Source organism: Aquarana catesbeiana, linkage group LG02, assembly GCF_042186555.1.
Source record: "Aquarana catesbeiana isolate 2022-GZ linkage group LG02, ASM4218655v1, whole genome shotgun sequence".
In the NCBI taxonomy this organism is placed as follows: domain Eukaryota; kingdom Metazoa; phylum Chordata; class Amphibia; order Anura; family Ranidae; genus Aquarana; species Aquarana catesbeiana.
This window is the reverse complement of record NC_133325.1, coordinates 457,381,356-457,453,444: the sequence shown is the minus strand read 5'-3', so window position 1 is coordinate 457,453,444 and position 72,089 is coordinate 457,381,356.

The following is a 72,089-nucleotide window of genomic DNA, read 5'->3' as shown; positions in this document are numbered from 1 at the left end:
GGCAAGGAAGAAAGACGAAAAAATCTATCCATTTCCACCAAAGAAGGGCCAATCAGCGGGTGAGTGGTTATGTGGGGGTCAAGATGTTTACCCGCCCAAGGTAGACCAGCCAACGGGGCCCGGGCCATCTCCTGTTCTAACGTTACCCAGAGTTTCCCTTCCCCATGATGGCACCAGTCAATTACTCGGGTCATGTGTATTGCAGTATAATAGAGAGCAGGGTCTGGGAATCCTATGCCTCCCTTCAGCTTCGGCCTAAGCAGCAACGCCCTGCCCATTCGTGGGTGTCTGCCCCACCACAGGAACTTAATAAACCTTGAGCGAACTTCATGAAAGAAAGTTTGCGGTAATTTGACAGGTAAGGCTTGTAGCAAATATAGAAGCCGAGGCATTGCGTTCATCTTCAGTACATTACACCGGCCAAACCAAGATAAAGCAAGGGGATCCCATTTCGTAAGGTCTGTACTAAGCGTCGCTAGGAAGGGACGAAAATTCAGGGCAAAGATGTCTTTTGGATTTGCAGGGATTCTGGTACCCAAGTATTGTATAGAACGGGTGGCCCACTTAAACGGGAAAAAGGGTCGCAAACCCGACAATGTGTTGTCTGGTATGGAAATATTCAGGGCTTCTGACTTTTGGAGGTTAACTTTGAAGTTAGAAAGATTACCATATCGTTTCAACTCTTGTAGCAACGAAGGCAGGGACGTTATGGGTTTGGTGATATAAAATAAAAGATCGTCAGCGTAAGCTGCTACTTTGTGTTGGTAGTGGTCAGAATGGACCCCGCTGATATTAGGATTATCTTTCACATGGCGAAGAAATGGTTCTAGGGAAAGGACAAATAGTAAAGGGGAAAGTGGGCATCCCTGCCTAGTCCCGTTGGAGATCGCAAAGATGTCAGATTCTAACCCATTCACTAGTACCGTGGCTGTGGGATTAGAATAGAGGGCAGAGATCCAGTCCAGGATGGGCTTCGGCATCCCAAAAGAACAGAGTGCTTCCCAAAGAAACCTCCAGTCCACCCTATCAAAAGCCTTCTCGGCATCAGTGGATAGGAGTAAAAGAGGTGTGTTTGATCTTTTCGCCTTCTCTATAACGTTTATTGTCCGGATAGTGTTATCTCTTGCTTCACGAGTCTGTATGAAACCCACCTGATCAGGTGCTACCAAGCGTTGCATTAGGCTATTGAATCTGGAGGCTATGATTTTTGTGAGGAGCTTGATGTCACAATTTAGAAGAGAAATGGGCCTGTAGCTGGAGCAAAGCAATGGGTCCTTTCCGGGCTTAGGGAGTACAGAGATAGAGGCTTGTAGCATGTCAGGGGGGACGTTATGTCCTTCTAGTATGGCATTGAAGGCTGTGATGAATTGGGGTGCTAGCTGTGTCTGAAATGTCTTGTAATATAGTAGGGTAAAGCCATCAGGCCCAGGGGCCTTCCCCGGCTGTGTGTCTGCTATGGCGTCTGCGAGCTCCTCTACGTTAAGTGGTTGGGAGAGTAATTCCCGTTCGGCTTCCGTGAGAGAGGGAAGTTTGGCCTCTTGGAGGTACTCTCGTATATTTGATAGGGAAGGGGCCGAAGATCCAGTGGCCTGCGCCACCTCCAAATTATAAAGCTTTGAATAAAATTCTCGGAAGGCCGCTGCTAGGTCTGGTGAAGTGTGAATCTTAGACCCTGATGGTGTCAGGAGGGCTGGTATGTATGATTGCATGCGTTTTGCCCTCAGTGCATTTGCCAATAAACGCCCGCATTTATCTCCATACTCATAAAAGGAGCGGCGCGCCTTAAGCAGGACGTGTTTGGCCTTATACAGCGAGTGCTCTCTCATAGCCTCTCTAGTCTGAAGCAGTTCTGCTTCCAGTGTGCGATCAGTTCGAACCTTGTGTTGCCTCTCCAAAATGTGAAGTTTCGTCAAAAGGTCCGTCAGAGTTTTGGCGCGGCGTTGCTTGGCCGCATGACCAAGTTTTATGAAGATCCCTCTAATGTAACATTTGTGTGCTGACCACACTGAGAGAGGGTTAGACACGGAGCCAGTATTGTTTTTAAAATAGGAGCAAAGTTCTTTGTTGATCTCTGCAGCTGTTTCGGGGTCCTTGAGAAGTGTTTCATTTAAACGCCAAGATATTGTTTTAGGGCGTGCGTGTGGGAGAGTTAGCTCTAGGAGGACTGGTGCATGATCGGATAGTGTTATCTGACCTATCTCTGCTTTGGAGGCTAAGGAAATCGCAGAATGTTGTATTAGAAAAAAATCGATCCTAGAGTAGGATCTGTGAGTCGAAGAATAGAAGGAGAAATCTCGTTCCGGGGATGGAAAATTCTCCATATGTCTACCAACTGATGTTCATGCAACAGGTCCTTTAGTGCCCGTCTTGCACCCTGAGGTAGGGAGGACGATTGGACAGATGAATCCTTAGAGGGATCTAAGGTGAGGTTAAAGTCTCCCCCCAGTACGAGCGTACCCTCGCGGAAAGGCTCCAACGCTGCTAGGAAAGCCCCCAGAACTTAAGCTTGGTTCGTGTTAGGTAAGTAGTAGTTCGCAAGGGTAAATGTGTGAGAATCAATTTTGCCCTTCAGGAGAAGGAACCTGCCCTCCCCATCCCGGACTTCATCCAGGAACTGCCAGTGTAAAGATTTAGATAGCAGAATACTTGTCCCTCTGGATTTAGAGGAGGTAGATGGACTATGATAGGCCACCGGAAAGTGCTTGTTAGAGAGCCTCGGGACCTTATCTGACCGGAAATGAGTCTCTTGAAGGAAGATTATGTGTGCTCTAAGTCTCCAGAGCTCGGCCAGACAGCTGGTTCGCTTCTCAGGGGCGTTCAAACTTTTGATGTTCCAAGAAAGGAACTTAAGAGCCATATTGGCAGAGTGCCCGCTCTCTAGGTGGCGAGAGGCTCTAAAAAAAAAAAAAAAAAAAGAAGAAAAAAAAAAAAGGGGGGGGGGAGAAATTGAGGGGGGGGGAAGAGTTTGGGGACTAACACAAGATGTTTCTCCTTAAAGGAGGGCTACTGCCACCAGGGCAGAGTATTCCTACTGTGGGGGGAGGTAGGGCACAGTCAAGCGCAGAGCCCCAACCTTTGGGTCCCCTGCAGCAACATTTGTATATCAATGATACATCAGCACCATCATGAGAGGTAAAAAAACAAAAAACAAAAAGAAATTAACATCCTAAGATTGATATTAGAGAACCAAACATACATGTGACAACCGTTAAATGATTACTGAAAAAAATGCAATCCATGGATACCTATTGCCCTAGATTTGGGCCGGGAACATCAAATAGCTTATGGGGAGATATACGGGTTAACATTGCTACATCTCCTAATTACTTCCCGCCCTACCCTGCATTTGGTTCCAGGACCTCAACTTTAGTGTCCCAGTGGGGATCTAACCCCTAAGCCCACCCTCCAAGGCCGTCCCGGGTTGAAACCCAAGCAATCTCCTGCTACAGTTCGGGGAGTGTCTCCAGGAACAGCGATCCCGCGTGCAGGCATTGGGTCCGCTAGGGAGACCAATTTAGCATCAAAAAAAAAAAAAAAAAATAAGGAAAATTTCTCTTTTCTTCCTTTCCCCTTCCTTCTCCCCCCCCCTCTTCTTCTTCCCTGCACCCCCTGAATGCTATAAAGTACCTTTTTCTGACCCGGCTGTAAAGCAGGTGAGCGGGGGCGGTGTGGGAACAAAGATCAGACGCCGTCCCCCAACCAGCCCCCACTATCAGGTAAGAACAGATACACAGTAATACAATACAGTACCAATCAGTGGTGAGTGGGTTCCTGTGAGATAACTGTTCAATTAAATACAATCCCCACTGCTCGTAGTATTGGAAGAGTCCTCGAGTCCCCTCTTTCTTCCATATGATGGGTCCGACAGTTGCACTCAGGTTGAAACTACAAAAACAGTGAGGGGGGAGGGTAAAAAAAAAAAAAGGGGGGGGTGGGGTGAGGGGAAGGGGAAAACAGCTCCCCCCACGGGACTTTCCCTCTGATCTTGGGACAACATAGGGTTCATCGCTTATCTGGGGAAGCCTGTGGGGTGCTTGTTTGGAGTAAACGGGTATGTCTAGAGTGGTCCAAGCCATTGTGGGGAGCTAGTGAGCTCCGGGAATACTGACTGTGGGGTGGTTAGGCCATCCGTTGGTGGTGTAAAAACAAGGTAAGGAAGGCAAAAGAAACAAAAAAAAAACAAAAAAAAAAACCCACAAAAGAAGAACAAAAGGCCAAACTCCCCCCTATACCCACCGGTAAGTGCAAAAAAAGTGGGGAGGGATCGCATATTAGAACTGAAGGAACACCCGATTACCAAGTTCCTCGGAGTCAAGAGACTGGTTCTTGTGGAGCCTGTGGAGGGCCTCTCTGTGAATGGCGTCCGGTCCGGACCCTTTGTTGTCTTCCATCCAAGGGCCAACGTTGTGGGTTAGACTGAACGTTCACTAGGAGCCAGTTTGGTACCTCGACTGGGTTCATCTCGGTAAAAGTAAATAGATGTGGGAGCTCTGAGGGGTGACGTAGAGTGAAAGTGTTGGCACCCTTACAAACAATCAGATGAAACGGGTGACCCCATTTGTATGTGAGACCTTTCTCACTGATGCCGTCCAAGAGTGGTTTGAGCGTTCGTCTCATCATCAGGGTTCTCCTAGAAATATCCGGAAGCAGGTGGATGGCAGCCCCATCAAACTCCAATACGCCTACCCGCCATGCCTGTCTCAAGATTTCTTCCTTGAGGTTAAAGGAGTGCAGGCAGCAGAGGACGTCCCTTGGTCTGTCAGATGGGTAAGGGTTAGGGCCGAGGGTCCTATGAATGCGGTCTATGGTAATCGCCGTGTCTCTCGGACGGTCTAAGTAACGGTTAAAGACAGAGATTACCATCGCACGGAGCTCAGATTGTGGGATGGACTCCGGGACTCCCCTCAGGCGTATGTTCTGTCTGCGACTCCGGTTTTCTAAATCATCAATTAGCAGTTGTAGCTGAAGAAATTGGTCATTCATTTCCGTATGTGAGGACTGCACATCTTGTATACTCTGGGACATTGCACCCTGTTCCTGCTCCACTGCTGCTACCCGTGTGTCTAGGGCTGCGACTTCCTGTTTAATGGCTTGCATCTCTCCCCTCATGGCCATCTCCATTCTAGAGGCTAGTGTTTCAAAGTCATCCCTTGTGGGGAGCTGCTGTAGGAGTACCCACAACTTGTGTGAAGGATCAGCATGAAATGCAGGCTCTGCCCGCAGAGAAGGTGTAACAGAGGTACTCACTGTGTCTTGTAGCCTTGGAGTACGTGCAGATCTGAGGCCAGGAGCATCGTGGGATGTGGTGGGACATGGAGATGTCTGTCTGGAACTGAATAGATCCTCTTCCAAGTCGGGCGATACTGCCAGTGATCGTGGTATGCATGGGGATAGGTCACTGATCGGGGAGTAGGGCGGCATCGTGAAGTCATCTCCCTGCTGCTGCAAGCCTTCAGGGGTGGCCATCTCTCCCTGTGAATCCCCCGCCGCGTGTCCGGCCGGCGCCATCTTTGATACTGCCAGGGTGGAGGCGGACTGTTTAATCGGTTTTAGGTATTGATCCATGCCGCGGGTGGAGGTCTGGATGCGGCGGTACGATCCCCTGGCTGTCAGAGGTACTGGTAGGTGCTGACAATGCGGGGTAATGTGGCTGAGGTATACTGCAGGGGTGCCGTTGGCCGGGAGCTCTTAGTGTTAGCGTCCACTCGCCGCCATGCCGAAGCCACGCCCCCAAGCCGTCCTTTCTTAAAGGCTCCGTCACCAGTGATCATTCAAAACATGCTGCCATGGTTACACAGGTATCCAGATCAGCGGACGGCAGTACTGCTTTATAAAGGTTTTACAGAAGGTTTTAAATTACCATCATTTAATGAAAAAGGTTGCACAATTGTTAAAAACATGAATTCTGTAAAATTTTTAAAAAATGTTGTGAGACAGAAAATTGCCACTGAAATTACAGCACATAGAGTTGCAGATCCTTTTAAAAATCCACCATTTTTGGACTTCAGAATATCACCTTTAGGGATTATACCTAAAAAAAAAACGAATAAATTCAGGGTTATCCATCATTTATCTTTTCCTGAAGATAAGTCCCTTAACGATCAGATTCCTGATGAAATTTGTTCGGTTGAATATGCATCATTTGAGGACGTGATTAAATTGGTAAGAAAATTAGGTCCAAATGCACTATTAGCTAAAACTGATGTGAAATCTGCTTTTAGACTATTGCCTATTCACCTGAACAGTTTTAAATCTTTGGGCTTTTATTTTGAAGGGAAGTACTATTTTGATAAAAGCCTACCAATGGGATGTTCCCTCTCCTGTCGGTATTTTGAAGCATTTTCCAGTTTCTTAGAATGGGTGGTAAAGGAAGTTTCAGGCTCCCCATATGTTTTACATTATTTAGATGATTTTTTATTTCTTGGAGAATATAGGTCAAATGAGTGCATGAATCTTCTTAGGTTATTTTTTAATATATGTGAAGATTTTGGAATTCCTTTAGTTTCAGAAAAGACAGTCTTACCCATCAATTGCCTAGAATTTTGGGGTATTACAATTGACACATCCCTTATGGAATATAGACTCCCCAGGCAAAAATTGGAAGCTATTTCTGAATTACTGATAACTTTACTCCGTAGGAAAAAAGTACTATTGAAAGACCTGCAAAAGTTGCTAGGATTTCTGGCATTTGCCACAACAATTTTACCAGTTGGTAGAATTTTTTCCAGAAGGCTTTATTTTGCTATAGCAGGTTTAAAGAATTCTTATTCTCATGTTCGCATGTCTTCAGATATGAAGAAGGACATGATTGTATGGATTCAATTTTTGGCACGCTTCAATGAAAGAACCATGTTGCAGCATGATTTTGTTTCTGATAAAGATTTTTGCTTAGCAACTGATGCAGCGGGGTCGATAGGCTTTGCTGCTGTATGGAACAATCATTGGTGGGCAGGAAGATGGCCTTTACGATGGAAAAATCTAGGTTTATTAAAGAATAGTGTGTTCTTAGAGCTATTCCCTATTGTAGTAGCTATTGAAATATGGGGAGAATATTTTAGTAATTATTGTCTACTTCTTAGTACGGATAACAAAGGAGTGTTGTTTGCTATTAACTGCTTATCATCTAAATCTCCTCCTGTTACAAAGCTATTACGGTATCTTGTGTCAAAATGTTTAATGTTTAATATTTGGTTGAAAGCACGATACATTCCAGGTAAGGATAACATGGTAGCGGATGCTCTCTCTCGGTTTCAGATGACACGATTTTTCCAGCTGCTCCCAGAGGCGGACAAGATAGGTATGGTATGCCCGTGCAATCTTTGGGACATAGTGTAATTTACGACAATATAAAAATTTAATTGGCACCAAAGACTTGGTTAGGATATTCTTCAGCCTGGTTTTCCTGGATATCGTACTTTAATTGTATGGATATACATTGGTCAAAATTTAACGAGCATATGGCTCTGTCTTTCCTTAATAGTTTGATGGAAAATACGTTTTCATGGTCACATATTAATAAATTAATATGTGGAATTTCGTTTTTTCTGAAATTAAACGGTTTTCCTTCATTGTTTAATTTTTTCCCTTTACGTCAAGCACTGAAAGGCTATAAAAATCAAACTTTTCAAGCGATAACAGACATCCTATTGCATCTGATTTATTGGAAAAACTTTGCTTCATTAAAGATAGTATTTGCTTTTCTAAATATGAAGCTTGTTTATTCAAAGCGGCTTTCGTATTTTACTACATCGATCAAAAACTGATCAATTGGGCAAAGGTTCATGGATTACGCTATATAATTGTAATAATCCGGTGATATGCCCAGTACAACAATTAAATAAGTATCTTAGTGTTCGACCATTTGGTCATGAATTGTTATTTGTTCATGAGAACAGTGTTCCACTGACGAGATTTCAATTTAGTAGAGTTTTGAATAAATGTCTGCATGCTCTTCAATTAGACAAACTACATCTGTCCTGTCATTCCTTTAGAATTGGTGCTGCAACAGAAGCAGCAAAACTTGGATTAGATAAGAATAAGATTAAACAAATTGGCAGATGGAAATCAAATGCTTATGTTTCGTATGTGAGACCTAATGTCCAGTTTTGAATTGCAGGTACTCCAAAAATTATATGGATCATCGGACACTCCTTTGTGTTCTGGGCCAATAAGCGAGCATTGAACAGGGTTTACAGAGAGAATTTGGATTTGGATCCTAACAATTTTTAGATTTATTGGTTTGGTAAAAGAGGGATGGTTTGGGAGGAATTGATGGCGGTGTTGGGACGATTGACTTATGGATGGCCTTTACCTGATGTTCTGATTTTACATCTTGGAGGTAACAATATCGGCAAATTAAAGACCTTAAATATATTGTTTAAAGTCAGATCGACCATCCAGGAGTTAAAAATCAGCATCTCCCAGGACCGTCATTGTTTTTTCAGAAATCATTCCTCGCTTAGTTTGGTTACAAGAGGATAGGTTTTCAGTTTTTGATAAAGTAAGGAAACGTATTAATAGAAGAATAGAGGAGTTTATGTCTTTAGGTTTTGGAATATCTTTTAGACATGAGGATCTAGAAGGAGGGTTTCAAGGGCTTTATCGGAAGGATGGCATACATCTTTCAGCTCTAGGCCTTGATATATTGAATTTCCAGATGATAATTGAACAGGCCGCGGTTTGGGGGAGATATTATGGCATCATAATAATTCATAAAACACGTAAATATGAGATTAGGTGAATAAACAAAGCTGAAATAAATGGCATAAATAGTCCAACTGTTTTGGGTGATATACAATAAAAAGTGACTTGGTGCTTTAAGCCAGTGTTCGGTGACTGTTCATAAATGATTCTGTTTTTTCTCTCAGGTGACAATGGTGCCAGGTGACTTTTATTCGTGCCGGTAATATATTGCACTTACAAGATAGCATTCAGGGGTATTAGGCATTCACAGTTTTAGCCACTTTGTAGCTCTCTGGAGCCTGCCGGATGGTCTGCAAGTCAGATGCTGGCTTTCCCCCAGGTTGTCACATGCACTTAGACCAGTTCCACTTGGACAGAGTTCCAGCAGCTGGAACTTAGCTTTGTTTATTCACCTAATCTCGTATTTACGTGTTTTATGAATTATTTACCATTTAAATCCATGTATACCCGTTTGAGGATTTGGCTCTGACTCAGACGATCAAACACACATGTCATTTTATTTTTACTCTTATTTCTATTTTTTGATTGCACTAAATTTTACATATTCAACATCCTCCAATCCGAGGGTGTAACACATTAATCTATTTTGCTTTATTTATATTGTATTTTTGATTTAAGCCGTTTTGGTCTCTGACACATTAATCACTTCAACATCCACCAGAGGGTGTAATACACTATTTCTACCTTGTTGTTTCTCACTAGTTTCTCACTCACTCATTATTTTTACAGCATTTATTTTACAGCACAATTCTGCGCCACTGGGAATATTTATTTACTATAAAATTGTATATCATTTTGAAGTTTGAGCTCTGGTACAGAGGATCAAACACACATGTTCTTTAATTTTTGTTTTTGAATGCACTAAGATTTATATATTTAATATCCTCTACCCTAGAGGCGGCAACACATCAGTTCACCTTGCTTTATTCTTATATTTTGTTATTTTAATTTTCAGATTAAGCCTTTTCGGTTTTGTGACACACTAATCACCCTAATACACCATATTTACCTGGTTAGTTCTTGCATTAGGTATTGCACAAATTCTATGCCACTGGGAATATTTAACATCTAATTATACATCATTTATCTTCACTCTGTTTGGGATAGACAGGGGGTCTAACACATTTGTGGTATTTTTCTGATATCACAGGGCTTTTGGGATTTGGATCCCATAACACCTTCTGAGGATGGCCAAACCGTCTCACATGTTAAACATTTTTTGGTTTATTAGCCTGATTTAACAAAGGCAAAGGGTATAATTCTTTCACAGTTTTCTATTTCTTTTTTTTTTCCCGTTTTAACTTGGTTTTGTTTGGGATTTAATTTTTTTTTTAATTCCTATTTCAGGCCTGGTGACAGGCCAAAGGTTTTATAAACTGCAAGGCATTTCTTTTCCACTATACTGAAACAAGAGAGGAATAGCGCCATTTCTACACTTTTAATCTAATATTAAATTAAAGCCTTTTATGTCCTTAAACGGTGTAAATATTTTTTTTGGTAGGTAAATTAGTTAATGGACACATATTGATGCTGCTGCATTTAACTATAAAAATAGGTCTATATATGCATTGTTTTAAAACCACTACCCCTCCTGTGGACAAAAAAAGAGGGTAAAGCAGTATTCATCCTCTGCACGCTCCAATGCTAGTCAATGCATCCTCCTCCACCACTGGTGGTCACTCCTCTTACAAGTTGCATTCTGCTCAGTGTCATTCAACCACTTACTGTAAACTCAGAGGTTGTGTCATCACACAGTCCAAAACAGAAAATAAGCACCGCTCAAGTCATCAAAGTGCAATATCTTCCCAGCTTGCCACCATTGCTGAAGTATGTAGAAAGAAGAGAGTGGTCGCACACTGGAACGAGACGTTTGCTTAGAGGGAACCTTCAGTGTCGCATGCCAGACAGACAATGCAGGACCAAGGTTAACGTTCCACACGGGTATACCATGCTTACAAATCACATCCGGAAGTTGGCAAAAGTAGTACAGAAACTGGGAATCGGTGCGGCGCCACAAAGCCGGCATCGCACTGATTCGTGCAGTGCCATTGCTGGCATGCGTTTTGACATGTCAAGTCGCATGCCAAATCGCTGCAATGTGAACCTAGGCTAAAAGTAGGAGGCTTGAAAAATACCCTCTGTCAAACGGTTGAGGAAAGGGTGGTCGATACAACTGGGGGGGGGGGGGTTGAGAATTACTTGTAGCACTACCACCACAGGAGCCACTTGGTAGATTGGGATCTCTGTTCTTCTGCCTTGACTCTGAGAACAACCTCAGTGCCTCTGACACACCAGGTTAAGCAAATGGATACTGCACTGCTGCTGGGAGCACAAATATAGATACCGTGCACACATGCAAGGTTCAGAATAAAAAACTAAACGTCAGACTGGTTCATGGTAAATTAGCCTAATATATTGTCACGGATTGCAGTAAATAGCAGTATGTCAGTATAGCTATTGCAGTATAGCAGTACATAAATGAAGAAAATAAAGGATTAGGTCAATCGCTGTTCACTAGACAACATGTTCACTAGGCTAAAGCAGCATAGAATGGAGTTTCAATGCAGCTAAATTAGAGTAAACATTTTAATCCACAGAATCAGCAATAAGTAATGGCATTAGAAAATAGTAAAAGCAATGATAATCAATACTGCAATAAATCCCCTGTAAACAGTAGGCAATATCCACTTTAGAGTGCACTCTATATTAGTGGTATTCAAACTTAGTCCTCAAGTACCCCCAACAGGCCATGTTAGCAGGTTTTCCTTTATCTTGCACAGGTGCTTTAAATCAGAGACAATAGCGTAGTATTTTGGACAGCTATTTTATCTAAGAGAAATTCCCAAAACATGTCCTGTTGGGGGTATTTGAGGCCTGAGGTTGAGAACCACTGCTCTATATGAATGGCTGCAAAGAATTTAAGACTCCCTAAAGTGATACCTTTTACTATGAACAATAGGCAAAGCTCTTGAGAAGCAGCAATCTGAATGGGCAATCTTTAGCCCTAGTTCTTCAGCTATATGAAAGAGGGTGGGGAAGTGGCGCTACCCTATGTGCCAAGACGTTTTATAAATTGTGTAAATAAGTGAGGCATAAATTACATAAAACCAAAACCCATTACTATATGACTAGGGTATATTTGTATTGCACCAGTGAATGTGAGTTGACGTGTAGGAAGTAAACAGGTGTTATGGGTAGGGTGTAAGCTGGGCAGGACCCCACTGCTGCCAAGATCAATATCCCAGCCCCTGAAACCCCACGTATCCACACCCCTCCTATTACAAATCAAAAACCAAGCTCAAAAGCCAAACTTAAAATTGACATAATAAAGTGACATAATCTTAAGTGAAAATAGCTACTATAGTCCTATAGTGGCTCCGCCTAGGCCACGCTCTCACGTCACACCAGGAAGTCTCGGCCTGGAACGCATGTTGGTGCGCACGCTACGGACTAGCTCTTCCATCAGAGCATTTAGGCGCCCCTGCATACCTGTATTTTTTGCCGGACGGGTTTTTTATGTATGCTGTTTTTTATAATAAACCTTTCTACTACACTATGGGAGTCCTTTGTGTTTTCCGGTGAGGAACGGGCCGCTTGCGGTGAAGAATCTCGAGGTACCCTGGTTTAAAATACTGGTTGGAAATCCATGATCTAATATTACAGTGACGGTGGTGCAGACAACTACTATGGCTATCTAAGAGGAAGATCTTTATTGAAGCTACCCACTCTATGTTTACTACCCCTGCAGTGGTTATCATCTCTGGTTAGTGGGGACACATTGGGGGAGCACCCAGTCACGATATCTGCCATACATAGAAGTCACTGGAAGTCACACCTGGAATTTTACCACGTTTTGTTTATAACTACATCTTTATGCAATATATGTTGTGTTCATTAAAAAGAAGCACAGTATTTATGGACCTACACTACAGATTGGATAATCATATATCTATTTAACACTGTGGACGTTTTGCTGCATGAATTACTGGTTGATCAACTAATTATTAATGTGCACATGCACTATAGTAGCTATTTTCACTTAAGATTATGTCACTTTATTATGTCAATTTTAAGTTTGGCTTTTGAGCTTTGTTTTTGATTTGTAATAGGAGGGGTGTGGATACCTGGGGTTTCGGGGGCTGGGATATTGATCTTGGCAGCATTGGGGTCCTGCCCAGCTTACATCCTACCCATAACACCTGTTTACTTCCTACACGTCAACTCACATTCACTGGTGCAATACAAATATACCCTAGTCATATAGTACTGGGTTTTGGTTTTATGTAATTTATGCCTCACTTATTTACACAATTTATAAAACGTCTTGGCACATAGGGTAGCGCCACTTCCCCACCCTCTTTCATATACTTCATTAGGTCCCCAAGGGAACTAATTAGGGGAGGCTGCAACCCTTGCTCTCCTAAGCGCAGATTTTTACCATAACTAGTTCTTCAGCTGGCTAGCATTGGGGCCCAGTTTTTATGGTGGTACACATGAGTACAGTCCCAGTAAAGTCTCCACTGTTCAGATGTCAGCTCACTTCTGGATCTACCTGGAGTGACTCAGCACATGGCCGCAGATTTGTAGCAGCTTGTTGTGCACACCTCGTTCTCCTTGCAACAAAGAGAAAATCCCTTGGTATTCAGCCTGTGAAAATACAGCTCTCTCTGTCTCTCTCTCTCTTCATACCCATCTCGCACTGGGAATTTTAGTTCTATTGTCCAATGACTCCCATGATTCAATGCTGCCCACCACCAAGATCATAAGCTCCTTATGCTTGTCAGGTTGCCCTGGTGGATGGAGGTGAAGTAGTGTTAACCAAAACAGCTGAAATCCAGTGGAAGACACAGAAAGTACTGCAGCACAGTGACCTAAACTGCTTTCTGTCTCTAGTCAAGCACCTGGCTACACACTAATATGGGTATGGCCTGAACATTTTATATATTTGTATGTATACTATTATAAATTATGTATAAAACATACATTATGGGTTCTTTAGCCTGTTAAATCTGTATCTAATGTTGGGCTAATCATCTTGTGTGCCTCTTGCCCACATTAGACTTTATAATTAACCTTAAAGCCACCTCCATCAAATCATTCTCTGCAGCTATTACCTTTTGTACCCTTTTGAATGTTAGCTCTACGAACAGGGCCCTCCTGTAACTTTTGTATGGAACTGTACTGTAATTGTGTTGTCTCTCCTATACGTTGTAAAGCGCTGCGTAAACTGTTGGCGCTATATAAATCTCATATTATAATAATAATATAATAATAATAATATAGTTAACATAAGATGACTAAACTGATCTGGCCTTTGAAATAATAACAGACCAACTGTTAGCTGGAATAAATTGGGTTAGACCTTCTCTTCAGGTTATTGATGCTTGCATGAGCTACTGCTAACTTCACAGGCCAACAAATATCAACTTCATACAACATAATCAGAAACTGTGGTTGCAGTAGGACTTCATCAGAATGAACGGGCAGAATGTCCTCTGATTAATAGTTGTCAGATTTGATCAATGAAAAGTCGGGAAAGCATCAGATGTTCTTATCTGCCCATGTTCGACTAGCTTTATTTTAGATTAGAGACCTTAAAATTATTGACATGGCTTTGGCTTTAATATGTTAGTAAACTCTTACAAGAGAATATCCACTGACAGGCAGGCTTTTTATAACAGAAGAGATCCAAGTGGTCTCTTCTGTCACAAATGCCCCCCCTGCCTGTCAGCGGGTAATGTGATCTGAGCCGCACATGAGCAGCTCAGACCACATTTATGACCCTCTCTGTGTACCACGACAATTTGTCACCCATGCGCATGCACGGAAGTGATGTCACCTGCGGCACAGCCATTCAAGCGCCTGCAGTTCAGGAACCTGGAAGGAAGACCAGGCGAAGATGGAAGCTGCTGGCGACCAAGGAGGGCCTTGTCAGAGCAGCAATGGAGTGTTCTGTCTGCAGGTAAGTCTGTCATAATGTACAGTACTAGTATGCAGTGCTACTAGTACTGTGCTTGGTCGCGGACCAACGCAGCCAGTGGGAAGCCCGCAGGAGTGACCGCCCGCTGACAGGAGACCTGAGCACCTGGCCTAGACCCACCCCCCACTTCCCCCTCTCTGCCCGCCCCACCTGTGTACCCCAAATTAAAAGTGGACTTACCAGGCTGCCTAGGAAGTGTCCCACCAGCAAGTTTGCCTCCATCACTGCAGGAGTTCCGCACGGCTCCTCCTCCTCCGATAGGAAAGGCTCCCCCTCCGATCGATCCCCTGCCATGTCCTCTTCCTTCACCGACAGCCCTCCAGGGGATCCATCCCTGGATGCCAAGGATCCGCGGCGTGGCAGGCACCTCCTCCGCACGCCGGATCTGCCCGCCGATTTACTGGATGCCTTCCCCGGACCTTTGACGCTTCCAGATCTGTGTTGCACCTGGGCATCCCCGCCTCCTGCCATCACACTGGATTTGCTAGGCCTCTGGGGGCCGCCAGCTGTGGGAAGGCCCGGCGGCCATTGCTGTTCGTATCCCTCACCGAAGCCTTGCCCACGCTGCGGACAAGCCAGGGGCAGAGCCCGTTTCCAGCCAGTATGGGCCCCAGGCATTCCAGAGGGCCCACTCGCCAAGCCCCGTCTCTGCTGGGGATTCTTCCCAGAGCACAGATGTCTGGGAAACTGGCACATGTGCAGATGTGCCACAGGGCTTGGTACCCAAGAGAGCCCTGTGGCACATCTGCACAACGCAAGGGGCAGGGAGAACATCTTGCCTAAATGAGAAAAGTGGAGCATAAAAAGTGGAGCATAAATAAAGTATACTGCAAAAAAAAAAATGTCCATTGGTAAGAGAGGGAGGACAGTATACTGCGCAAAAAAAAGGGGGGGGACATGTCAGAGATCTACTGTGCCCTGTGATCGGGAACAGCGATCTCTGTCATGTCCCTGCCAGCCCATCCCCCCTACAGTTAGAACACGCTGAGGGAACACAGTTAACTCCTTGATCGCCCCCTAGTGTTAACCCCTTCCCTGCCAGTGTCATTTTTACATTGGTCAGTGCATTTTTATAGCACTGATCAATGCAATAATGTCACTGGTCCCCAAAAAGTGTAATTTGGGGTCAGATTTGACCACAATGTCACAATCCCGCTAAAACCGCAGATCACCACCTTTACTAGTAAAAACAATAAAAAAAAAAAAAAAATGGTCCCTAAATCTATCCCATAGTTTGTAGACGCGATAACTTTTGCCCAAACCAATCAATATATGCCTATTGCGATTTTTTTTACCAAAAATATGTAGAATATATATCGGGGGAAAATGATGAATAAATTGTTATTTTTTTTATATATTTTTTTTGGATATGTATTATAGCAAAAAGTAAAAAAAAAATTTTTTTTCAAAATCGTCGCTCTTTGTTTATAGCGCAAAAATTTTAAAAATGCAGAGGTGATCAAATACCAACAAAAGAAAGCTCTATTTGTTGGGAAAAGAAGGCCAATTTTGTTTGGGCACAGCGTCGCACAACTGAGCAATTGTTAGTTAAAGCGACGCAGTGCTGTATCACAAAAAATGGCCTGGTCATTAAGGGGGCGAATCCTTCAGAGGCTGAAGTGGTTAAATTAACATGCTAAAGTGTATTTAAAGTAATTTTAAACCTTTTTGTTTTTAAACTAAAATAACAAACATGTCATACTTACCTGCTCTGTGTAATGGCTTTGCACAGAGCAGCCCTGATCCTCCTTTTTCTGGGGTTTTCGGAGGGCACTCCAGACCCCAACCTTTCGGCACTCCCAAGTCACCCAGTTTGCGTCTATTCACACAGATCGGGTGACTCAGGTCAGCCCCCGCTCCCTCGTTATAGCATTTGATTGACAGCAGCGAGAGCCAATGGCTGCCACTGCTATCAATCTGCCCAATGATGAGGGAGGCAGCAGCGAGAGCCGCCATTCTAATGCACATTGATGGATCGGATCTGGCTCAGGTAAGTATAAGGGGGACTGAGGGGCTCCTGCAGCAAAGAAGGTTTTTTACCTTAAAGCGGGGTTCCACTCAAATTTTTAACTTAATCTTACCCCCTTCAGTTAATTGCATAGATGTTCAAATGCCGCACGAAATTTTTTTTTATCTCTGTAATTACCTATATATTGTACTTTATTGTGGCACTTCCTGTCTCTCCTCCCATGGGAGTAGGCGTGTTTATTGCTTTTCCCTGGCGCCGCACTGTCTCCTGGGAGCTTAGTGTCAGGCTTCCCAAGATTCAGTGCGGGAAACATTGATCATGCGTGTGAACAAGCTGTGAATGAACAGCATTCACCGCATCCAGGAAATCAATGCTTGTGGGCTTCCCATGCCCACAAGCAAAATGGAAACAGCCAGCATCACATTTTTTCAGTTATTCTTCAGTACGAAAACAGACAGAGGCGGAAATATTACACCCAAACTGTGAGTATTATTTTGGGGTTAGCAAAGTGTTTCAATGACCTAAAGAAAAAAAAAGATTGGTCGCCGGACTCCCGCTTTAATGCATAGAATGCATTAAGGTGAAAAACCTTGAAGCTTTACAACCACTTTAAGTTTTTAGAGACTGGGTTTGGATCTACTCGAGAAACGGCATTAGCTCATTTTAGGCCACATTCTCTGCTCCAAGCAACTCAAAACTCAAATGGAGTTTAGGTAGAAGGAGGACCACACTGGGTTATTTTTTGCACATCAATAACTGAGGTTCAACAAGCCTATATCATAATATTAACAATAATAATACAAATAAATATTGTTATTATTATTATCCAGTTCGATCAGTAATGCACAGCAACCAAATAGAATTTATTGTGATCTAGCTAAATAGATCCAATTGGTTGGTTCTGTCTTCACCTTGTCATTGCACTTTGCAGTTCTGTGCTGAATAAGTCCATATGTCTGGCACTGATAAAATATTAACTATTAACTATATTTTTACAACATGTCATCTCTATATATAAAATAAATAAAAAGATGTTAGTCTGAACTCTTACGTCTGAGTTTGTTTTATCAAGTAACTGTGAACTCTTGTGATAACAACTAGAACATTATCTCCCTTCTGAAGCAGAACACTGCCAAGAAGACCTTTGCCATGAGATTATTAATATTAAGTTGCAAAGGAATGCAAAGAGTTTTTTAAAACAGTAGAGATATGAAGTTTCACCTTGAATGAATACTGACTGATTTCCACTGGATCTCATATCAGCTTAGGCTTTCTACTGAACATTGATCACTGTACCTTTACTTTGTTTTGTGTGATAAAGTATACTATATTTTTTATCAATGAAACATGTTAACTCATAGATTATAGGCTTTCATAAATGAAATACACCCATAAAACAAGTTAAAAGACCAACATCCTCACATGTAACTACACATGCTTTCTTGAGTTGACTGACATATATGATACATACAGAAAGGTATTGTTTTCTGTAGGTTTATTCGTGCAGTGATGTAACTACTTCATTAACAACTTACCTGCCCAATATGGGTACTATCACAATACACCCAAGTGCCACTCTGCGTTTCTCTCCTGCCAAGGGCTATACAAGGAATACTTGTACTCCATTGCCTCCCTGGACTTGATTATTGTGGTAGGTGGTGGGAGAGGGGACTCACAACTAGGGCCCAAGGGTGAGTTGTATTTTTTCTGTAGAAGTGCATAGTGATGGATTGTCTCTGTATAGTTATTTAGACAGGTTAATTTGGTTGTCTGCGAGCTGGTGGTAAGTAGGCTTGGAATTTTTTCCTGGGCATTCCCCAGGCCTTGTTTGTATTTGTTTGTAGGCCTCCAATGCCGCTTACTGCGATAGCCAGCTATAAATGAGGGTGGTGGCAAGTTTTTTGAGATCACCTTGGTGTGTGTATTGGTCCAGCAACGCACCAGCACCTTTGCAGCCATTGTGCTATTTGCTGGGTGTCTGGTGTGCTCCTGTACCTTTAAGAAGGGATGGGCTGCCCTTCAGTCCACCTGCTCTCGTTTATCCATCAGAATGCAGGTGCCTCCACTGTGGGGACACTTATATTTTAGTGTTAGGACCACAGATATCAGGGTGCCGTGACGAGGCTCTGTGGCTTACGCATGCATTTGCAAATGCGTGCGGACTAAACCCCTGTTTTTAACGCATACTGTTAGACAGGTTAATTTGGTTAATTTGGTTGTCTGCGAGCTGGTGGTAAGTAGGCTTGGAAGTAGGCTTTTTTCCTGGGCATTCCCCAGGCCTTGTTTGTATATAGTTATTTTTACTGCACATAGTTGAAATCTCTGATAAGTAAAAGTAATCTAAGATATGATAATTCTCGCTTGATCTGGCCAATTCACACTGTATCTGGCATTATTTCCCAAGACCATGTCTATCAGCAGACAGATGCAGCATGTCAGAAACGAATGACCAGCAAATTAAAACAAGAATAGAGATAAAAGTCTATCTACAGCCATTTTTTTTTTAGTTTTGGATAGGGCAGGGTTAAAACCCCTGACAGTTTATTGTTTTGCTATCAGTGTACCATTGGGAAAGTTCCCTTCTTTTCCTGTACTAGAGACGCAACAGAAAATTAGAGGAAATCTCCCAAAGTGAGGGGAATTCTCCTTTTAGAGAGCTGTTTCTGTTCCTGAGAGTTTTCCCTGTTGGGAGTATTTTCCTTACCTCTTGTTCTGGGGACAATTCTAAAATTTTGGCTTTCCCCTCACTTTTTTTTTCAGTGATAATGGTCACCTGCACAAATAGAGTGGTGGATCTCCTCAATGGGTACACAGTCTGCAAAGAAAACTTGACAAATGTTCTTTATCACTTTATCCAAAACGAAAAAGAAAAAATCAGAACACTACCCATCAATATCCCAACCTCTGATCTAAATAGCTTTCAACCTTGCTTACTAAAATTTATAGGGGATGTAGCCTCACCCGTAAGCCCGTAAGATGCGCAAATCATCAGGAGAACTAGAGGTCTCAAACCTCTTGATGTAGTTGCCACCTTAAAAATGCAGAACAGTCTCACCCCCCACCCCCCCAACCCCAACTTTTGCTTACCCATTTTTTACACTTGTGGGAAACCTCTTGCAAATTATGGGCTCTTAAATCCTCACACACTCCAGTAGCTTCACTATTCAAAAACCCAGCCTTTCCACCAGGGTTGCAACCCCAGTGGTTTTAGTGGTAGATAGACAAAGGGTTATACCATATTAGACCCATTTTTGATCATAGTGGTATTCTAAGTTCCGATTATTTTCTCCAACAGCTGAAGATGCCTCCCCCTGAAACTGACTGCTTACACCATTTTTAGAACACTGTCAAAAGAGAAACAAAAGGACTGTGTTTGAAAACAGTTGTGTAGCACCCTGGAATTAGACAGGGTTGCTAACAAATGTTGTTATTCTAGGTAGTAATTAGCCTGGCTAATTGGTAGTTGTATCCTCTGACTTTTTTGCCTTAAGCCTGAATCTGGTGCATTTCTTTCTCCTGTCAATAAGTGGCACTGCTGCCTTTGGCATTAGAATGACAAAACCACAGTGAGTTCAGGTTGTGAATAGACATAATTTCTCAGCCAATCATATTTGTGGCTAAACATGCTGGGAGAGTCTATTTAACGGGAATGAGTCAGGTGATCATTGTTCGGGGGGCTGTGTGTAAAGCAGCAGCTGAAGGTTAGGCCCAAGCCTGAGGCCTAGCCACGTGTGTAGAGGCTCAGCCCGAGGGGAGTCTGATTGTTGCAGAGGTTCAGCCGGATGGTGTACCGAGTGTTGCCAGAGGTGAAGGAGAAGCAGTTGCCACATGGGTCAACCACTCCTGTTACCATAGGCAAGTGAAAACCAGAGGTCATAGATAAAGAGGACACCGTCGCCAGTAAGGGACAACCTGTTATCAGAGGCCAGGTTTGTGAAGTCTGAAGAAGTACCAGAACAGCCTTTTTCACTAGCCAGGGATGGTGAACAAGTTGGGAAAGCTTCAGCGTTCAAGTCAGGGATCCAGCGGGTGAGCGTGGGTGAGCTTGTAGTGTACAGCTGGTTAGCTGTGGAAGAGCTTAAGGGATCCAGCGGGTGGCTGGGATCTGATGGTGTGGTGAGAAGACTGGGTGCTCAGTGAGAAAAGCTACAGCGGGAGGCTGTGAGATGGAGGCCAGGTCCTACACAATGGGTATACCAAGTCTGGTATGTCTACAGATCTGTGTTGAAGTCAGCCTTCAAGTTCAGTTGCCATAGCAGACAGCAGTTCTACCAATACAGTACTGCAACCAGCTTAAATGCCCTCAACCTGTATAACTGTCTGCCTATTTTGTCTGGGAGTCTGCCAATTGCTATTGCATCTGCCTAAGGGTGTTCAGGTCCTAACCCTCTCTCCCCCAGTTCTTGTTAAGAGACAGTAAATCTCTTTGGTTCGCATTCAAAAATTGACTGGCACCCAATCATGCTATCTTGCATTACACCCACTATGCCTAGTAACCCACTCTACAAAGAAGGATGTTAGCTCCCCCCTGACTCTGGAGGTCACCATTAGGCCCCTGAGGATCGGGGCCCTTTCTACAGACAGGCAAAACAGTGACATTTCAGCATTTTATCAAGTCTCTGTTATCCTGAATATGCTACCTCCTAGATTAGCTTGGGAAACAGACTTTTGGTTAGGATCAGTGAAGAGGACCGAAATAATATATATTATTTATATGATCCTTGTTAAAGCTAATTATAAAGTCCTCTCTAGTTGGCATCTAGTATCCACAAGACTGGCCAAAATTTACACCAGGGCCACCCTCACTTTTTTAGGAGGATGTGGGCACACAGGAACACTGTTCCACAATTGTCTGACCCAAAAATTAAATGCTATTAGACAAGAATACGCCAGCTGATATATTCTGTCGCCATGGTAAATCACTAAGGCTTAGAGGTCATCTTTGGTCAATATTGCAACAACAAAACATAAAATTTTGTAAAATCACGCTTTAGGAAAAAATGATAAGCATCCTACATGACAAACAAGAGGGAGAGCATCTGGAACCTGTGTGTACTACACTACATACAGTCTTTGATGGTCTTCTTTAGTTACATGCATTCAGATTGTACTTTTAGTACATGTCAGGTTCTGCAGACGTCTACATTTTTTACCTATTGAAAAAACCCAATAAAAATCATTAAAATGTAAAAAAAAAAAAAGTTTTTCTAGAGATACACTTTTTAAAGGCATTTTTTATTTTAATTTCTGAGTTTTCTAAATTTCTGGTTGCATGAAAACAGTAGGCTCACCAATGGCTGTCTTGGACAATAAAAATACGAAACATTGCACTCACACAAACATACACAATCTATTTGCAGGGCGGTACATACAATAGCACTGGACTGAAGTGGGAGACAGGCACAAACCTATGGGTACACTGTAAAATTACAACAACACTCATGGTGATTAAGAGTGAGACAATTGTACTGAGTCCATCCAGGGTTGCCATTATCTTGTATTTTGAAAAGTCTGAATTCACTTGACTAAAAACTTGTTGTAAAATTTTTCCAATTAATTTCCAATTAAGAATACGTCTGAATAAGAATACGTAAGAAGACATCTGCAAACTTGGGGGGGCAAATTTTTCCAATTAAGAATAGTCTTCCTGGCTTGAAATAAAGTCTAAAACATTAGTCTAACCAAGAGAGGGTATAAACTACCACCAGTATGAGCAAGGTATTGTAAATCTTACAGTAAAGAATGACATATTGACCCTTAGAGTCTGAGATATGTAAACAATAAAACAAGGGCTCATGATGTTATAACACTGAGACCTTAGTTAATTAGTCATTTAGTGGCAAAATCTTAGAACCCACAAGATGGGTTTTCGACAAAGAATCTGTAAGCTGTGGGCCTTAAGGTAGTCAAAAAGACATGCTCACTTGAATTTAGCGAAAAAGCATATAATATTCAATGAGAGTATAATTGTGTTAAAGATATGGATACTGTGGGCATACTGGAGGAAGTACTGGGTCACCCAGCAATCCCAGCTCTACAGCAAAAGTCACACAAAAGGGAGGTGTAGAGAGAGAGAAAGCTGTACAAACATACATCCAAGCATGCAGTGCAACCTAAACAAAATTAAAAACAGAAAGTAACACAGAACTCTCCTGGCCAACTCACCCCCAACTAAGCAGGCATAATCCCTGATCAACAGAATAAAGCACGGAACTTGCCCCAAAGACAACAGTGCGACTAAAAAGAAGCATCGTTCCTCTCTGTAGGTGGAGAAAGACCTGAGAGTGCCCTTGATGAACAACTCTCAATTTAGGAGAGAAATCATTGCCTATTGAATATCCAGGGCTCTCAATTTCTGTTTTGTGAGATGGAACTGCGGCTGTATTTTGTAGACGTATGTAGCATAATCAGGGAACCACCTCTGTGTTAATGCAGAGGTTTTCTTTAGCTTTGGTTGCTCTCAAAATAGAGTCTCTATCCTGGTAGTTTAGGAAATAAATAACCATGGGACAAGGGGGATTATTTGATGGTGAGGGTCTGCCTGGGAACCTATTGTCCCTTTCTATAATGAAACACTGAGAGAGGTGATCTTAGCCGAATCACTGTATAAGCCAGTTTTCAAGAAATGCAATAGGGTCTGACCCCTCCAGCCTATCAGGGAGGCTGACAAGCTGTAAGTTGTTCCTCTGCAGCCTAATTTCTAGAGCCACATTTTTATATTCCACCTGCACCCTCTAAAGCCTATTGCTCAAACCAGTGACAATGGAATTAGGGGATTAACAGCGTTATCCAAGTCATAATGCATTTTTGAACAACAGTAACCCTTTCTCGCATCTTGTGCATGACCTGATACAAGATAGCAAAATAGATTTTCATTTCCTCCACCTTCCCCATTAGAGCAGTGCAATTTACCTTAATAGTCATAGCTTTGATAAGGTTGGCTCTGTCCCTCTCTCAGATGCAGTTGAACTGGGAAAAGGTGGGGAGATGGTGTTGGTTGAGCTACTGTGGATTGAGAGGGAAGTGGCGAGACACAGGGGTTGATTTACTAAAGGCAAATAGACTGTGCACTCTGCAAGTGCTGTTGCTCCAGAGCTTAGTAAATGAGCAGAAGCTCTGCTGACTTCCATCATCCAATCACGTGCAAGCAAAAATGTTTTTTAATTTTCTTTGCATGTGATTGAGTATTCTTTGCAAATGGAAGCTCTACCTAATTTAGTAAGCTCTGGAGCAACTGCTCTTGCAGAGTGCAACTGTACTTTGCGAAGTGCACAGTCTATTTGCCTTTAGTAAATCAAACCCACAGAATCTCCAAAAAGCTCAGGTGTGGATTCCAGGGAAGCATGTGTGGTGGTGCAGCGACCGTCTTGGCAGGAATGGGGTATGACACTCATAGAGGCTTTTTTTGTCCTGGTCTATCCACCAGGCAAACCCCAAAGTAGAGAATAGCCTTCACGGGTCTTAGGAAGGTCCAGTTGAGAAGCTCCAAGATAATCATAGGTCAAGATGGGTCAGGATTGTGCAGGAGTGCAGCAGAGCTGCAGAGGAGAATGTCTGTTCACATCACACATTAGGGCACGTTCCCTACAGATACACTTTAATCATGTTTGATACTGGCAAGTAGCCTTTATAAACTTTTGAATAGATGATCAGATGTTAAGTAGGAGTAAATTTACCAGATGTTCTATTTTTCCATTCAGCACACACACATACAGTATCTCACTAAAGTGAGTACACCCCTCACATTTTTGTAAATATTTTATTATATATTTTCATGTGACAACACTGAAGAAATGACACTTTGCTGCAATGTAAAGTAGTGAATGTACAGCTTGTATTACAGTGTAAATTTGCTGTCCACTCAAAATAACATCACACAGCCATTCATTTCTAAACCACTGGCAACAAAAGTGAGACAACCCGTAAGTGAAAATGTCCAAATTGGGCCCAAAGTGTCAATATTTTGTGCGGCTACCATTATTTTCCAGCACTGCCTTAACCCTCTTGGGCATGGAGTTCACCAGAGCCTCGCAGGTTGCCACTGGAGTCCACTTCCACTCCTCCATGACGACATCACTGAGGTGGGAGATGTTAGAGACCTTGCGCTCCTCCACCTTCCGTTTGAGGATGCCCCACAGATGCTCAATAGGGTTTAGGTCTGGAGACATGCTTGGCCAGTCCTTCACCTTTACCCTCAGCTTCTTTAGCAAGGCAGTGGTCATCTTGGAGGTGTGTTTGGGGTCGTTAACATGTTGGAATACTGCCCTGCAGCCCAGTCTCTGAAGGGAGGGGATAATGCTCTGCTTCAGTATGTCACAGTACATGGTGGCATCCATGGTTTCCTCAATGAACCGTAGCTCCCCAATGGCTGCAGTACTCATGCAGCCCCAGACCATGACACTCCCACCACCATGCTTGACTGCAGGCAACTTGTCTTTGTACTTCTCACCTGGTTGCCACCACACATGCTTGACACCATCTGAAACAAATAAGTTTATCTTGATCTCATCAGACTACAGGACATGGTTCCAGTAATCCATGTCCTTAGTCTTCAGCAAACTGTTTGCAGGCTTTCTTATGCATCATCTTTAGAAGAGGCTTCCTTCTGGGATGACAGCCATGCATACCAATTTGATGCAGTGTGTGGCATATGGTCTGAGCACTGACAGGCCGACCCTCCACCCCTTTAACCTCTGCAGCAATGCTGGCAGCACTCATACCTCTATTTCCCAAAGACAACCTCTGGATATGACGCTAAGCACGTGCACTCAACTTCTTTGGTCGACCATGGCAAGGCCTGTTCTGAGTGGAACCTTTCCTGTTAAACCATTGTATGGTCTTGGCCATCGTGCTGCGGCTCAGTTTTAGGGTCTTGACAATCTTCTTATAGTCTAGGCCATCTTTACGTAGAGTAACAATTCCTTTTTTTAGATCCTCAGAGAGTTCTTTGCCATGAGGTACCATGTTGAACTTCCAGTGACCAGTATGAGAGAGTGAGAGCGATAACACCAAATTTAACACACCTGCTCCCCATTCACACCTGAGATCTTGTAACACTACCGGGTCACATGACACCGGGGAGGGAAAATGGCTAATTGGGCCCAATTTGGACATATTCACTTAGGGGTTTACTCATTTTAGTTGCCAGCGGTTTAGACATTAATAGCTGTGTGTTCAGTTATTTTGAAGGGACAACAAAGGTACAAGTTATACAAGCTGTACACTCAGTACTTTACATTGTAGCAAAGTGTCATTTCTTCAGTGTTGTCACATGAAAAGATATAATAAAATATTTACAAAAATGTGAGGGGTGTACTCTCTTTTGTGAGATACTGTATATAGAATATATTATGCAACCAAATTATAGTTTAAGGGCACCAATGGAAGGGAGAGTAATTGCATAATTATGGGATACTTTACTCTCACCTATCATCTGTCTTTACCCTGCTCAAAGTCTAATTTTGATCCAAACAACAGCTAAGTTACATGTGTTTTGAGGTTTAAAAATTAGGATAGTCCTGTCAAATAGCAATAATTAGGAATACTGTTGTTGGGAAGTTTGACTGACTTTGAGAAATGAGAAAAATAACGATAAATAGGAGATGATTGTCACCTGATCTAGCTGATTCCCACCGGATTTGGCATTGATTGCCATGTCTATGGCTTTTGGCAGACAGACTTTACAGCTAGACCTGGCCAGCATGAAAAAGAAAAAATAAAGATTCACCTTGTTGGGTACTAAAAAACAGTTATCATAAACTTTAAAATAGATTTTGATCCAAACCACAGTTAGGTCTTGTGTATTTTTGAGTCTGAAAATTTGAATATTCATGCCAAACAGGAATAATTTGAGGATATTGTCATCATTTAGCCTCCGTTCACACCGGGTGCGACTTCAAAGTACTGCAATTTGGTCGGATTTAAGCACGACTTCAGTGAGATTTTAATGTGATTTCAATGCCATTTCTGACAATTTCAATGTACTGGGACTTGGCCAATCAAAAAAGTACAGTCTGTGACATAATTCCAAAAATGAGAAAAAAAACTGCATGGCCCCCCCAATCCACACCAGGCCTGTCGCATACCTTGTGGCTAAGCCTGAGGTGCAGAGGGAGGCCTCTCATACAGCCCCAGTTTGGGGACCACTGATGTTGCAACAGTGGCCACGAGAGCATGGCGAAGTATGAGTGCCTGTGTAGTCTTCCACTTGAAGTAGTAATGCATAGCAGGTGCGTAACCAGAGTTGGCCGGATAGGATAGCTGGAACAGCAGATGACAGCAGGAACAGCAGACCCTGTGCTGGTGAGGCAGCAGTAGGCAGGTAGCAGATGCAGGAAAACTGGTGGCCCGCGGTAGAGGAAGTTCCAGTGAGAGCTAGGCAGGTGCAAGCAGGGCAGAAGAACAACTGGAACAGAAATACAGATACAGGCATAGACGGCAGGCAAAAAAAATTGTCAGGGTACAGACAGAGGTTGACAACACCAGATCAGGCAGATCTGGAGGCAGAGCAGAAGGCAGAGCAAAGTCCAGAGACAAGCCAAGGTCAGAGCAGGTAGTGTTCAAACGAAATCAGGAGCAATCCGAGTCAAACACAGCAGAATTCGATACAGGAATACAGATACAGCTGCAGATCAGACAGCAATGGACTAGTGCAGCTGCTGCACTTATACAGGCCACTTAGCGCCAGTTTCAGTGGTGAATGTGCACGTGCATAGGCATCTGCATGTGCCTGCGCATTTGCATGCGCCTAGGAACTCCAGCTGCGCTATGGCCAGCAAGATCCTGACAGGGCCTTTCAGATCTGATGCGGATTTTAAGGGGAACCCCACAGCAAAATAAAAATAATGGCATGCCCATAATCTATACCAGACCCTTATCCAAGCATGCAGGACAGGAAAGGGGGGGAGACGAGTGAGCGCCCCCCCTTCTGAACCATATCAGGCCACATGCCCTCAACATGGGAGACGCTTTGGGGGTAGGGGGGAAACCCCCCATAGCACCTTGTTGCAATGTTGATGAGGACAAGGACCTATTCCCCACAACCCTGGCAATGTGGTTGTGGGGGTGCGGGCGGTGACTTATCAGAATCTGAAAGCCCCCTTTAACAAGGGGGGCCCCATTTCCTGGCCCTACCTATGTGAATAAGTAGGGGCAAATAGTAGTGTAAAAAGTAAAAAAAAAGTAAGTAAAAAGTTTTATTAAAAAAAAAAAAGTCCCCCGGTGTAGATCCATCGTCAATCATAATGCCTGCTGCTACCTCTGACCTAAAAAAAAAGTTATACACTTGATGAAGGTTCCCGCCGTCTGACAGATCCACCGTCCCACAGTTCCTAAATAACTAAGGGGCAGGGCCACCTGATGACATCACTGGGTGACCCCACCATTTTATTTTATTTTGGCGTGAGGTTCCCCTTAAAATAAAATGATGCTTTATAACAAAAATCATATTTTAGAGAAAATAAGCATTATTAATTAAAATAATGATATAGCATATTATTATTATTATTATACAGGATTTATATAGTGCCAACTGTTTACACAGTACTTATATAATGTATAATTGCAACACAAACCATTGTGCAATTTAATACAATGTAACAGTGACTTTCTTTTTCAGTCTGCAGCCATCTGATGTTATAAAAACTGAAAAAAAAAAACTATTGTTGCTTTGCTGTAACCATGGCAACAAAAGAGGCATTCTGTGCACCCCATAAACATTAGTTCCTTCTTCACGATTGACTCATTGATCCTCTCTGCAGTGTTTCTCCTTTCACAACATTGAGTCAGCTTGAGTTATTAGAAAGTAGGCCTTCCAGCACACGTGAAGGAAGTAGTGACTGGAATGAATGTGCCAGTTTCAATAGCACTCCACAATGACATTTGGGAAAATCCTTAAGAAATGTATATATCGAACAAGACAAGCTACCCTATTTTAATATGTGATTTTATCTGCCAATGTTAATTTTTTAACAGACAATGGGGGTTATTTACATAAGACAAATCCACTTTGCACTACAAGTGCAAACTACAAGTGCAAAGTGCACTTGAAATTGCACTGAAAGTGCACTTGGAAGTGCAGTCGCTGTAATGCCCTGTACACATGATAGGATTTTCCAATGGAAAATGTGTGATAGGACCTTGTCAGAAATTCCGACCGTGTGTGGGCTCCATCACACATTTTCCATAGGAATTTCTGACACACAAAGTTTGAGAGCTTGCTATAAAACTTTCCGACAACAAAATCCGTTGTCGGAAATTCCGATCGTGTGTACACAAATCCGACGCACAAAGTGCCACGCATGCTCAGAATAAATTAAGAGACTAAAGCTATTGGTTATTGCCCCGTTTATAGTCCCGACGTACGTGTTTTACGTCACCGCGTTCAGAATGATCGGATTTTCCGACAACTTTGTGTGACCATGTGTATGCAAGACAAGTTTGAGCCAACATCCGTCGGAAAAAATTCATGGATTTTGTTGTCGGAATGTCCGATCAATGTCCGACCGTGTGTACAGGGCATAAATCTGAGGGGTGGATCTGAAATGAGGGGAAGCTCTGCTGATTTTATTATCCAATCATGTGCAAGCTAAAATGCCATTTTTTACTTTCCTTGCATGTCCCCCTCGGATCTACAGCGGATGCACTTCCAAGTGCACTTTCAGTGCAATTTCAAGTGCACTTTGCACTTGTAGTTTGCACTTGTAGTGCAAAGTGGATTTGCCTCTAGTAAATAACCCCCAATGGCTGTTACATGGAACATACTAAAACATTTAATCATTTAATCTGAAAATGGCTTAATGTAGCTTAAAGTTATTGTAAACCCACGAACAAAACAAACAAAAAAAAACTGCAGGACAAAGGCATAATGAGCTAGTATGCATAGCATACTAGCTCATTATGTATTACTTACCTTAGATCGAAGCCTCTGCAGCAGTCCTCGTTCACCGCTCTGGCTGGTGGCATTGCTCCCGGAATTACTTCCGGGTATCGCGGGCTCCGGCGCTGTGATTGTCCGGAGCCGTGATGACGTCACTCCCGCGCATGCGCACGGGAGCCGCCGGTAACAGTACAGTCTAACACATTGTGCTGTTGCTTCAGTGCGCATGTGTTGATGATGTTGGCGCATGCAAATACAGGAGATATCTCCTAAACCGTGCAGGTTTAGGAGATATCCAGGGTAGCTACAGGTAAGCCTTATTATAGGCTTACTTGTAGCAAAAAGTGGTTGTAAAGGGTTTACAACCACTTTAACGTGTAATAAAGTGCCTAAACCTCAATCAGTTGCCCTGAAACTTTGCACAGCCTAAGTTTTTACCTTTCCAAACCTATTCTAGAAGTTTCATGCATTTCAGTGTTCCACAAGTCAAACTACTGACATTAAGCTTGTTTTTTGTGGCTTGTACAAAAAAGACCTTAAATGTCCAATTTCCCCCAAACTTCACACAATAGAAGACTCTATTAATGCCAACATATTCTAAAAAATTCATCTCATTTGGTAAATCACACCAAAAGTTGTTCACATTAAGCTATATTTTACAATGTTAAAACATTTAATGTGAACAGCTTAATGTAAAAAAAGCTTAATGTGCCTACACCTCAATCAATTGTCCTGAAACTTTACACAGCCTAAGTTCACAACTTCTCAAACCTATCCTATAAGTTTCATGCATTTTGGTGTTCCACAAGGCAAACTAGGGAAATTAAACTTATTTTTTGGGGAGTTTAATATAAGGTACTTTTTGTACGTTAAGTACAAAAAGTACCTTAAATTTTAATCAATTTCCCCCAAACTTCACAAAATAGAAGACTCTATTAATGCCAACATATTCTGAAAATTTCAGCTCATTTGGTAAAGTTATTCACATTAAGCTTGGCTTTAGTATAAATCACACAAATTGGAAACATAAGGGGAATACAAAGACACTGAATTTCAAAAGAGCCAACTTCCCTAAACTACATACCTTGCTAGAAGGCATAAATTCGGATAAAATCTTAGGAACAAAGAACACAGAGGAGAGATGGGTTTGATTTAAGAGCATATTAAATATGGGCATTAGCCAATGCATCCCATTGGGTAATAAATGAAAAAGAGCGAACAAAAGTCCTGGATGGCTTAACTCCAATGTAAAAATGCATATAAAAGCAAAGGAGAAGGCCTTCAAAAAAATACAAGGTTGAGGGATCATCATCAGCATTCAGACTTTATGTAAGGGTACAATAAGGACGGCTAAGATAGAACATGAAAGACACATAGCGGAGGAGAGCAAAACAAAATTTTACTGTAAACAATTCCTGGGCTATGTCATTTCCACTGCTGGTTTTTCAATGGACCCAGAGAAACTTTCGGCAGTCCTACAGTGGCCCCGACCCATGGGTTTACGTCCTCTGCAGCGTTTCCTGGACTTTGCCAACTATTATCGGAAGTTTTTTCGTAACTTCTTGTCTCTGGTCAAGCTCCTGACTGATATGACCAGAAAGGACGGTAACCCACAGAGTTGGTCTCCGGAGTCCATTAAGGCCTTTGAGAGTCTCAAGGCTGCCTTTGTTTCTGCTCCTGTGTTGGCACATCCTGATCCTACATTACCTTTTATCCTTGAGGTTGATGCTTCTGAGACTGGTGTTGGCGCCCTTCTATCTTAACGTCCTACCTCTGAGAGAGCTATGCATCCTTTAGGCTACTTTTCCAAGAAATTGTCACCTGCGGACATTTTAGCCCTAAAAGAATGGAGACATCTCCTTGAAGCTACCACTGTGTCGGTTCTCATTCTTACTCACCATAAGAATCTCACATTCTTGTCTGAGGCTAAACGCCTCACTCCCAGAAGGGCGCGATGGGCTCTTTTCCTGTCAAGTTTCAATTACATTGTCTCATTCTTACAGGGTACCAAGAATGTAAGGGCTGACGCCTCGTCACGACAATTTTCCTCCACTTCCAAGTTGGAGTCGGTTCCGGTTCCTGTGATTCCTCCTGATCGTAGTCTGGCTACGGTTTGCACCAGTCTCACATCTCCTTTGGGTGACAAAATTCTTGCTGCTCAGGTCCATGTTCCTCCTGAGAAACCTTGTGACCGCTGCTTTGTCCCAGAGAGTCTCCGTACTGCCGTGCTCCAGACTTACCATTCTCCCAAGGCAGCTAGCCACCCTGGGAAGAATCAACTCGTTTGGGCCATTTCCCAACAATTCTGGTGGCCTAGTCAACGTGCTGATATAACTGCCTTCAAAGCTGCCTGTTCCGTGTGTGCTCAGAGTAAGACTCCACAACACCTTCCAGTGGGCCTCCTACAACCCATACCCAATGGAGAGAGGCCCTGGACCCACCTGTCTATGGATTTCATTGTGGAGTTACCCAACTCCCAAGGCAACACTGTTATCCTTATGGTGGTTGACCGGTTCTCAAAGATGTGTCATTGCATTCCACTTAAGAAGTTGCCCACTTTGCTCAGGAGATCTTTTGCTTACATGGGCTACCCAAGGTGATTGTCTCAGACAGGGGTAGTCAGTTTGTGTCCCTGTTCTGACAAGCCTTTTGTGCACAGTTGGGAATTCAGCTTGTTTTCTCCTCTGTGTATCACCCGCAGTCTAATGGGACCACAGAACAAGCCAATCAGTCCTTGGAGCAGTTCCTACGTTGCTATATTTCTGACTATTACAACAACTGGTCAGACCTATTACCATTGGCAGAGTTTGCTCATAACAGTGCCTTGAATTCTGCTTCCCAATTGTTCCCGTTTATGGCGAATTATGGTTTCCAATCTTCCATGTTTCCTGACCCGTTTGTTCTGCAGTATTCCAAGGTTAGAGGAGCATCTCCGTGGTCTTCGTTCCACTTGGACACAAGTCCAGGAGACTTTGCGTCATGCTAATGATAGGCACAGACTCCATGCTGATCGCAGACACCTGCCTGCGCCTTCCTACCAGGTTGGGGACAGGGTCTGACTGTCATCTTGCAACCTCCGACTTCGTGTTCCCTAACTGAAGTTCGCACCTCGGTTTATTGGACTTTTCCGTATTCTTCGCAGGATTAAGTGGCTTTTGCATTAGTCCTTCCTTCTAATATGCGTATTTATTAAAACCTTTGGTCTGCAACCGCTTTACCACCTCAGTGCCATGTCCTCACCCTGTACAGGTTGAGAACCATGAGGAGTATGAAGTACAGTCCATTGTTGACTCCCATATGTTCCGTGGGCGCATAAAGTACCTGGTGCATTGGAAAGGGTACGGTCCGGAGGAACATTCTTGGGTCTCATCCTCGGATGTACATGCCCCTGTCCTCCTCCATGATTTCCATAGATGTTTTCCCCGCAAGCCTGGTGGGGGAGGGGTTGTCGAGGAGGGGGTACTGTCAGGGCTGCGCTCAGCCCTTCCTTCTCTGAGCTGGCTGCTCAGCTGTCAGCTATTTGTCAGATCCTTGCTCTCTCCACAGTTACTCAGCTGTTGATGATCCTGCTCGTCAGTCCTGCCTACTTAAGCTGTCCAGTGGAGCTCTGCCTTTGCTTTGGTCACATCACAAGAAACTATCTCCTGCATTCCCGTTTAAAGACTGGCTTTGCTGACATCCCTTCTGGCTCCAGATCCGGCTTGCTGTTCCACTACTTTGATTCCTGACTTCTGGCTTGGTTGACTATCTGTTCCGGTTACTGAACTTTGGCTATGTTTTGACTACGTTTGTTCTTTTTACTTTTATTATTAAACAAATGTGATTTAACTGTACTTCTGTCTCGGTCTGATTTCATGGTTTCTGACAACCAGTTAGCCTAACATCAATAGTATGTAAACTCTTGGAGGGGATGATAAGGGACAATATACATGATTTTACTAATGAGAACGGTATCATTATCAGTAATCAGCATGAATTCATGAAGAATTGTTCTTGCCAAACCAATCTATTAACCTTCTATGAGGAGGTGAGTTGCCACCTAGATAAAGGAAGGCCCGTAGACGTGGTGTATCTGGATTTTGCAAAAGCATTTGCCACAGTTGCCCATAAACATTTACTGTACAAAATAAGGTCCGTTGGCATGGACCAAAGGGTGAGTACATAGATTAAAAACTGGCTACAAGTTGAGTTCAGAGGGTGGTGATAAATGGGGAGTACTCGGAATGGTCAGGGGTGGGTAGTGGGGTCCCCCAGGATTCTGTGCTGGGACAAATCCTGTTTAATTTGTTCATAAACAACCTGGAGGATGGGGTAAACAGTTCAATCCCTGTATTTGCGGACGATACTAAGCTAAGCAGGGCAATAACTTCTCCGTAGGATGTGGAAACCTTGCAAAAAGATCTGAACAAATTAATGGGGTGGGCAACTACATAGCAAATGAGGTTCAATGTAGAAGAATGTAAAATAATGCATTTGGGTGGTAAAAATATGAGTGCAACCTATACACAGGGGGGAGAACCTCTGGGGGAATCTAGGATGGAAAAGGACCTGGGGGTCTTAGTAGATGATAGGCACAGCAATGACATGCAATTCCAAGCTGTTGCTAACAAAGCAAACAGAATATTGGCATGCATTAAAAAGGAGATTCATTCCAGAGATAAAACGATAATTCTCCCACTCTACAAGGCTCGGGTCCGGCCACACCTAGAGTATGCTGTCCAGTTCTGGGCACCAGTCCTCAGGAAGGATGTACTGGAAATCGAGCGAGTACAAAGAAGGGCAACAAAGCTAATAAAGGGTCTGGAGGATATTAGTTATGAGGAAAGGTTGCGAGCACTGAACTTATTCTCTCTGGAGAAGAGACGGCTGAGAGGGGATATGATTTCAATATACAAATACCATACTGGTGACCCCACAATAGGGATAAAACTTTTTTAGGAGTTTAACAAGACTCATGGCCACTCATTAAAATTAGAGGAAAAGAGTTTTAAACTTAAACTACATAGAGGGTTCTTTACTGTAAGAGCAGCAAGGATGTGAAATTCCCTTCCACAGGAGGTGGTCTCAGAGGAGGGCATCGATAGTTTCAAGAAACTATTAGATAAGCACCTGAACAACCGCAACATACAGGGATATACAATGTAATAATGACATATAATCACACACATAGTTTAGACTTGATGGACTTGTGTCTTTTTTCGACCTCACCTACTATGTAACTATGTAACCTATATTTTACAATGCTAAAACATTTAATGTGAACAGCTTAATGTAAAAAGAGCTTAATGTGCCTTAACCTCAATCAATTGTCTTGAAACTTTGCACAGCCCAAGTTCTCAACTGCCCAAACCTATCCTATACATTTCATGCATTTTGGTGTTCCACAAGTCAAACTAGGGATATTAAGCTTATTTTTTGGGGAGCTTAATGTGGCTTAACGTACAAAACACACCTTAAATGTTAAACAATTTCCCCCAAACTTCACACAATAGAAGGCTCTCCTAATGTCAACATATTCTGGAAATTTCAGCTCATTTGGTAAATCACACCAAAAGTTATTCACATTAAGCTATATTTTACAATGCTAAAACATTTAATGTGAACAGCTCAATGTAAAAAGAGCTTAAAGCGGAGTTCCACCCAAAATTGGAACTTTCGCTTTAAGAGAAGGTGACCCCCTGACATGCCACATTTGGCATGTTTTTTTTTTTTGGGGGGGGGGGGCGGATACCCTTTTAAGAGGGTTCCAGCTCCCACTTCCTTCTGGTGCACCCTCGGCACCAGAAGGAAGATCACCTCTCCCTCCTCCCTCTAGGCAATCATCTGGGACACGTCACAGGTCCCAGATGATTGCGCGGACAGTCACTGCGCGCAGCGCGGCACACACATGCGCAGTAGGTGCCCGGCTGTGATGCCACAGCCGGGCGGCCACAGTTACAATGTTGGCGCCGCCGAGCGGAGGGGGAGACAAACGGGGCTTCGATCCCTCGCATCGCTGGACCCTGGGACAGGTAAGTGTCTGATTTATTAAAAGTCAGGAGTTTAATGTAAAAAGAGCTTAATGTACCATAATGTGCCTAAACCGCAATCAATTGTCTTGAAACTTTACACAGCCTAAGTGCTCAACTTCTCAAACCTATTCTAGAAGTTCCATGCATTTCGGTGTTCCACAAGGCAAACTAGGGACATTAACTGATTGCTGACCAGCCGCCGGAGTTGTATTGCGGCGGCAACATGGCTCAGCTTCGCGAATCGCCGTCATGTTACGTCGCTTCCCTTTTTGTCCACTAGGGGTGCGTGCGCCGCCCCCTGCTCGCCCGCGGAGCCGATGCGAGTGCCCGGCGGTCGCAATCACCGCCGGGCTCCCGCGATCGCTCGGGGCACACGGAGAACCGGGATCTGTGTGTGTAAACACACAGTTTCCGGTTCTCTGAGGGAGAAGTGACAGATCGTCTGTTCATACAGAGTATGAACAGCGATCTATCTCTTCCCCTACACAGTCCCATCCCCCTTCAGTTAGAACACACACTCGGGAACACAATTAACCCCTCGATCGCCCCCTAGTGTTAACCCCTTCCATGCCAGTGACATTTTTTACAGTTTTATAGCACTGATCGCTGTATAAATGCCAATGGTCCCAAAAATGTGTCAAAATTGTTCGACGTGTCCGCCATAATGTCCCAGTCCCGATAAAAATCGCAGATCGCCGCTATTACTAGTAAAAAATAAATAAATAATAAAAATGCCATAAAACTATCCCCTATTTTGTAGACGCTATAACTTTTGCGCAAACCAATCAATATACGCTTATTGCGATTTTATTTTTTACCAAAAATATGTAGAATACATATCAGCCTAAATTGAGGAAAAAAATAGTTTTTTTTATGTATTTTTGGGGGATATTTATTATAGCAAAAAGTAAAATGTAATGTGTTTTTTTCAAAATTGACGCTCTTTTTTTGTTTTTTGTGAGGTGATCAAATACCACCAAAAGAAAGCTCTATTTGTGGGGAAAAAAAAGGAGGTAAATTTTGTTTGGGTGCAATGTCGCACGACCGCGCAATTGTCAGTTAAAGCGTCACAGTGCCGAATCGCAAAAGGTGCTCTGGTCAGGAAGGGGGTAAAATCTTCCAGGGCTGAAATGGTTAAGCTTGTTTTTTGAGGGGTTTTTTGTTAACCAATTTCCCCCAAACTTCGCACAATAAAAGACTCTGTCTATGTCAACATATTCTTAAAATTTCAGAACATTTGGTAAATCACACCAAACGTTTTTCATATTAAGCTATATTTTACAATCCCAAAACATGTGGCTTAGTGTAAAAAGAGCCTAATGTACCATAATGTGCCTAACTTTAATAAATTGTCTTGAAACTTTACACAACCTAATGCTGCGTACACACGACCGGACTTTACGGTATACTTGGTTCGACGGACCGGAGTCCGTCGGACAATTCGATCGTGTGTGGGCTCCAGCGGACTTTTTTTTCCCAAAAGTTCAACGGACCTAGAAATTAAACATGTTTCAAATCTTTTCGACGGACTCGAGTCCGGTCAAAAAGTCTGCTCGTCTGTATGCTAGTCCGACGGACAAAAAAGGACGCTAGGGCAGCTATTGGCTACTGGCTATGAACTTCCCTGTTTTAGCCCGGTCATACATCATCACGTACGAATCCGTCGGACTTTGGTTGATCGTGTGTAGGCAAGTCCGTTCATTCGGAAAGTCCGTCGTAAAGTCCGTCGAAAAGTCCGCAGGACAAAGTCTGCCGTAAAGTCCGCTCATGTGTACGAAGCATTAGTGTTCAACTTCCCAAACCTATCCTAGAATGGATTTTGGTCTCCCACAAAGAAAATGAGGGTGTTAAACTTTTTTTTTGGAGGGAGTTTAATGGGGCTTAACTTACAATAAAGTGCCTAAACCTTAATCAATTGCCTTGAAACTTTGCACAACCCAAGCTTTCAATTTCCCCAAACCTATCCTAGATGTTTCATGGATTTTTGTTTTCCACAAAACAAATGAGTGACATTAAGCTTGTTTAGCCCCTACCACCTTTTGTGTAGTGGCCATAGTGTGGGACAGCCAATTGGGGAATATTATGCGTGTGTGCGCCAATCACTAGGGGTTTCTTGTCCAGTGGTGCATGCTGGGGAGGTGCATATATACTTAGGAGAATTGCCATGTGCTCAGTCTTCGTACATCCTACATCCAGGCTTGTCCTGGAGATGGGAATGCTCAAGTGTGGGAAAGGTTTGACTAGACCTCAAGCCTAGAAGAGGCCTCATCTGTTACTGGAAAGGACCTAATGAGCAAGTCCGGTGTCTCTCCTACTGAAGATCTTCATATTTACCAACTGTCCCAGATTTCCCAGGACATTCCTGGGATTTGGACTCTTTTCCTGAGTCTTTACGAATTTTCGCCGCCACTTGCCGCCGCTAGAGGTCCGCGGCCGCCATTTTTAAGGAGACCAGGAACAGCTGGGTGACTAGACGAAGCTCCAGCATCGCCGCCCACCCTGCGCCCTGCTCCGCCTCGCCCCGCCTACCCCCCCACCCTGCTGCCGGTCTGTTATGGAAAGGGGCGGGGGTTCTGTTGTAACCACGCGGCCGGCGGAGGGAGACATAATTTTGTATACCCCCTCCTTCTAGGACACCTGAGGTAAGGGGGGCAACGCTGTAGACACCTGATGTTAGGGGAGGCACTGCTGGGGACACCTGATGTAAGGAGGGGCACTGCTGGGGACACCTGATGTAAGGGGGGCTCCGCTGGGGACATTTGATGTAAGGGGGGCTCTGCTGGGGACACATGATGTAAGGGGGGGCTCCGCTGGAGACATCTGATGTAAGGGGGGCTCCGCTGGGGACATCTGATGTAAGGGGAGCTCCGCTGGGAACATCTGATGTAAGGTGGGCTCTGCTTGGGACACCTGATGTAAGGAGGGGCTCCGCTGGTGACACCTGATGTAAGGGGGGCTCCGCTGGGGACATCTGATGTAAGGGGGCTCCGCTGGGGACATCTGATGTAAGGGGGGCTCTGCTGGGGACATCTGATGTAGGGGGGCTCCGCTGGGGACATCTGATGTAAGGGGGGGCTCCGCTGGTGACACCTGATGTAAGGGGGGGCTCCGCTGGGGACACCTGATGTAAGGGGGGCTCCGCTGGTGACACCTGATGTAAGGGGGCTTCACTAGGGACATCTGATGTAAGGGGGGCTCTGCTGGGGACATCTGATGTAAGGGGGCTCCGCTGGTGGCACCTGATGTAAGGGGGGCTCCGCTGGGGACACCTGATGTAAGGGGGGCTCTGCTGGGGACACCTGATGTAAGGGGGGCTCTGCTGGGGATATCTGATGTAAGGGGGGCTCTGCTGGTGACACCTGATGTAAAGGGGGGCTGCGCTGGGGACACCTGATGTAAGGGGGGGCTCCGCTGGGGACATCTGATGTAAGGGGGGCTCCGCTGGTGACACCTGATGTAAGGGGGGGCTCCGCTGGAGACATCTGACGTAAGGGGGGGCTCCACTGGGAACATCTGATGCAAGGACGGACTCTGCTGGGGGCACCTGATGCAAGAAAGGACTCTGCTGGTGGCAGGTGACACGCTCAGGGATCCCACTGATTCGGCATTATGGTGAGTTGAATGATTTCATTTTATATTACAATGTAGTAACAGAAATAATTTATTTTATTTATTTATTTCAGGTACTTATATAGCGCCGTCAATTTACGCAGCGCTTTACATATTCATTGTACATTCACATCGGTCCCTACCCTCAAGGAGCTTACAATCTAAGGTCCCTAACTCACATTCATACATATACTAGGGACAATTTAGACAGCATCCAATTAACCTACCAGCATGTCTTTGGAGTGTGGGAGGAAACCGGAGTACCCGGAGGAAACCCACGCAGGCACAGGGAGAACATGCAAACTCCAGGCAGGTAGTGTCGTGGTTGGGATTCGAACCAGCGACCCTTCTTACTGCTAGGTGAGAGTGCTGACCACTGTGCCGCCCATATGCACTTCAATCATCCTGACACCATAACAACCATTGTGCCGGGATGATTGAAGTGCTAACACCAGGTGTTTTGAGTATCTTTATCTGCTGGTTGTTAAACTTTCTAGAATACACATATTTCTATTGTTGTGTAGGATCTGGGCCTGCTGTCCCTCCATCCCTCTCCCCCCTTTCCCTCTCCATCCGTCATTCATCTCAGACTCTAACCACACCCCTTTGAGCCACGCCCACTTAAGACATGCCCACTATTTTGCGTAAACCACGCCCATTTTTCGCAGCGGCTAAGCGCGCTGCATTTTTACTTTCCCCCTGTGCCACGCCTACAAACGCCTACAAACGCATGCCCCGCCCCCTAATTATAATAAGGCTCCTCCTACAGCCAAAAAAGTGTCCCTAAAAACTGTTTTTCAATGTTGGCAACTATGGATCTCATGTCTATCCCTATTCAGCTGTTGCTCTAATACACAGTGCCAGCCTGTGCTCCTATTGATTCTGCACTGTGTAATACTGAAAGGGACTGTTGAGTCTGGAGTACTGTTCTAATCTAGTTTTGCCATGGATGTTCTCAGCCCTATACCTTCTCTGTCAGTTATTGAGTTCTCCAATAAAGCATTTAAAAATGTACTTAAAATGACTGGCGCCAAACTTATCTTTGTTCGCACAGCCCTTCACTGGCCTTGGATCTGCCCAAGATAAAAATGTCAGCCATCCCTGCCTTTGGGTGTCCATGCTATGCCTTTGGGGGTCAGGGGGTGCTGTACGTGTTTTTTTGGGAGTTTAATGTGGGTTAATGTACAAAGAAGAACTTGGATGTTATCCAGTTTCCCCAAAATGTATTTATTTTCCCCAATAGAAGACTGTATCTATGTCAGCATATTCTAAAAATCTCAGGTTGTTTGGTAAAACAGACCAAATGTTATTCACTTTTTACTATTTATTATAGTCCTGAAACATTTAATTGGAACAGCTTAAAGGCTAAGTTCACCTTTACAGAAAATCTGTAAGGTGACCTTACACTGGACCCCCCTCCCTATCCCCCCCCCCCCCCGGGTCCAGCTGACATGGAGCCTGGCAGTCACCCACTGTGACACATCAGGTTGCGGTTTACTGGTCAGGGGATTTGAAATCCCTGTGGCTTGATCTCCTAAACGTACCTTGTAAACCTTGTATAGGAGGTATTCTAAATGGTTGGTACCGTCACATGGATGGCGCCGACCAATTAGGGCCCGCCTAGCCCGTCTTGTCAGCGCTGGTGAAGAGGAGAGAAAACCGTCAGGATTTCAAATCCCTGGACTGGTAAAGCAGCGACCCAATGTGTCACAGCGGGTGATCTCGGGACTCCAGGTTAGTGGTACCGGGGGTTGGGGGTGGGGAGGGGGTCAAGTGTAAGTTCATCTTACAGATTTTCTGTAAAGGTGAATTAAAACTTTAATGTAAAAGGAGCTCTATGTGTAATAAAGTGCCTAAGTCTCAATCAATTGCCTTGTAACTTTGTACAGAACTTTGCACAAGTTGTAAACCCTCAATGTTTTTCACCTTAATGCATTAAGGTGAAAAACCTTCTGTGATGCAGCAGCCCTCCTTTTCCTTACCTGAACCCGGTCTTTCCAGCGACGGGGAGGAGTACACCAGCTCCAGCCAGTGTCTTGGGTCCTGATTGAATAGACTGATAGCAGCACAGTCATTGCCTCCCGCTGCTGTCAATCAAATCCAATGACGCTGGAGCCGGGGGCGGGGCTGAGTCCTGCTGTCTGTGTCAATGGATGCAGCAGCAGGACACGGGAGCACGCCCGCACGAGTTCTCCTGAGGGAGAGCGGCTCTCCAACGGGTCACTCGAGAAGAGGAGGAGCGCCGCTGAGGGACCCCAGAAGAGGAGGATCAGGGCCACTCTGCGCAAAACCAACTGCACAGAGGAGGTAAGTATGTCATATTTGTTTAAAAAAAAAAATAAAGGAACCTTTACATATCTTTTAAGCTAACTGTCTCTCATTTCTCTTGTGGGAAACCAAAATCCATAAGACTTTCAGGATAGGGATGGAAAGATAAAAACTTTGGTTGTACAAAGTTTCAAGTCTATTGATTAAGCACTTCAGCCCCGGAAGGATTTGCCCCCTTAATGACCAGGCCATTTTTGCGATACGGCACTGCGTCGCTTTAACTGACAATTGCACGGTCGTGCGACGTTGTACCCAAACAAAATTGACGTCATTTTTTTCCCACAACTAGATCTTTCTTTTGGTGGTATTTGCTCATCACTGCAGTTTTTATTTTTTGCGCTATAAACAAAAAAAGAGCATCAATTTTGAAAAAAAAAATATTTTTTTTTACTTTTGGCTATAATAAATATCCAAAAAAATGTTAAAAAAAATAATTTCTTCAACAGTTTAGGATAATATGTAGTCTTCTACATATTTTTGGTAAAAAAAAATCTCAATAAGCGTGTATTGATTTGTTTGCGCAAAAGTTATAGTGTCTACAAAATAGGGAATAGATTTATGGCATTTTTATGGAATGTTTATTATTTATTTATTTTTTACAAGTAATGGCAGCGATCTGCGATTTTTAGCGGGACTTCGACATTGTGGTGGACAGATCAGACACTTTTGATACATTTTTAGGACCATTGACATTCATACAGCGATCAGTGCTATAAAAATGCACTGATTACTGTGTAAATGTCACTGGCAGGGAAGGGATTAACACTAGTGGGGGATCAAATGTGTTCCCTAGGTGTGTTTCTAATTGTGGGGGGATGGAACTGACTAGAGGAGGAGCCAGATCGCCTTTCGTACAAAAAATAAGACCCTTCGGTTAGGGAGCTTATATACCCCCCAGTATAATGGGACTTTGTAGGCGAACCATGCGATTGAATTAGATAAAAAATATTTTATTTATTTGAAAAAGCATAAAAACAAAATACATTGGACATGAATCTCAACAGTAGTACTTATACAATATAATTTGCTTTCATATAACAATTTTGTATACTTCCATTTATAATAGGATATTTTCTCTAAAAGCCTGACATGTTTCAGGAGGATGTCCCTTCTTCAGAGGCGTATTGCAGACAGAAAAATCGTATATGTAGGAGATACATTCTGAAACAACAAATGAGAATGATTTGCACAATATGACAATATGAACGGAAGGAGGTTTGGCAACCCAGCATACCACAGTGTCCACCATACATACCAGTGAGAAGTTATTCGAGAATGAAAGATATATGCATAAGTATGCACAGGCATCCAATTTTGGATGGGGCAGCAATTTATATCTTTTGGATAAAAAACACTGGCTGTCGGCTGACCAACCAGTGTGAAGTAATGGTTATCCCTCGGCTTCAGGAATGACCTCGCAAAGGCCCCCAAGTGAAAGGAAAGCCCTGGTGGGTCCCAAATTGACCTTTAAAAGGGAAGGAGAAAAAAACTTTTGAGTAATTTACTCAAAACTCATTGATTTGTACAAATATTTTATTACCCATTCACCATAGAAAACTTTCTCTTTCATTTATTCTTAAGCAAAAAATATATATAGTATATATATATATATAAAGTCAGTATCTCATGTAGTACAAGATCATACTGTCTTCAAAGACTTCAAGTATTCAGGAAAAGGCATTTAGAAAAACCTACTAAATTTAAGAGATTAACAGTGCCACCGTCTACTACCAAAAGGAGAAAGAAAGAGAAAGAAAAGGAGAAAGGAAGCCTTTCTGCCTGTATATAGGAATGGAACAATTATTAGGCAGCTGAACCGTTTTACCAGATAAGTGTAGAAAGGGAAGTAAATGAGAAAAACCTATAAGAAGGTTTGCTTGTTTTTGTCTCTCATAGAGAGACAAGATGGTTTGCTTGTTTCTGTCTCTCATAGAGTGTTATGGCAAATAGGAGCACGGTCCCTTTCTCTTTTTTCGTTTCTCTCCTCCTTTTTTTTATGTGACCGTGCTCCTATTTGCCATAACAATGTTTGTTTCTCTACATTGCATGACGATGACGCTATTCTCGGCGACGGTGTGACCCCGGGTCTCTTCCTCTTTAGGATCCCCGGCGCCCGCCCTCCCTGGATGCGTCGTTCCGTCTGACGCATGCGCGCTCCGCAGAGTGGTTTTCCTTCCTCTGCTGACACTTCTGTTATGAATCTCACTCCGCAGGCGCCGGCAGCTATTTAAGCTACGTCTGGACGTCCTGCTCAGTGTGTTATCCCACCATTTAGGCTACAAGGCGCCCTTTGCTCCAGCGGCCCGTGCACCATCTCTGCTTCCAAAAAGTGAGTACTTTTGAACCTCTTCCCCCCTGCTATGGGCGATATATCTCCTTGTAAGATACACTCTATGAGAGACAGAAACAAGCAAACCATCTTGTCTCTCTATGAGAGACAAAAACAAGCAAACCTCCTTATAGGTTTTTCTCATTTACTTCCCTTTCTACACTTATCTGGTAAAACGGTTCAGCTGCCTAATAATTGTTCCATTCCTATATACAGGCAGCAGTGGCGTTGCTAGACGGGGGCGGGGGGTGCGGTCCGCACCGGGTGCTACCCACTAGAGGGGTGACACCATCCCGAGGGTAATGAAAGCCCTGGCTCCCTTTGGCAGTTTTTTTTTTTTCCTTCAGCCGGGACACACCTCCAGTGCCGCGGCTGTGCCTGCCATGTGTTCTCCTCCTCCTCTGTCTCTGACTCCTGCCCAAGTCTGTCACGATCTGCAGCTGCTCTCCACCCGAGCGGCGCGGCTGCACTCTGTCTCTCTCCTCTCCTCCTCTCCGCCCGGGTGTTCTGTGCACCTGAGCCGCAGGGGGGTGTCGACTTGAGATGGGGGGGATGTCCACCGCTGCCTGAGGTGAGATGTTGTGGGGTGGGGGGTGGGCGGGGCTTGCTGATGAGGTTGGTTTATGCTGCTGGTTACAGCTATATCATATGGAAGGGGGTGGTTTGTTCTGGGGGGGGTCTGTACTTATGGAGGGGGGTGGTTTGTTCTGGGGGGGTCTGTACTAATGGAGAGGGGGTGGTCTGTACTAATGGAGGGGGGTGGTTTGTTTTGAGGGGTTCTGTACTAATGGAGGGGGCTGGTTTGTACTAATGGAGGAGGGAGGTGGTTTGTTCTGGGGGGGTCTGTACTAATGGAGGGGGCTGGTTTGTACTAATGGAGGAGGGGGGTGGTTTGTTCTGCGGGGGAGTCGGTACTAATGGTGGGGGTGGTTTGTTCTGGGGGGGTCTGTACTAATGGAGGGGTGTCGTTTGTTATGGAGGGGGGTTGTTTGTTCTGGGGGGGTCTGTACTAATGGAGGGGGGTCTATACTGAGGGGGGGTCTATACTGAGGGAGGGGGAGGTCTATACTGTGGGAGGGGGGTGGTCTATACTGATGGAGGGGGTTTATACTTTGTAGAGGGTCTGCACTGACGGGGGGGTCTTTACTTAGTGGAGGGGGGTCTGTACTGGGGGGCGACTATAGTTGAAGTGGGGGGGTGACACCATGTTTTATCGCACCGGGTGACACCGACCCTAGTGACGCCACTGGCAGGCAGAAAGGCTTCCTTTCTCCTTTTCTTTCTCTTTCTTTCTCCTTTTGGTAGTAGACGGTGGCACTGTTAATCTCTTAAATTTAGTAGGTTTTTCTAAATGCCTTTTCCTGAATACTTGAAGTCTTTGAAGACAGTATGATCTTGTACTACATGAGATACTGGCTTTATATATATATATATATATATATATATATATATATATATATATATATATATATACTTACTATATATTTTTTGCTTAAGAATAAATGAAAGAGAAAGTTTTGTATGGTGAATGGGTAATAAAATATTTGTACAAATCAATGAGTTTTGAGTAAATTACTCAAAAGTTTTTTCCCTTTCCCTTTTAAAGGTCAATTTGGGACCCACCAGGGCTGTCCTTTCACTTGGGGGCCTTTGCGAGGTCATTCCTGAAGCCGAGGGATAACCATTACTTCACACTGGTTGGTCAGCCGACAGCCAGTGTTTTTAATCCAAAAGATATAAATTGCTGCCCCATCCAAAATTGGATGCCTGTGCATACTTATGCATATATCTTTCATTCTCGAATAACTTCTCACTGGTATGTATGGTGGACACTGTGGTATGCTGGGTTACCAAACCTCCTTCCGTTCATATTGTCATATTGTGCAAATCATTCTCATTTGTTGTTTCAGAATGTATCTCCTACATATACAATTTTTCTCTCTGCAATACGCCTCTGAAGAAGGGACATCGTCCTGAAACATGTCAGGCTTTTAGAGAAAATATCCTATTATAAATGGAAGTATACAAAATTGTTATATGAAAGCAAATTATATTGTATAAGTACTACCGTTGAGATTCATGTCCAATGTATTTTGTTTTTATACTTTTTCAAATAAATAAAATATTTTTTATCTAATTCAATTGCATGGTTCGCCTACAAAGTCCCATTATACTGGGGGGTATATAAGCTCCCTAACCGAAGGGTCTTATTTTTTGTACCGATCCGGGATGTTGGCAACCTTTTGAAGGCAACATATCTGACCTTCAGTGGTTCATTTCATTATATTTCCTATGTAGTAGGAACAGACGATCTGGCTCTCCTCCCCTGTCAGAACAGGGATTTGTGTGTTTAATTATGTCAGAACACGGAAGGGGTCAATCCCGGATGGTGGGTGGCAAGCCTGGGCTGACAGAGGTGGTATCGATCCGTAGAGGGAACCAACATCAATAATACTCAACATCGATGGATAAAAAAAGATGGGTACTCTTACCGGATAAGGTGGACTCCCCTGTCAGCGACATGGAGTCAATCAGGCAGTAAGCCCAGCCGGGCAGAAGGAAGGATTTTAGGATGTTAGAGCTGGCTAGATGGACTTCAACCGAACCTCAAGGGGTCATCGACCGAACCTCCAAGAATCTTCCAGGCAGGTCATCAGAGTGAGGATTCCAAACTCCAGGTTATAGAGGCAGGATGTGTCACAAGTGGCCCGATAGGGGTAATCGCTCTCATTCAGTATTCAAAGAGTATTTAAAGAGAAATTAAAACTTCCGCATGGTGCAGGTAAAAAAGGGGGAGGTTTTTATTTAAAAAAACTCTACAAATAAAATCATGATCACGTAGAAAACAAAGGCAGCATGGAGAGGGGGCAACCATCCGACACGTTTCGACCAACTGGTCTTCAACTGGGGCATGGACTACCCACTCCATACTGCTAATATTTATAAATAACCAAATAACACATCACCAATTAGGAAGAAGAACTTCTAATAGATTTCATTGGACCAGAGACATCCACCGGGTCAGGAGGCTTGTCCCATGGTCCTATAAACAAAGGGCTAAGAAAGGCAGGCCGGGGGAGTGGTCTGGACATGGCCGTGTGAAGACGTGCTTCTGAGGAGCTCCCGGTCCGTCCCGGCCTTTCCTGCCCTTAATTCTGTTGAATCAGCAATAGAACAGCGGCATGTACTCTGCTGGGAGACGCAGAGGGAAGAGCGTCAGACAGCACAAAAAAACACCGCCGAAAACACAGCAGAGCGCACAGCGGAACGGAGCCATCAGGCAGTACTTCCCTGACTCCCGGGATCCATCCCCCGCTCCTAAGATGGCGGCCGCCATGAGGACGAAAGAATCTGTGAGTACCCCACAGCACTGCTCACTGACACCGTCCATGGCCCCCTGTACATCTGACAGGGACATAACCACCCCTATTCTGCTCCGGGATGACCTTCAAGACACACAGGATCCGCACAATACACCCCTTACTCTGCATGCGGATGAGGAGCTGAGAGCACTGCTGCGGGCCTTACCGACCAGAGCCGATTTTGAATCACTAGCCAGCAGGCTAGAGGCTTCTCATCGCAGGGACATAGCCGCGGTGCGCACAGACATCACTGCCCTATCAGAACGCATTGGGTGCAGGGGAAGCCACAGTAACAGATCTCTCACAACGCCTAAAGCAGGTAGAAGACACTCAGGCAACTCAGACGAAATTAGTATTGACCCAGCAACTCCATCTAGAAGAGATTGAAGATCGCAGCAGGAGGAACAACCTGCGCATAAGGGGTCTGCCTGAAGCCACAGGTACGGAAGATCTCCCAGCTACCACTATAGCCATCTTCAGGGACATAGCGAGGGCTGACTTCCCCACTACGCTGTCCTTTGATCGGATTCACAGGGCGCTGGGACCGAAATCAACTGACTCGAATCACCCAAGAGACGTGATCTGTAGGATACACCAATACACGCATAAAGAGGTCATCTTGCAAAAAGCATGGGAGATGAGAGATGTGGAGTTTGACGGAGCAACTCTCCAGATTATGCCTGATCTTTCAAGAGCCACCTTGCAGCGCAGAGCAATGCTGAAACCAGTACTTGAGTTTGCTCAACATGCTGGCATCACATACCGCTGGGGCTATCTAATATCAGTGACTTTTAAGAAGCGATCACACTTTTTCACCCTGCGGTCCCCTGCGGAGCTCCCTGCACTATTTGATTTTTTGGAGGCTGACCCAGTGACTGTTCCGGATTGGCTTCAACTGATCCCAAGATTCACTCACCGTTTTGGGGGTCTGAATCTACGAAGACCAGGTTCGCCGAGACCACAACATAGTCAACGTAGATCTCGTGTCACATATCCAGAAGAAGACAGATACGTTTAGAGATGATCACTGTGGTGAGAATGTGTATGATACCCCATTTGTTTTGATTTTATTTTCCGTTCTCCGGTGCACTTATGACTGTCCTACTCTTAATGTTTTATCTATTGAGCCCCCCTGACATTCTATTGAGTGTGTCGATTGTCCTCCCCCCCCTGAGGTGCAGCATATGAACCATTACACCCGCTCCCCTTTCTGGCTACCCCAGGGCCAGAAACAGTTGCTGTTGCGGACAGGGATGTCTGAAATGGACTACTGGTAGTGGAATATTTTAACATCTCATTTCCTCTTGGTAGTTACAGACATATGGAACTTTCTGCTGACTGTTTGTATAATGACACCGCATGTGTCACAAGGTTCCTGGGGACTCATTTCTAAACTGCCTGTAGACGGGCCATAACAGTTGAGACCCGCAATCTGGAGCTCAACCTGGGGATCGGGAGTGGGCCAGGTTTGGGTCAGTACCCCACCGTCAGACTTTGTGATCACTTTTACAGAACTGAGACACCCTCGCTCCACATCTGTATGTCAGTCTGGAGGAACTATCCTAGCAGAAAGCTATGCGCCCTAAAAATCCCTTGAGGGGCTGCCTCAGGGAGCCACTTCCCAGGATTTTGACAACTCGGAGTGGAATACAGTCTACGATTGAGTATCTGCTTTCCAGGGGGGTGGCCATTTAGAGAGATCAGAGCGTACCTGTTTTGTTTAGGAATGCTTGGGCTGGAGGGAGAACAGAACCAATATTCAGGTTGTTGCAGAATGGGCCAGTTTGAATTTCTCAGTTTGAATTTATCAGTTATTTGAATGTAGAAGATAAGCACTGGGGACAGGGTAGACTATACAGGGGATGTGTATAGGAAGTTACCCATAGTAATAATAATGTTGTGTTTTATGTTTCTTCATCGGTTCATTTGATAATATTCTATTCGCTCACAATGCTCACATGCCTATATTATGTCTAGGGGCGGGTTGGGGTTGCCGACCGGGGTTAGCTCCCCTGGTCATAGTCTAACCTCATCCCCACTAGGCCGAAACACCTTCCCGGTGATAACTGGAGTGGGTTTCATTGCAAGGAATTGCACATAGTTGTCTAACGACAATTATTACTTGAAAAGACAATCTATGGGATTGATTGTCTACTTTTGGTTTCTTGAGCTCCCTTTGCTCTTCCCTTCTCTCTCTTCTCTCCTTCTAGCTTACCCCTTCTAATCTCTATATTATAAACTAAATTTCTTTATTTCATCTCTAGCCCCCCTCTTCCCTCCCCTTTGGTACAAAACTTCTGTTTTGGCGCGAGCGCGATGGATCAAATTACTATTTTCTCATTGAACGCCAAAGGGCTGAATGTGCCTAAGAAACGACGCATGCTCTTGAATGATCTTAAAAGATCTAAAGCGGATATAGCGTTTGTCCAGGAAACCCACTTTAAAAAGGGCGTGCCGATGTGCTTGAAAAATCGATATTTCCCTTTTGCATATCATGCTACAAACCCCTCAGCCAAATTGAAGTGAGTGTCTATACTCCTCGCAGGGAAAGTACCCTGAACGTGTCGGGACACTAAAATTGACACAGAAGGGAGGTATGTGTTCCTTAAAGGACTGATAGGTGAGGTATTAGTGACTTTAGCGACGGTCTACGCCCCAAATGACAGACAGGATTTTTTTCATATCCAAAACATTGAATGATCTGCTGACCTTTGCTGAAGGACAGCTGATTCTAGGCGGCGATTTTAATGTTCCCTTGAGCCCAACGGTTGACTCGTCAACTGGAACCTCCTCACTGCGGGGAGGTGTACACAAACGTATCACTAGGACACTGCATGAGGCCAGATTGATAGACGTGTGGAGACTTCTACATGTAGGAGAGAGGGACTACACGTTCTTCTCACCACCACATAAATCATACTCCAGCATCGACTTTTTTCTTTTACCTCATAACCAGCTGGAAGCGGTGGGGAGAGTGGACATAGGTACCATCACCTGGTCTGACCACGCACCGATTACCTTACGCTACTCTCTCTCACAGACAATGACGACAAAAACGAGATTTTGGAGACTGAATGAAAGTTTACTGCAGAATCCCACCGTACTAGCTGACGTCACAAAAGAGCTTAAACAATACTTTCTGACGAATAATATTGAGAATTGTGACCCTGGGATACTTTGGGAAGCCCATAAGTCTGTGATTAGAGGGATCCTGATTAAACACGGCACACATATTAAAAAGGGAAAGGGAAAGGGAAAAACAGTTGTTGCTCCTTTTACAGAAAACCCACGATCTAGAAAAAAAACGCATAAAAGTAACCCGACCCCAACAATAGAAACAGAACTCCTCACTTTACGTAGACAGACGGTTGACATATTACAATATCAGGCAAAAGCAGCACTACAATCATGTAGGAAACTCATATATGAATTGGGGAACAAATGTGGAAAGCTCCTTGCGAGAGCAGTTAGACAACAGAAACTACGTGCATATATACCTCAAATCATCTCCCCATCAGGGCAGAAAAAGGTGTTACCCACACAAATCGCTGAGGAATTCAGAACTTTTTACTCCTCTCTATATAACCTTCCGAAGGCAGGTGTCACTGACACTGCAATAGGGGATTATCTTACCCTATCTAACATGTCTAAAATATCAGAAGAAGATGCAGCTGCCCTAGAAGAACCCATCACAATGGTAGAACTACAATGCGCGCTTAAGAATATGAAACCGACAGAAACAGAAATATGAAACAGACACTCCTACCGATTCTAGGCCCACATATGCTGAAACTCTTTAACAATCTTACAGAGGGGGGCCACCTACAGAGAGACACCTTAAGTGCCCACATCTCCCTTATACCTAAGGAAGGGAAGGATCCCTCTGCATGTGGCAGCTACAGGCCTATATCTCTCTTAAATATAGATCTCAAACTCCTCACCAAAGTCTTAGCAAATAGACTATCCCAACATATGACAGACCTGATACATTTAGACCAGGTGGGTTTTGTCCCTACGCGCGAAGGTAGGGACAACACCACAAAGGTGCTCAACCTGATACATAGAGCCAACATGACTAAAGCGCTATGTACCTTTCTCAGCACAGATGCTGAGAAAGCATTCGACCGGGTGAGTTGGGAATTTATGACGGCAGTACTTAAACACGTAGGACTAGGTAGCCATATGCTACAGTGGATTTCCAATGTTTACTCGATACCAACAGCCAGGGTCAAAGCCAATGGAATCTTGTCTGATCCCTTCAACATTTCTAATGGTACCAGACAAGGATGCCCATTGTCACCCCTCCTTTTTGCCCTGGTACTCGAACCCTTTCTGAACACGATACGCAACAATCCAGATATCTCAGGGATCACTATGGATCGCAGGCAATACAAGATCTCGGCTTATGCCGATGATCTCCTATTCTCCTTAACTAACCCGATCATATCTCTCCCAAATTTAATTAGAGAATTTCAGAAATATGGGAACATTTCTAATCTAAAGATTAATTTTGACAAATCAACAGCAATGGGAATCAATATGTCGACAGAACAGCTATCCCTTCTGAAGACCAAATTCAATTTTAAATGGTCAGACAGTCACTTTACCTATCTGGGCACTAATATAATTAGGGACTTGAAACGCACATTTGAACTGAACTTCCCTCCAATCCTTTGCAAAGTTAAAGAGCTGCTTGAAGAGTGGGGCAAGGGTCTGCACTCGTGGTTTGGGAGATGCAATTTATTTAAAATGTGCATTCTCCCAAAATTTCTATACCTGTTCCAAGCCTTGCCAATAAGGATACCTGCCAGCTACTTTAAGCAAATACATTCTTTGTTTATAAAATTTGTGTGGTCACATTCGAAACCTAGGCTAAAAAGACGTTATATGGCCCTGCCGAAACACTGTGGGGGTCTCGCCCTCCCTGACACAAAACACTATTATCAAGCAGTACATTTAGGGAGGATCGATGACTGGAATAGACATGAAAAATCCAAACTTTGGGTCCAAGAAGAGAACCACCAGGTCAATGTCCCCTTGAAAGGGGCTATATGGTGCTACGATCAACTACCCAGAGACATGACTTTACACTCGACCAAAGGGGGCCACGCTGTACGTGGGCTCAGGTATACTTAAAACCACTTCGCTGACATCTAAACAGTCCCCTTCATTTCCCATTTTGGGAAATCCAGCGTTCAAACCAGGACTAGACTACTTAGAATACGAGACGCTCTGGAAGGCAGGCAAAGACTGCACAACACATTATGTAGAAGATGACCACTGGACCTCAATTCAGTCCCTGACGAACGGTAATGGGGGTTTTCAATTATCATTTTGGAAAGCGATTAGGTTGCACCATTTCCTTCATTCAATACCAGAACCTACAAGATTTAAGCGTGACATGACAACCCTAGAAGAATATTGTAGAGGGGAAGGTACATTGTCTCAAGTGCTCTCCAAGACATACTCCCTACTCAACACACCAACGGAACAACCAGACTTGTTATTTTTGCGAAAATGGGAATGTGACCTACAATGCAATTTTACAGCAGCACAAAAACAAAACATACTCCAACTCACGCTGAAATCATCCATCTGTACAAAAATTCAGGAGACAAATTATAAAATTCTTACTAGATGGTATTACACGCCTCAACTACTACACAAATTTTTCCCTAACACTTCTGATAAATGCTGGAGGTGCTGCTCAGATAAAGGGACACTTCTACACATTTTTTGGACTTGCCCACTATTACAAAATTTTTGGATAGCGGTTGAGACAATAGTTAAAAAATTTACGAGTCACATAACGCAGAGAGATCCCGCAATTTTTCTGCTATACGCCACTTCAAGCCCGATTAGATCATATAAGAAGTCAATGGTTAGACATTTGCTTAATGCAGCCAAGTCCTGCATTCCAGCCCTGTGGAAACAGAATACACCCCCCACGGTGGGGATGTGGCTGCGCAGAGTTGAGGAAATTAAAAAGATGGAAGACCTGGTACTTACTGCCCAACACAAACAAGACAAACACTCTAAAAATTGGTTGGCTTGGAATATGTATATTTTCTCAGATGAAGGACAAACTTTATTAAATTCTTGAGAGTCCCCTTAATGGGGCTCTGTTGCAGGATAGGATCCTGACTCGGTCCATCGCGCTCGCGTCGAACTTGTACCCCCCCTCTTTTCCTCGTACTCCTTCTATTCTGTTTATATGTTTTATGTATTTCTTTTTTCTTTTTCAATTAGTGGTCTAATACTCAGGTAATAGACGATTTTCCATTCACACTAGGTATCTGGGAATTATGCAGAGGTAAACAATTATTTGCAACATGTTATTTATGTTGTATAGCAATACTGCACGGTTGTTGATATGTTCAAAGGTTGTAAAGATAGAATCACGAATTAAATGAGGCTCTGTGATGTAATAGATTAGTTTCTCTGCAGATAGAGACACTTTATGGAAAAAATATATGACTGTTATATTTGTCAGAATGTTGTAAAAGACCACTGTTGTATTATACCTTTACGGTATTTCTTTCTTTTTTATTTTTTCTTTCTTTTCTTTGTTGAAAACTTTCAATAAAAATTATATTTGAAAAAAAAAAAAAGAAAGGCAGGCGGGTGTATCCTCCAATGAATGCAGGACCAGAAATCGTCAGTCTGTAAGAGGAGCCACCCGCGTGTCAAACATAAGGATATGACGTAGCGTAGTGAAGCCTGCCAAATCTCATTCTGAGGTCACATGATTGGGAAGAGGGAGAGCATGTCATGTGACCGCGGGGATCTCCCAAGTCACTGTAATAAGGCTAAATAGCCCTGGCCAGGCATGCATCCGGAAATCCGACACCGCACGCAGTAGGGACAGACTGGTTTCACTTAAGGTGGGTCACTGGGACATTGCTCCCTGGGCTATTTAGCCTTATTACAGTGACTTGATGAACAGTCTAATTACCAGTGTACTGAAGCCCTTTACGTGAACACTCTTGTGGAGACTTCACAGGTATCACTCACCCAGAGAACACACTAATCACTCATAATTCCCATTAATGACAAAGTGTGCAGTGTCAACATGAATTCACTGGCTCCTCATACACTTTTTTAAGATTGAATCTTTACACCAGAATGTATTTTGAACACTAAATTTTCTGAACCCCTGGCCCCTGAAGAAGGTATAGGACCATCTGATACCGGAAACGCGTCAGGCATTTGGGCATTTATATTGCATGCGTTTTTTATAACACATTGGTTTGTCGTATGTAGCACATGTTGTGCATCCTGTCATATATGTGATCTTTTGTATCTGTATTTTAATTCATTATATTAAAGATTCAATATTTTTTACAATTTCTGAGTTGGTGGTCCATTTAAAGTCCCAAAAAGGGGGCACACATTTCCATGTATAAGTATGGAAGGGAGTTCCATATGTTCCTCTAGCCACACCCAAAGGGGGCCATCCAATACCGGAGCTACCATGAGGAAAACCAAAACCACAAGTAACCCCAAAGACAACTTATTCAGGCATTAAACCCAAAGAGGCACACACTAAAAACGGACCGTAATAAGATTGATTGATTGATTGATTGATTGATTGATGAAAGAGTTAAGGTCCCACTCAATGTTCAATCCGAACGGAAAGTAGGACCTCAACTCATGAATCCAGTACGTTTCGAGGCGTGAAATGCCCCGAAGTCGCGATTCGCCCCTGCAATGAGGGATGAACCTATCAATCACCTGGAAAAGTGTACCAGACGGGGCTTTGTTATGGTACTGTAGATAGTGTCGTGGTACCGTGTGTTTACTTTTCCCCTCTTTGATTCCAGCCACATGCTCCTTAACACGGATGGAAAAGGTCAAGGAATAGAGTCCTAGAGTCCTGGTTCAAATACTTTAATGAAACAGGATTAAAGCTCCTATAATTTTTGGTAGATAAGAAAAAGATCAAATTGTCCCTCATAGGTACTGAAATTAAAAAATTGAGAGACAAGTTGATTCCTCATAGGACTTCTGCTGAATATATCGCATTATCCACCAATTTGAAAAGTATCTTAGAAAAGGAAGAAAAAGATCAAAGAAATAAAAAACAAAAAAAGTATAATAGGGACTTCACTGATTATTCGACCCATCTGGTTTTCAATTGGCAGAGCAAGGCCCCAACCCTAAAAAACAGACTTCCAGACAGGCACTTCCTCGACCTTCAGGGGCTCCCCCTCCCCCCCTCCTTCCCCCTCCCCTTTTACGTGGTGGTGGAAATTTTAAAGGTAGAGGGGGAGGCCAACAAAATAGGTATCCAGCTGACCCTCACTTTAGAAATAATTCTAGAGGTCCTCCCCCCACTAGAAGTAATCCACCAAACAGTCGGGGACCACATTATGATCCTGACTATGGTTACCGCACTCCAGTTCGTTTAAATAACCGTTTTACTCCTCTTCGAGACAATGTCCCCTATGAAGCCTACCAAGATTCATACTCTCAATACAATAGAGACGATGATTTTTATAACAGATCGCCATACCACTACAACCATAATTATTCCGGTCCAACACAAACTTCCGATTTTCGAAGACACATGGAAGGATATCCAGGAAATCAAGAAGGAAAAGAGGGACCAAAGGGGGGTGGAGGGTCCAAGGGCAAAAGAAAAAGGACTTAGGGGGGGCCGGCATTTTTAATTTGAGCTCTACAACACTTACCAAGGCAGAACAAACCGTCCTAGATAAGGGGCTCAAATTTGTCCCCCCCCAGACCCCTTAACCGATTTACCACATTTATAGATGTCCTAAAATACACACGTAAGTTGAGTATTCAGAGACATTTCTTGGCCCAACCACCTAAGCCCCCTCTAACCAATGTGGCTTCTACCATGATCGATGCCACCTCGTCCAAAGAAAATATAATTTTACATTCGGGATTATCAAATCCCTCCTTATTTAACCCACCTGGCACTTTAGCACCATCGGTGCAGGTTTTTAAAATCCTGGTGTTGGAGGACCTAGACAAATTATCTGGCTGTAAAAAAAGTATCTATATTAAACCCGATATCAAGATGGGACTCAAGACATTATGTGAGAGGAAATACCTTATAATCCGTCCCGCTGATAAAGGCGGCGGGATTGTTGTTTTAGACAAAATAGATTACTTGAGAGAAATGGGTAGAATACTGAGTAATTCAGATACACATAGCCTTATCCCTACTGATCCTACTATTCCCTATAAAAAGGCTCTATTACAACTAGTTGATGAAGGATTTGCTTTAGGTATTGTTAATAAGAAGGAGAAAAGTTTCCTGGTTCCCCAAGTCCCGCGTATTCCAGCCATTTACTACCTCCCTAAAGTCCACAAAGACCCTGTCAATCCCCCTGGAAGACCTATAGTCAGCGGGACTGACTCGTCACAGCTCGGTTTGGGAGATATGTGGATTTTTATTTACAACCTTTGGTCCGTTCCACTCCTTCTTACCTGAAGGACACTAGGGACACCATTAAACTCTTGGAATCAGTTCACTTTCGAGAAGGGATGATTCTTGCCACAGCCGATGTGGCTTCACTATACCAGTGTATACCCCATGATTTGGGTTTCAATGCGGTTGAGGGTTATCTGTCTAGAGATGCCAGACTCCCTCTTCTGCAACGTAATTTTATCATGCAGCTTTTGAAATTTGCCACTCGGCATAACTATTTCTGGTTCCAGAACCAGTTTTATTTGCAGAAGAGGGGTATGGCTATGGGGGCGAAATTCGCACCTAGCCTTGCCAACCTCTTCATGTCCCAGTGGGATGAGGATGTCGTCTATGCAGCCCAGAGGCCCGAATTGGTTCTCTGGGCTAGATACATAGATGACATCCTCCTCCTTTGGGATGGCGATCACACCTCATTAGACAATTTCATGGCCACATTAAATATGAATGATAGGGGAATTTCCTTGAGCTATGAGGCTAGCACCTCTAGCATTCACTTTTTAGATTTGGAGATCCTGGTGGTGGAACATCATTTGGAATTTAAAACTTATTTCAAACCTACCGACCGGAATGGTTACATTCCGGTCGACAGCTGCCACCAGGATTAATGGTTAAAGGCAATCCCACGTGGCCAGGTTTTGAGGTTGCGTCACAACTGCACCAGAACCACTGATTTTCTATCCCAGTCTCAAATGCTTAGGAACAGATTGCTTGAAAAAGGCTACTGTCCAGATCTTTTGGATAAAGACATCAATAAGATTTTGTCACTCGAGAGGAGCTCCACTTTGATAGAGCATCCTAAGACCTCTTCTCACTCTAGATTTAAATGGGCCTTTACTACTACTCACTCTATTCAATCTAAACAGATTAGAAACATCTTATTAGATTATTAGATTATTAGGTCCTGTTCTTCCCGAACGGGCGGCAGTCATCTTTAGGGGTGTATGATCCATTCAGGGGCAGGTGGCCCTGAATGTGATTGATCCCCCTAAAAAAGTATCCTTTTTCCAAGACTGTCAAGGTTATTACCCATGTCGCAAGTGCAACGTGTGCCTTCACAACATCGGGGGGTGACACAAAATGTCCACATTTCAGTCCACTGTTACATCTCATATTTATCATATGAAGCAGTTTTCTACTTGTTCCTCCCAATATATTGTTTATTTGCTTACTTGTCCCTGCTATAAGCAATATGTTGGCCGTGCCATCAGGACCTTTTCCATCCGTGTTAACGAGCATGTGGCTGGAATGAAGGGGGGGAAAGTAAACACACGGTACCACGACACTATTTACAGTACCATAACAAAGACCCATCTGGTACACTTTTCCAGGTGATTGATAGGTTCATCCCTCATTGGAGGGGCGAATCGCGACTTCGGGGCGTTTCACGCCTCAAAACGTACTGGATCCATGAGTTGAGGTTCTACTTTTCGTTCGGATTTAACGTTGGGTGGGACCTCAACTCTTTCATCAATCAATCTTAGATTTTTAGTCTATCTTATTACAGTCCATTTTTAGTGTGTGCCCCTTTGGGTTTAATACCCGAATAAGTTGTCTTTGGGGTTACTTGTGGTTTTGGTTTTCCTCATGGTAGCTCCGGTATTGGATGGCCCCCTTTGGGTGTGGCTAGAGGAACATATGGAACTCCCTTCCATACTTAAACAGTTTTTTATTATATTGTATCCCTGAGAGAAAATTATCCTTTTTATTGTGTTTTGTATTTTTCAGCTGGTTTACCTTTGACATCATTTTTTATTGATTTATCATTTTGGTGTCTTTTATTTATTCTTCATTTTTTATGTAAAATGTCGTCTACAGAAATTTTATCTGTTATGGGGGACATGTTCTTTCCTAATTTAGTGTGGCTCAATTTACCCCATTTACCTGGAGTCTGTTTGGGCTGTCTGACTTTGATCTGTGGAGACACATTCACGTTGCTATCGCGGGATTTCCCTGCAGTCACGTGATGCTGTTCCCCTCCCGTTCATAATGCCTGGTCCTGGTTGGATGGGGTGCCTTCACCTGGCCGCGGTTCTCCAATCACACAGTCTGGGAATGAGGGTAGCGTGATTGGCTGGGATCATTTTACCCGGCGGTGGTGATTTCTGTCGAGACCACAGGAGATCCCCGCGGTCACGTGACATGCTCTCCCTCTTCCCAATTATGTGACCTCAGAATGAGGTTTGGCGGGCTTCACTACGCTATGTCATATCCTTATGTTTGACACGCGGGTGGCTCCTCTTACAGACTGACGATTTCCGGTCCCGCATTCATTGGAGGATACACCAGCGTGCCTTTCTTAGCCCTTCGTTTATTGGCTTATGGGACCATGGGACAAGCCTCCTGACCCGGTGGATGTCTCTTCTTCCTAATTGGTGATGTGTTATTTGGTTATTTATAAATATTAGCAGTATGGAGTGGGTAGTCCATGCCCCAGTTGAAGACCAGTTGGTCGAAACGCGTCGGGGGTTGCCCCCTCTCCATGCTGCCTTTTTTTTCTATGTGATCACGATTTTATTTGTAGAGTTTTTTAAATAAAAACCTCCCCCTTTTTTACCTGCACCATGCGGAAGTTTTAATTTCTCTTTGCATACTGGATGAGAGCGATTACCCCTATCGGGCCACTTGTGACACATCCTGCCTCTATAACCTGGAGTTTGGAATCCTCACTCTGATGACCTGCCTGGAAGATTCTTGGAGGTTCGGTCAATGACCCCTTGAGGTTCGGTTGAAGTCCATCTAGCCAGCTCTACCATCCTGAAATCCTTCCTTCTGCCCGGCTGGGCTTACTGCCTGATTGACTCAATGTCGCTAACAGGGGAGTCCACCTTATCCGGTAAGAATACCCATCTTTTTTCATCCACCGATGTTGAGTATTATTGATGTTGGTTCCCTCTACGGATCGATACCACCTCTGTCAGCCCAGGCTTGCCACCCACCATCCGGGATTGACCCCTTCCGTGTTCTGACATAATTGGACACTTTATTATTTCATAATTTTCTACTTTGAGACTTTATGATTTATTTAATATTAGACGCACCATTGATCCTAAAATTTGTGGACTTGGTGTTATTTTGTCTATTTTCCACTCACGCTGCATTTTTACACTTTTCTTTCATTGTTTTTTGTCACAACGTACGTAGCCGCTTTTTGTTTTGTTATCTTAGTAAGCGCAGTGTTTTTGTTTTATTTTAATTTGTGTGTTTACACACACAAATGCCTATTCCGGCTCTCGTGCCCACGATCGCGGATGGCTGGCAGGGATCGAGCCTGCTGGCCACGAGCATCGGGTCCCACACTGTGCAGCAGGCACACGCCTGCTATGGCTCTTAAAGGATATTTCTTCAGTGTTGTCACATGAAAAGATATAACAAAATATTTACAAAAATGTGAGGGGTGTACTCACTTTTGTGAGATACTGTACCTCCTCTGTGCAGTGGTTTTTCAACAGAGCAGCCCTGATCCTCCTCTTTTCAGTTCCCACCCTGGCGCTCCTGGCTGCTAACTGCTCCCAAGTGCCCCCACACCAAACAGCTTGCTATGGGGCTCCCTTTAGACACAAAGCCATGATTCGGCCCTGCCCCCCTCTCTCCTAATTGACTACCTGACTTTAATTGACATCAGCGGGAGTCAATGGCGCCACTGCTGTGCCTCAGCCAATCAGGAGGGAGAGTCCCGGACAGCCGAGGCACTCATGCACATTGCTGGATAGAGATGGGGCTCAGGCAAGTATAAGGGGGCCTGCTACACACAGAAGGTTGTTTATCTTAATACATAGAATGCATTAAAATTAAAAAAAAACCTTCTGCCTTTACAACCACTTTAAGGATTTAGAAAAGATCTGTAAAAAAGAGTGGACCAAAATCCCTACTGAGATGTGTGCAAACCTGGTCACTTTCTACAGGAAACCTCTTACCTCTCTGCTTGCCAACAAGGGTTTCTCCACCAAATACTAAGTCATGTTTTGCTTGGAGATCAAATACTTGTTTTACTCACTGAACTGCAACTCAATTTATAACATTTGTATAATGCGTTTTTTCTGCATTTTTGGTTGATATTCTGTCTCTATCATTTAAAATACATCTATGTGGCTCAGGTAAGTATTAGGGGAGCTGAGGGAAGTTGCTGCACACAGAAGGTTTTTTTATATTTTTATCTTAATGCATAGAATGCACACTCTGCCTCACAGGCATGACTCCTAGAGGCAGAGGCATGATGAGATTTGTAGTTTCACCACAGCTGGAGTGCCGAGCTTTCCTACCCCTGACTTAAGATAACAACGTAATACATGCATTTTTTACAAAAACAAACTAGGCTTTCTTTTTGTGAATATTGTCCTGCAACAATAAGTTTTTTTGCAATCCTTATACAATTAAATGTAATAAAACTAAACAAAAGGCATTTTTTTTAGCATTAAATATATGTAAAAAGATGTAAAAAATATTAATAAGCAAAGCAAACAAAAACAGAAAAAAAGTTTAACTATTAGTTAATAAAATAGAAAAGAAAATAATCACCAGAAAAATTACAATTTAATAGAGAAGGAGAATTAGAGTTAAAGAGTGCTGATTAGAGAAAACGAAAGGGTTAAAAATTACAATTTAATAGAGAAGGAGAATTAGAGTTAAAGAGTGCTGATTAGAGAAAATGAAAGGGTTAATAAGGGGTTCAAAAGAGAAACATTTAATTAGAAAAAAAAAACATTTTTTTTTTTCTTGTTTACTTGTCAAGGTTGCTTTTACTCTCTTCACCTGCAAATCAAAGTTCATCCCTTTGATCTGTAGATGCAAAACACAGAAAGTTACAATTGATGCAATGGGGGTTATTTACTAAAGGCAAAACCACTTTGCACTACAAGTGCACTGCAAGTGCACTGAAAGTACACTTGGAAGTGCAGTCGCTGTAGATCTGAGGGGGACATGCAAGGAAAATAAAAAACAGCATTTTAGTTAGCACATGATTGGATAATAAAATCAGCAGACCTTCCCCTCATTTCAGATCTTCCCCTCAGATTTACAGCAACTGCACTTCCAAGTGCACTGCAAGTGCACTTTAAAGTGCACTTGCAGTGCACTTGTAGTGCAGAGTGGATTTGCCTTTAGCAAATCAACCCCAATGTTTCAATATAACTTTCTGTGATGTGGTTGTTGATAAACATTGCCAGTCTGCTTCTTTTTTTTGACAGCTCCTGCTAAATTGTTGGGTACTGAGACAGGGAAGGGTCCCAACAGCAGAGCAGGACTGGATGTACTAGATACGCCCTGTGTACACCAATGACAAGTTTTTGGGCGTGTCTAGTACGCCCAAAGTCTGCAACTGGTTAAGGATTGTAAAAAAAATGGTTAAATGTGAATAACTTTTGGGATGATTTACCAAATGATCTGAAATTGTCAGAATATGTTAGCATAGACAGAGTCTTCTTTTGTGTGAAGTTTGGGGAAAATTGGTTAAAATCTAAGCTCTTTCTTGTACGTTAAGTCACATTAAGCTCCCAAAAAACAAGCTTAATGTCCCTAGTTTGCCTTGTAGAACACCGAAATGCATGAAACTTCTAGGATAGATTTGAGAAGTGGAGGACTTAGGCTGTGCAAATGTGTAGGGTTGGGGTGAACGTGGAATACTCCTACTTCTACAGAGGCACCATCCCGCGAAGAGAAGCAACTATGTTTCAAAAAATGTGGAACTGGATGGGACTTTAATTGTGCCTCTGAGAAGTGTGAACAAATGGAATACAATAATAAAATTAGGGGAAAAAAAATTTAACTATACAAACAGTTGAAAATACATTACAGTCTGTATGATTAAGTTTGAATTCAGGGTGTGCAAATCCCCAACAATAAACAGAGATGTTGCCTACGCGTTTCGCGGACAGTGCTGCTTCGTTAGGGCCTTGCACAATATGACGTAGTGTGAATTCTACAGATAAAACATTAATTAGTACTGCATAAATTATGTAATTACATAAATAAAAATTGAATACATGATGTATACAAATGTTAATACATACATTTTTTACATAGGTGTATGTTGATGACATGTCATTATGGGTATATGTTAGTGAAATCTAGATATTTATAAAACATTGAACATACAAATACAGTTGCATTTTCCAGCCTTTGGGGATATAGCGATGCTTCTCATATGGAGAGTTAGAACAAAGAGAGTCAATTACATGCTGTTAGTTGTCTAGATATATGACATTGGAGTATGGAGATATATAAAGAAATATATAAATCTTAATGTTACAAAAACGTGTATTTTTCACTCACCGGAAGACTGTAGTCAGAGGACAGAGGACAATGTGAGGCCTGGGAGCCCGTGGGAATGCTCCACCCCACCTCAACCGAGGAAAATGGGTGGGACCCTATGTGTGCAGATGATAAAGTATGGTAAGCTAAGTGGTCAGATAGTGGCCTCAAAAAGATGGAAATAGCCAGAGTAACAGAAACAAAAGAATAGGAAAGGACAAAATAATGTGAATAAGAGCAGGGGGAGGGAAAGAGGTTAGGGGGGAGAAAAGGACTGGGGAAGGGAAGGAGGGGAGAGGGGAAAAGAAGGAAAAGAATAGCAAAGCAGAGAGGGAAAGGCAAAAGGGGAAGGTGAAGAGCTGGAAAAAGAGGGAAGGGGGGGAGAAAGAAAAGAGAGGGGGGGGGGAGGGGAAAGGGGTGGAAAAATAAGGGGAAGGTGCAAAGGAAGAGGAAAAGATGGGGAGAAGAGGGGGTAGGAGGGAAGAGAAGGGGAATGGGAATGGAGAGGGGAGGGGAGGGGGGGAGAAAGAGGGGGGAAGGGGGGGCGGGAAATGGAAGGGAACAGGATGAGAAGAACACGGTGAAAAGAATATGAAAGACCTCCAAAGGTAAGAGAAACACTAGGAATAATGTCCTTATAAAATTGAGGGATATTTAAGATCGCTCAGTCAAAAGATTTACTATGCTTGAATTGTAGTTATTCACACTGGTGAGAGGAGGGTGTGTATCTCTAAGCCTTGGAAAGACGATCAAGGAAAAAACATTCCAGGGTAAGGAGAAAAGCTGAATTCACAGCTAGCTGGAGATTTAATCCAAACAGACAAAATGTTAGCTTATAGGAGAAGGCTATTTAAACAGACATGTATACAGACATGAGTTTGGACCAATAACCAGAGTGGAAAAGAGGTTTACATACCTGTGATCTTGCAAACAGAGTCTCCCCTCAGTGTCCCCCACACAAGTGAACAGGTGAGCCGCTGAGGAGAGACTGGGGAGAATTCACACCTGACGAAGTGGCACTGTCGCCTAGGCCACATCTCTGTTCATTGTTGGGGATTTGCACACCCTGAATTCAAACTTTATTGTACAGACTGTAATGTATTTTCAGCTGTTTTTATAGTTAATAAAATTGTTTATTTTTTCCTAATTTTATTATTGTATTCCAAAAATGAAACCATGAAACATAGTTGCTTAGGCTGTGCAAAGTTTCAAGACAATTGATTGAGGTTTAGGCACATTATTGTACATTAAGCTCTTTTTACATTAAGCTGTTCACATTAAATGTTTTAGCATTGGAAAATATAGCTTAATGTGAATAACTTTTGGTGTGATTTACCAAATGAGCTGATATTTTCAGAATGTTGGTATAGATAGAGTCATCTATTGCGTTTGGGGGAAATTGGTTAACATTTAAGGTCTTTTTTGTACATTAAGCCACATTAAGCTCTCCAAAAAACAATCTTAATGTCCCTAGTTTGCCTTGTGGAACACCAAAATGCATGAAACTTATAGCATAGGTTTAGGAAGTTGAGAACTTAGGCTGTGCAAAGTTTCAAGACAATTGAATGAGGTTTAGGCACATTATGGTACATTAAGCTCTTTTTAGATTATCGGATCGCATCGGCTCCGTGGGCGAGCAGGAAATGGCGCACATGCGCCCCTAGTGGACAATAAGGGAAGCGACGTGAGTTGACGGCAATTTGCATAGCCGAGCCATGTTGCCGCAGTATAACTGCAGCGGCTGGTCGGCAAGCAATTAACCACTTGACCACTGGGCACTTAAACCCCCTTAATAACCAGACCAATTTTCAGCTTTCGGTGCTCTCACATTTTGAATGACATTTACTCAGTCATGCAACACTGTACCCAAATGAAATTTTTGTCCTTTTTTTCACACAAATAGAGCTTTCTTTTGGTGGTATCTAATCACCGCTGGGTTCTTTATTTTTTGCGCTATAAAAGAAAAAAGACAGAACATTCTGTAAAAAAATGCATTTTTCTTCATATATTTTGGCCAAAATTTATACCGCTACATATCTTTGGTAAAAATAACCCAAATCGGTGTATATTATTTGGTCTTTGTGAAAGTTATAGAGTCCACAAGCTATGGTGCCAATCTCTGAAAATTGATCACACCTGAAGTACTGACTGATCTCATTTCTTGAGACCCTAACATGCCAAAAAATTACAAATACCCCACAAATGACCCCTTTTTGGAAAGAAGACATCCCAAGGTATTTAGAAAGATGCATGATGAGTTTTTTGAAGTTGTCATTTTTTCCCACAATTCTTTGAAAAATCAAGATTTTTTATTTCTTTTTTTTTTTTTTCACAAAATTGTCATATTAGGTTATTTCTCACACACAGCATATGCATACCACAAATTACACCCCAAAACACATTCTGCTATTACTCCCGAGTATGGCCATACCACATGTGTGAGACTTTCTGTGGCCACAAACAGAGGCCCAACATGCAGGGAGCACCTCCAGGCATTCTAGGAGCACCCAGGCCAATTCTGTCATTTCTCTCCTACATGTAAAAATCATAATTTATTTGCTAGAAAATTACATATATATATATATATATATATATATATATATATATATATATATATATTTAGCAAAGACCCTAGAGAATACAATGGCAGTTGTTGCAACTTTTTATCTCGCATGGTATTTGCGCAGCAATTTTTCGAACGCGTTTTTAAAAAAAAAAAAAACAGTTTTGTGCTTTAAAAATAAAACAAAACAGTAAAGTTAGCCCAATGTTTTTGCATAATGTGAATAATAAAGTTATGCCGAATAAATAGATACCTAACACGTCACCCTTCAAAATTGCACACGCTCGTGGAATGGCACCAAACTTCGCTACTTAAAAATCCCCATAGGAGACGCTTTAAAATTTTTTACTGGTTACATGTTGTGAGTTACAGAGGAGGTCTAGGGCCAAAATTATTGCTCTTGCTCTACCGATCGCAGCGATACCTCACATGTGTGGTTTGAACACCATTTTCCTATGTGGGCGCAACTTACGTATGCGTTCGCTTCTGCATGCGAGCACACGGGGACACGGGGAAAACATTTTTTTTTTTTTTTTTTTATTGTTCATTTTACTTTATTTATTTTAGTTTGAGGCTTTTTTCCAAAAAAATACATTTTTTGATCACTTTTATTTCTATTACAAGGAATGTAAACATCCCTTGTAATAGGAATATGGCATGACAGGTCCTCTTTACAGTGAGATATGGGGTCAATAAGACCCCACATCTCACCTCTAGGCTGGGAAGCCTGAAATAAAAAAAAAAAAAAAAAGATCCTGGCTTCGATCGTAGCGGTGAGTCGGTAGAAGCACCTGAGGGCGGCGAGAGGGGGGGGTCCCCTCTCGCCTCCCGTAAGAATGATCAAGCAGTGGAACAGCCACTATGATCATTCTTATGGTGTAGGGAATCGCCAGCTGAAAAAGCTGATATCTGAATGATGCCTGTAGCTGCACCCATCATTCAGATATCCCCGCACAAAGTCAAGGACGTCGTATGACGGCCGGCGGGCGGGAAGTGGTTAAAACACATTTTTTTTAACACAAAGTTGTCCATTTATACAATATTTCTAACACATAGCATGTACATACCAAAAATGACACCCCAAAAGAGATTCTCCTACTCCTCCTGAGTATGGCGACTTCCACAGCCTGCCCACATACAGAGGCCGAGTACAGCCGAGTATGGCTGAGTATGGCTGAGTATGGCTGAGCATGGCAAAGTATGGCTGGGTATCACTGAGTATGGCAGAGTATGGCTGGGTATGGCAGAGTATGGCTGGGTATGGTGGGGTATTGCAGAGTATTGCAGGGCATTGCAGACTATTGCGGGGTATTGCAGAGTATTGCGGGGTATTGCAGAGTATTGCGGGGTATTGTGGGGTATTGCGGGGTATTGCAGAGTATTGCGGGGTATTGCAGAGTATTGCGGGGTATTGTGGGGTATTGCGGGGTATTGCAGAGTATTGCGGGGTATTGCAGAGTATTGCGGGGTATTGCGGGGTATTGCAGAGTATTGCGGGGTACTGCGGGGTATTGCAAAGTATTGCGGGGTATTGCAGAGTATTGCGGGGTATTGTGGGTTATTGCAGGGCATTGCAGAGTATTGTGGGGTATTGCAGAGTATTGTGAGGTATTGCAGAGTATTGCGGGGTATTGCAGAGTATTGCGGGGTATTGTGGGGTATTGCAGGGCATTGTAGAGTATTACAGACTATTGCGGAGCATTGCAGAGTATTGCGGGTCATTGCAGAGTATTGCGGGTCATTGCAGAGTATTGTGGGGCATTGCAGAGTATTGCGGGTCATTGCAGAGTATTGTGGGGTATTGCAGAGTATTGTGGGGCATTGCAGAGTATTGCACAGGGTCATTGCAGAGTATTGCACAGGGTCATTGCAGAGTATTGCACAGGGGCATTGCAGAGTATTGCACAGGGTATTGCAGAGTATTGCACAGGGTCATTGCAGAGTATTGCACAGGGTCATTGCAGAGTATTGCACAGGGTATTGCAGAGTATTGCACAGGGTCATTGCAGAGTATTGCACAGGGAATTGCAGAGTATTGCACAGGGAATTGCTGAGCATGGGGGGGATGGCTGAGCATGGAGGGATGGATGGATGTGACCGCACATGTCACTGAGCAGCGATGTGGGCACTACACATCCAGCCCACAGCGCGGCTCCCATCCGATCTCTCCCCCTCTGTACCGATCGGTACAGAGAGGGGAGGGAGGAACCGGCGTCATGACATGACCCGGCGGTCACGGATGTTCCTGTGTGCGCGCCCCAGGGGGCGTGCGGGAGCAGTTTTCTGGAATCACGTCATATGACGTGATCCCAGAGTTATCCAACCGCCCTGCAGCCGTCAATTGACTATGGGCCGTTTGGCAACTGGTTAATGTCGCTAGTTTGCCTTGTGGAACACCGAAATGCATGAAACTTCTAGAATAGGTTTGAGAAGTTGAGCACTTAGGCTGTGCAAAGTTTCAAGACAATTAATTGCGGTTTAGGCACATTATGGTACATTAAGGCACATTATGGTACATTAAGCTCTTTTTACAGTAAGCTGTTCACATTAAATGTTTTAGCATTGTAAAATATAGCTTAATGCGAATAACTTTTGGTGTGATTAGCCAAATAAGCTGAAATTTTCTAAATATGTTGACATAGATAAAGTATTCTATTGTGTGAAGTTTAGGGGGGATTAGTTAACATTTAAGGTCTTTTTGTACATTAAGCCACATTAAACTCTTTAAAAAACAAGCTTAATGTCCCTAGTTTGCTGTGTGGAATAGGGATGAGCTTCGTGTTCCAGTCATATGGGCCGTTCGCTCCAAATTCGAGTGGCACGTCACGGCCCATAATTCACTGCGGCATCGCAGCGCATTGCTGGCTGATGATTGGCCGAGCATGCACTATGACCCGCATGCTTGGCCAATCACAGCGCCGTCTGTACAGAGAGCCGTAATTGGCCAAAGCCAGGGTGGCTTTGGCCAATTATGGCTCAGGGGGTTTAGTACATGCCCCACACTATATAAGGCCACCTGCACGGCGGCCCTGTGTAGTGTGTTACGGCATTGAGAGAGAGATAGATAGACAGAGAGACAGTGTCATTTGATTTAAGTTAGACAGAGTAGGCAGGCGAGTCAGTTAGCTGCAATGTTGTAAATATATATATATATATATATATATATATATATATATATATACACTGTATTCAGTTTCTCTTCCTACTACTGACAGGCAGGCAGGTGTTTTTACAGTATATATAGCTACCTGAAGAAAATTGCTGGTGTTCTTCTGATCCCCTTAGTCCTATTAGCTACTGTATTTACAGTTAGTGTAGTGTGTCCTCTGCACAGTGTGCACCTAAAGCTACCTGAAGAAAATTAGTGGTGTTCTTCTGATCCTATTAGTACAGTACCGCAGGCAGCTGCAGTATTTACAAGTTAGTGTAGTACGTTCTCTGCACAGTGTGCACCTAAAGGTACCTGAATAAAATTGGTGGTGTTCTTCTGATCCTATATTAATACCACAGGCAGGCAGCTACAGTATTTACAGTTAGTGTACTGTGTCCTCTGCACAGTGTGCACCTAAAGCTACCTGAAGAAAATTGGTGGTGTTCTTCTGATCCTATATTAATACCACAGGCAGGCAGCTACAGTATTTACAGTTAGTGTACTGTGTCCTCTGCACAGTGTGCACCTAAAGCTACCTGAATAAAATTGGTGGTGTTCTTCTGATCCTATATTAATACCACAGGCAGGCAGCTACTCTATTTACAGTTAGTGTACTGTGTCCTCTGCACAGTGTGCACCTAAAGCTACCTTAAGACAATTGCTGGTGTTCTCATACTAATAATACTACAGGCAGGCAGTTGATTCTGCTAGTTACAGTATCAGTATATATATATATACATCCCAGCTTTGTGCAGCCACAGCTCACTGCAGGCCATTAGTATGTCTGGAAGGCCAACAAGGAGAGGCAGACAGTCACAAGCCAAAAAAAGAGGGCAAGCAGGCTCTGTGTCTAGAGACAACAGTGCTGGTCGTGGAGACAGTGCATCCTCATCAGCATGTGGCCATGGGACACGCTTGTCCTTTTTTTTGGCAGCTGGCCGCGTTGAGCAGCAATATGCGGAAGACTTGGTAGAGTGGATGACCAAGCCGTCCTCATCCTCCTCATCCTCTCTCACCCAGGCTCAGGGTACTTTGTCTGGCAAAGCAGCTGCCAACTCGGCCTCTTCCCTCGGCTCAATGGCATCAGTAACTCCTTCCCTAGCCCCACCATGTCCTCCTGAGGAGTCCCCCGAACTGTTTGACCACAGTGTTGGGTACATGCTCCAGGAAGATGCCCAGCGTTTTGAAGGCTCTGACGATGCTACCCAGCTAGAGGAAGGCAGTAACGTGAACCCAGAGAGAGGGGGTGCCCAAGAAGGACAGCAATCTGGCAGTCATGTTCCCCAGCTGCAGCATACTACCAGCTTTGCTCCAGTGATGAGGAGGAAGGGGATAATGAGGTCACTGACTCCACGTGGGTGCCTGATAAGAGAGAGGAGGAGGAGGAGGCACATCACCAACAAGGCAGGATGCCCTCCAGAGGCCAGCTTAAGGGCAGCACACCGACTGCATCACACTGTAGAGCTCTGCATGTGCAGGGCGCTGCTGTCTCTGCGCATTATTGCAAAAATTCTTTAGTGTGGGTCTTTTTTGAGATGAGTGCATCAGATCCCACCGCTGCTATTTGCAACATATGTCTCAAGCGTATCTCGCGTGGCCAAAACATCTCCCGCTTGGGCACCACATGCTTGACCAGACATATGTTGACCTGCCATGCAGTTTGTTGGCAAGCGTACCTAAAAGACCCACACCAAAGAACAAAGAGGACCTCTCCTTGCTCCTCATCAGCTGGGATCTCCAACCCCACTATACCTTCAGTCCTCTCCGAGACCTGCACTGGGAGGAATGAAGGTGTAGAATTAGGTGTGGCACAGCCAAGTACTTGGGGGCAATCTGCTATCGGTACACCAACGTCAGATTGTACCAGGCAAATTTCCCTGCCCCAGCTGCTGCACCGCCGAAAGAAGTTCGCTCCCAGCCATCCACATGTCCAGCGGTTGAATGCTGGCTTGAATGCTAGCACTTCAACTGCTGCCTTTTCAGTTGGTAGACTCTGCCCCCTTCCGTGAGTTTGTGGAATGTGCAGTTCCTCAGTGGCAGGTTCCCAAACGCCACTTTTTCTCATGGAAGGCGATTCCGGCTCTCTACCGGCATGTGGAAGGCAATGTCTTGGCCTCGCTGGACAGGGCGGTCAGTGGTAAGGTGCATATTACCGCTGACTCATGGTCCAGCAGGCATGGACAGGGACGTTACCTATCTTTCACCGCGCACTGGGTGACACTTCTGGCAGCTGGGAAGGATGCAGGACAGGGTGCAGTATAAAATAAAATACTACTAGTGGTGATTCTGCCACACCTCTCTCTTCCACCCCCTCCTCTTCTTCTTCCTTCATGGCCTCTTCCTGTGCTGATTTGTCTTTGGAACCAGCGGTGCTCCGTAGGCGTTCAAGGGGCTACGCAAGCACATAGGCCAAAAGATGCCATGCGGTGCTTGAGCTGGTGTGCTTGGGGGACAGGAGCCACACTGGGGCAGATATTCTGTCAGCTCTGCAGGGGCAGGTTCAGAGGTGGTTGACGCCACGCCAGCTTAAGGCAGGTATGGTGGTTTGTGATAATGGCACCAACCTCCTCTCCGCCATCCGACAGGGACAACTGACCCATGTGCCCTGTTTGGCTCACGTCCTTAAAGCGGGGGTCCACCTATCTATCGTTTTTTTTTTTGGAGTTCATTCACAAACTTTTCTTCTCAGCATTACATACTCACATATTGTGTGTAATATGTCCACCTGTGTCAGATTTCGTCGGAAAGAATAACTTATATTATTCACTGCAGGCGGTTTCCATCTTCATTGTGGGCATTTGAAGCCCACAAGCATTTATTTCCTGGATGTGGTGAATGCTGTGCTCCCAGCATTCACCGCTCGTTCCCGCACATGCTCAGTGGCATCCTGGGAAGCCTGAGACTAGCTCCCAGGAGTCTGGGAGAGGCTAGAAACACGCCTACTCCCACGGGAGGAGAACCAGGAAGTGCAAAGAAGAATAGAAAAATAAAAGGTAATTACGGCGATTTAAATTTTTTTAAACGGCATGTCAGCACCTAGGCAAGGAAGAGAATACATACAGATATTGTACAGATATTGTTCAAAATTTGGGTGGAACCCCGCTTTAACTTGGTGGCACAGCAGTTCTTGGGCAGGTACCCGGGCTTACAGGATTTCCTGAGGCAGGCCCGGAAAGTCTGTGTGCATTTCCGCAGGTCATATAATGCCAGTGCTCGGCTGGCTGACCGCCAAAAGGAATTTAACCTGCCCAAGAACCGCCTAATCTGTGACATGCCCACCAGGTGGAACTCAACGTTGGCCACACGCAGCAGAGGGCCATCAATGAGTACCTGTGCAACTATGGCACCAGGACAGGGTCAGGGGAGCTTGTTTTTTTTTCCCCACGCCAGTGGGCCATGATCAGGGATGCATGCACTGTCCTGTCACCATTTGAGGAGGCCACAGGGATGGTGAGCAGTGACAGTGCATGCATCAGTGACACTGTCCCCCTTGTCCACCTG